This window comes from Castor canadensis, chromosome 13, assembly GCF_047511655.1.
Source record: "Castor canadensis chromosome 13, mCasCan1.hap1v2, whole genome shotgun sequence".
In the NCBI taxonomy this organism is placed as follows: domain Eukaryota; kingdom Metazoa; phylum Chordata; class Mammalia; order Rodentia; family Castoridae; genus Castor; species Castor canadensis.
This window is the reverse complement of record NC_133398.1, coordinates 37485753-37557841: the sequence shown is the minus strand read 5'-3', so window position 1 is coordinate 37557841 and position 72089 is coordinate 37485753. Positions and strand designations below refer to the sequence as shown.

The 72089-nt window shown below is 41.6% G+C and overlaps 5 protein-coding genes across 5 annotated transcripts; 1 reads left to right on the top strand and 4 right to left on the bottom strand.

The window, feature by feature from the left end:
* Positions 1–27070: 27070 nt before the first annotated feature.
* Positions 27071–28027, bottom strand: LOC109701471 (olfactory receptor 13C7-like). Its single transcript, XM_020187024.2, has one exon. The coding sequence runs from the start codon at positions 28025–28027 to the stop codon at positions 27071–27073; it is 957 nt and encodes a 318-aa protein (XP_020042613.1).
* Positions 28028–34792: 6765 nt separating this feature from the next.
* LOC109701470 (olfactory receptor 13C7) lies at positions 34793–35755 on the bottom strand. Its single transcript, XM_020187023.2, has one exon. It carries the CDS (start codon positions 35753–35755, stop codon positions 34793–34795), a length of 963 nt encoding a protein of 320 aa, XP_020042612.1.
* A 5434-nt stretch (positions 35756–41189) lies between these two features.
* LOC109701472 (olfactory receptor 13C7-like) lies at positions 41190–42157 on the bottom strand. The gene has a single exon (XM_020187025.2). It carries the CDS (start codon positions 42155–42157, stop codon positions 41204–41206), a length of 954 nt encoding a protein of 317 aa, XP_020042614.2. The 3' UTR covers positions 41190–41203.
* Positions 42158–59573: 17416 nt separating this feature from the next.
* On the bottom strand, positions 59574–60530 carry LOC109701473 (olfactory receptor 13C7-like). Its single transcript, XM_020187026.2, has one exon. It carries the CDS (start codon positions 60528–60530, stop codon positions 59574–59576), a length of 957 nt encoding a protein of 318 aa, XP_020042615.1.
* An 8648-nt stretch (positions 60531–69178) lies between these two features.
* On the top strand, positions 69179–70138 carry LOC109701474 (olfactory receptor 13C7-like). The gene has a single exon (XM_020187027.1). It carries the CDS (start codon positions 69179–69181, stop codon positions 70136–70138), a length of 960 nt encoding a protein of 319 aa, XP_020042616.1.
* The last annotated feature ends 1951 nt before the right edge of the window (positions 70139–72089 follow it).

The following is a 72089-nucleotide window of genomic DNA, read 5'->3' as shown; positions in this document are numbered from 1 at the left end:
AGAGATAGCCCAAACAATGTATGCACATATGAATAAATGAATAAACAATAAAAAAGATATATGGGGCCTGAGGCCTGGATTTTGTGGGTAACCATATCGAGCCTAGACTGCTTAGATATAAACTATCTTATTCAAACCATTTTTTAGATGAGGTTCTATCACTCACAGCTAAAATAAACAGCATTTCATCCTGTTAAAGTTTATGGGAGACATTCTTTGGACTAGTCTCCTACACTAGGCCCCAGCAGAATCAAACCAGAATGGAGTCACTTGTGCCAAGTGACTCATAATTAAACTGAACTTTCAAATAAGCCAGTTTCCCAAGAAAGGCTCAGGAGAGTCCAGTCAACCTTAGTCAGCTTAATAAGGAAATCCCCTCTGTTTTAACCTATCAGGAAAGTCAAACTGAAGCCACCAGTTCACCTTTTGTTCCCTATTTCTTCTTTCTATCTATAAAGTCAATTCCCTCAGTGATATTAATTGGAACACTTATTCTATTTTATAGGATGAGGTGTTGCTGAATTCCAAAATCACAAATAAAAGCCAACTAGTTCATTAAACATAATTCCTTATAATTTTGTCTCTTGACCATTGCTATTGAAAGCAAAGACCATCACAAGAATCTTTGAAAGGTCAATAATGGAGTATGCCCAATGAAAAGCCTTAGTAGAGCACCTCTGTACTGCTGGGAGTACTTATGCAGAGTATGTCATAGAGGTATTCTTCACCTGAGCAGCAGATCCCAAATATCAGTACTTGCCCATTTTCCAAAATGAACAATGAAAAGGTAATGTGGTATATTGTTTTTTCATTAAGCAAAATAATTACAATTTGAAGTATATTTCCTTTATTCTGAGATTGTATTCTTTCATTTTAGGGGATAGTAGAATGTTCTTTTTTGTTAGATAGTTGATGGTATTAGCTATTCTTCTTGTTTAACATCTTGGTAATACCACATGGGTTTCCATTTTAAAAAGTTATTCTGGGGCCTGGAGTGGTGGTGAATTGAATGCCTGTAATCCCAGCTACTTGGGAGGTGGGGGTAGGAAGATCATAGTCAGAAGCTCTGACTAAAAGCAAAAGGATTGGGGCCTGACTCAAGTAGTAAAGCGCTTGCCCAGCAAATGTGAGTTCAAATCTCAGAACTGTAAAAAAAAGAAAATAAATAAAAAAAAGTTATCCTGTCTATGAAATCTGGTACCCACTAACAATAGGGAGAAAATGACACTTTGGTTGGCCTTTCAAGGATCTGTAGTTTATTCAAGTGGCCACTACATTCCATTCTTAGATAATTTCATGGTGCAAATTAGAGAAACCAGAAATGGGGTCTACCTGCTGATTGTAGAATTAAATTTTATTGGCCAAGTATTTATTCTTGCCACATATAGCTAATTTTTTGATAAAATTTTTTGTTAGCATCTGAAATCAAAACTAATTTTAGAAATGCTTTTTTTTTTTTTAAACTTTTGAGACAGGGTTTCACTTTGTAGCCCAGGCTAGCCTTAAACTTGTGATCTTCCTGCCTCTGCATCCCAAATCTTGGAATCAAAGTTCTATTCTTAAATGATTACCTTCCTAAATTCTGTCTTTAAATAAGCCTCCAATGTTCTTAGAAATTTGGCGTGCTTGTAACAAACCATTTGTCTTGACTAGAGCCTTCTGTAAGTGCCTCAGATGGCTGATGACTGAATCCATGTGAGCAGGGTCTATGTCCTGTCCATTTTTACATCTAGCATGATGTCACATGAATATAATGACAATTTCCATTTATCTAGAGGCTCGGGCTTTACAAGTCCTTACAATTTATTTTCCTTCAATGGTAGTTCAAATGGCAGAAAATGACCTTTTCTTTTCCTTGTCCTTCATAAGCCAAAGAGAATCAAATGCTCATTGTTCATAGTGAAGGCTTTCTACCTGATCCACTCACTCAAAGATACTTGCTTTTTTTCTTCTTTTATTTTATCATTTTTACATTCACTTACACGTGTATACATTGTTTGTGCCACCTCCCCCCCTACCGCCAAACCCTCTACTTCCAGGCAGAACCTGTTCTGCCCTCTTCTCTGATTTCAAAAATACTTGTTGAGTGCTACAGTATGTTAAGCATTGTATTGTACTCTGTGCTGAACACCATGTGTTAGCAATAAACATGAGAGTTTGGTGTGTGTGTGTGTGTGAGATGAAGCAGTAGGGGAGGCAAAGCCACAGGAGGTGTCCACCTCAGGTATGGGAGAAAGTGCTTTTCATGCAGAGACCTGAGTGATGGGAAGGAGTGCCCGTTGCAGAGCCTGTGGTAGAACGGAGCTCAGCTGTTGGAGAAGCAGCAAGAAGTGAGTGTGGCTGGAGGGAACAGGATGGGGGAAGGAATGGGGAAGATGGATTTGAAGGGGAAAACAGGATGCAGATCATCAGGTGGATTGGGATGAAGAAAAAGATATGGAAAGATGGAGAGAAGTAGCTTTGGCCTGGGAATCAGGTGGACAGGGATATGGGTCCAGGGTCCTGGATTCTCACCCTTACCCACTGAACACAGATTACTCATTCTTTCTCTAATCCTCAGGTTCCTCACCTGTAAGTATGGGTAGGAGTCCCAGAATAGTTCCTCTTGATACTGGTGAGAAGTCTGAGCAGTTCCACCAGCAAAAGGGCTGGTGGAAGAAGCTTGGAGTGTGAAGTATCCATTCCAAGGCTCCAGGGACAGTGTCCTGCCTTCTCAGGGAATGCAGCATTGGTGGGGGAAGGTCGCTGCAGGGGAGCAAAGTTCACCGGTACGGTGACTCCTTTGAACACCTTGTCTGGGGCCCGAAGGAAATAGGTCTTCCAGTGTCCCCTGGATGTGGGCTGAGTCCTGCCTCCCTCATGATTCAGAACTTGGTAGTTAGGTGGGAGAGACCTCAGTGATGATCTGATGATAATATTTATTTTAGAGTTATATTTAAAACTCACAATATGTCAGGATTGACACCTTTTATTCTTTGTCCATTATGTTGTTGGTGATTTCACCCAATGAATATTTCTTGTGCACATATTGTGCACCTGTCTGTGTAGTTGGGGTTAAGTCTATTTTTATGTGTCAGGAATTTCTAACAGCTTATTCTTTTCTATGGACTGACAGACACCAACTTCCAGTTTAGAAAGGAAAGTTTACTCCAAGCTGGGATAGCAGAAGTTCACTTTCTATAACCCAATCTGAAACACAAAAAGAGACAGGGACCCTTGCAGCATAACATATCATCATTTATTAAGAGGAAATCACCTGGGTTGGGTTGTCCCAATGTCTCAGGTATACTTGGCTTTGAGGCTATGCTTCACAGCTATTTTCCTTTGGAAATCACCTGGCTCCACCCAGGAGAAAATAAGATGGAATCTGAGGTTGACAAGCAGGCCAGATGCAGGGGAGAAGGGGTGGCCCCAGTGGGAGGAGGCAGGGGGTTAAAGAGACCATAGGGCTTTGGAGTAGGGGGATGGTGAAGGGAGAGTAAGTCTAAATCAAGAGGCTCCCAGGCAACTGAGGAGGGGCTACTCCTTGGGCAGTAGCAAGGGGTAAGAACAAAGGTTCTGACCTTGGAGGAGCAGGAAGGGCAACCTGAATGGAGCAGAGGACCTATTCCTGGTTCCACCTCTGTGGTGGACATTATGGAGATTGCAACAGGCAACTTGAACCCAAGGAAAAGAACTGCAGAAATTCTTCCAACTTCCTTGCAAGTGACTGCATTGCTGTCAGGCAGCCACTTTTTTCCAGTAGGTCTTTACTGCCTTACCTTCTGAAATTGAGGGTATAGTAAGGGAGCTTATAGTTAGATGGGGAAACAGGCTTAACGGAGCAAAGCACAACACAATAAGAGAACTTATTTAGATCCTTATTCAAATAAAGAAACCACAAAAGAAAAAAGAGAGAGAAAAGATTAGGACATTATGAGACAATTAGAAATTTCAAATTTGGAGTTAGTTCATACTTGGTGATATTCAGACACCAGTGATAAAATTTTACATATGGTAATAGTATTATGTAACATGCTAAAAGAAGTTATTGTCTTTTTGAGATACCATTTTAATGTGTGTAATAAAAACATTTATGGGCATAATGATACAGTGTTTAAGATTTGCCTTGAAATAATGACAGAGAAGTTGAGTAAGAATGCAAATGAAAGAAAATTGTTGAGGCTGAGTGATGAATGGGACATGGTTATTTGTTAAATAATCCTGCTTTTGTATATGTTTAAATCATGTGCACTTTTGAGGTCAAGCAATTTGTCAAGATTTCTTTAGATAATAGTGATAAAGCTGGGTGTTTTCCCCAAAGCCTGTACTCTTTTGTGTCAAATCCCAGACACTGTACCATTGTACCCATATTTATTCTGTTATAGCCATAAAAATATTACTTGAGGAGATAAAGACTCCTTTAACATACTCTACAATACTATAAGTATGTGTAAAATGATGTCAACAGCATCTCATGACTGTGCATCCGTAATCTCTTCCCAACCCCCTGCGGGGGGATGCTCCCCGCATGCCATTGGAAGTTTCTTTTCCAGAAGAAGCTGTAACATTGATCCCCTCATCCTGTTTCTTTGCCAGAGAAGCTCTCCCTGACCATCCCCCAGGCTATACTAAGTTCTTGAGCCTCTGAAGTGTTCTGCATTTCTCCTTTATGGCACTCATCACACTTACTTCTCTGACCATGTCTCCATGGAGTCAGAGTCTTGCTGAGACACGACTGTACGCTGCTCATGGCTCAGACAGTTTCGCCTTGGTACAGCCAGGTCACCACAGGAGGATGAGTATCAGCACCCACGGAAGCTCAGGTCAGAGGACTCATGGAGTTTGTGGTCCTTAAAACCCATGGTGCTTGCTTCGGGTTAGAGAAACACTAGTTGGTCGGTATCCAGGAAACACCACAAGAATTAGATTATGTCCGTGGGGTTTGTCATTTTAGAAATAACTGAGTGTTGTTGTCAGGTATCTTTCAAGGCAATTGAAGGTGAAAAACACTGAAAGCCAGCATGAGACGTTTAATCATTGTGAATGAACTTGACACTTTGAGCCCAGATTATAGTGGGAATTTCTCAGATTGCTAGAGGGTGGCTGCTTTTTCATTTTATCTGCTTTCTGAGTTTGTTTTCTCAGGGAAAGCACCTGGAATTTGGCCAAAAGCAAAAATTATAGTCATCCCTTGGTATGCTCAGGGAATTGGTCCCAGGACCCCTAAAGGATACCAAATTCAAACATGCTCAACTCCCTTATATAAAATCGTGTGGTATTTGCATACAACCCAGGTCCTTCCACAGACTAATCATCACTAGATCACTTATAATACCTAACAAAATACAAATATTATGTAAATAGTTGTTATACTATATTGTACAAGGAATAATGACAAGAAAAAATCTATACATAGTCAATCCAGATACCTTTTCTTGTTGTTTTTTTGAGACAAGGTCTCACTGTGTAACCCACACTGGCCTTGCATTCACAGTGCTCCTGTCTCAGCCTCCTGAGTGCTAGGATTAGCGGTGGATATCACCCCCCTGGCTATTTATTCTTTATTTTAATTAATTAATCTTTTGAGGCAGTGGGGATTGAACTCAGGGCCTCTCTAGCACTTGAGCCAGGTCCCTGAGACATATTAAAAATATTTTCCTTCCAAGGCTTTTAATTTACAGATGTGGAAACCACAGATACAGAGGGTCAACTGCACATGGACCGCTCCTGGGCTGCAAGCTGCGTGCGGGAAGTCAATGGGGGTGTGCTGTGGAGAGCACTCGGTGCCCAGGGCAGTGATTTCAGCTCTGTCTGAAATTGGCTTTTGTGATCTGATTCTTAGGGACACTGAGGACAGAAATTGTCACAGTGTAACTGTTAACATGGAACTTATCTGATGGCAATGTTTGCTGTGTATTCTATGGCAATATTTATGTATTTTAATTCGATTTTCTTTTTCTTTTTTGGTGGTACTGAGGTTTGAACTCAGGGCTCTATGCTTGCTAGGCAGGTGCTCTATTGCCTCCAGCCCTCTATTTGCTTTTTATCTAGTAAAATTCAAAGATAAAACACATTTGAAAGGAAACTCGAATTTGCTATCAGGGAAAACTAAGAGGATAGTTTTCTTTTTTAAATCCTGAAAAGAATTTGTATTTATTCTTTGATGATAAAAGCTAGTTTCTAATTGCCTATATTTGGATTTTATTGCTACTTTCCATGTTAATTTACATTATCTATAAAGACAACAGCAACTTTCTTTTTCCTTTTCTTTGGCTGTTCTGGAGTTTACCATTGAGCCATGCCCCTAGACCTTTTTGCTGTAAGAAGTTTTCAAATAGGGTCTTCAGTTTATGCCCTGGGCGGGTCTGGAACATGATCCTCCTGTTTATACATCCTGCATAACTGGGACAACAGGTATGTACCATAACACCCAGTTTTTTATTGGTTGAGATGGGGTCTCACTAACTTTTTTCCAGTGAGCTTGCCTCAAACTGTAGCTTCCTTTTCAAGTAGCTAGGATTACGGGTGTGAACCACTAGCCCAGCTGCAATTTTTATTTATAAAGCTAAATTTTTTATTGTTGTACAACATACAATCCATATCATTTGCCATTTTAAACCTTTATTTTTTTTGCAGTGTTGGAAATTGAACTCAGGGCCTTGCACGCGTTAGGCAAGTTAAGTGCTCTATCACTGAGAAACATCCCCAGCTCATACTTATGTTTTTGGCAGTACTAGAGTTTGAACTTAGGACCTCACGCTTGCCAGGCAGGTACTCTATGCTTGAGCCACTCCCCCAGACCTTTTTGCTTTTGTTAGTTTTCCAATAGCATCTCTCATTCATGCCCAGGCTGGCCTGGACCATGATCTGTCTATTTACTCTTCCTGAGTAGCTGGGATGACAGGCGTGCACCAGCATGTCCAGCTGTTTCATTGACTAAGACGGAGGTCACAAAAGTTTTTGCCTTGCTGACCTCAAACCACAATCCTCCCTATTTCGCCTCCCAAGTAGTTAGGATTACAGGCATGAGTCACTTGCTCCTGACCTCTCAGGGCAGAATTTTTAACAGCAATCTAAGGTAAACCTTTCATCTCTTACTATTATTGTTTTATATTAAATACTTTTTTTATTTGTATATATTCATTGTAGGGGGGATTCATTGTGACAATTCTGAATAGGCTTACATTGTACATTGGTTAGATTGCCCCTGTTTTATATTAAATTCTTAAGTATCCATTGCTTATCTAAAATACCATCTTAATTGGGCTTGTTACTTGCTGAATCTGGCAATCCTACATTAAGTGCATGGGGCCTCCACTTGTGAAACTAAGGACTTTCGACTTTTGGGCTCTTTTATGGAAGACAGTTGAGGTTTCTTAATTCAGTTTACTTGTCTCATATATCGGCTTACACATAGTATTATTATTTTTTTTTAAATATGACTCAAGTTACATTAGCACCAAATATAAGAGAAATTATTTCCCTCTACCTTCAGCAATATCAGATATTGTTAGTCATTTAATTTTTGTTAATCTGCAGGGGCAAAGTTTGAGAATCACTAGTTTAGAACACTTTTTAAATGAGGCAAATTTTTCTTTTGTGATGGTTATCATCAAGATTTGTTTCTTTAAAAAAGAATTTAAGTTTAAATCTTAAATAGCAGTAGAATATAATGATTTGTAATACATTTGCTGTTTTTAAATTCCCACAGTGGCCTTTGCAGCTACCTCCAATAAAACTGATCTTTTCTGTGCATACTCAACACTCAAGAATTTCATCTTAGCTTTAGCAAAAGCAAATGTTTATATTTGAAAAGAAAACATTTCAATTCAGAATCCATTAGATAAAAAGGTTTACAAACTGAAGACGCCTTGTTAGTTGGTGCCTGTAAAACCAACATCTCAGTCAGATAAATTATATTGACTTAAAACAGCATTTCCATTGGTTTTATACAATCATATCTGTAATTATTGCAATAAGGGATTTTTTTTCTTTAATCTACATTTCCACAAAAAGCTGTTGAAAAAGCAAATATCTGCTCAGTTGTTTTTTCCTTTGCTTTAAAAAAAAGTTCGAGGAATCCCACTCCACCCACTGCTGGGTAACAGTCAATCATTTATTATTTCTGGATCAAATACAGGCATTCATGCCTAGGAAAACGTTTTCCAATGAATGGGATCTTGGTCTCTACTAAAAACAAAAAGTGGCTAAAAAGAGACTTCAATTTATTTTCAAATTCTATGGCTAAATTCCTATAATTCCTAACTAGTGAAAACACTGGCAAACTACTAGGTTTTACTTAGAGTCAGATTGACTTCTTCGGTGTTTGCCCAGAAGTGCTTTTGAGAGCTCTTTGTGTCTAGCTTTTCAGGAGGTGACCAAATGGAACCCAAATGGAATGAATCTTGACACTGAAGTACAATGTACAAGAAGAGGCAGGGGAAAGAATTGAATACTTTAATTTTTAAAAATAACTACCTATAACTAATTTCTACTTCGATGTTTTGGTATTTGGCAAACCAAAATGTTCACTGCTCAAAATGACCAAACACAGGTGAACCCTTTCTGTTGCATTTTGATATTAAACCATCTCATGAAAATTCTTATATAATCATATAATTCGATCAACTTCAACTAATACAATCATCTTTAGTACAGATTCAACAGTCTTCCCTTGCTCAAGCCTAAACTGCCCTATTCCTAATCAATTCCCTAGAAGCCAATAATCCTCTGAAGTAATCAGTTCCCCTCAAACGGACCATGCCACTTCCTCCAAACGTTCTTACCCTCCCCCACCACAGTCAGCCCCTCAGTCGCGGTCCAGCAACCACCCGCGAAACAAGTGTCATTATGGCAGAGGCCATTAATCTTTCAATATCCATTTTATCTCCTCCTTTCACTGATGGAAATCCCTAACTTTTAGCTGAGCACATAGCTTCCCAGCAAGACACATTTCCCACAATCTCTTGCATTTGGGCATGGCCCTATGAATAAGTTCTGGATGTTCACTGAAATAACATATTGAACTGCCAGGTGAAGTCCTTCAGAAATAAACAAACAAACAAATTAAAAGCTCATGCTCTGTCTCCCATTTTTTGGACTGGAATATTTGAAATAAAGTGAGCCATCAGCTCTGGACATTTGAATGAGGACAACATCCTAAGGGAGGGTGGAGTAAAACAGAAAGGACTAGGTTCCTGGATTGCCTTGGGGAACAGGGCAGCCTTCGTGCTCTGGACTGTCTGCTTTGATTTCATATTTTTTTCTTTTTGTTTTGTTTTCTTGTGGTGTTGGAGATTGAACCTGGGGCCTTGTGCATGCTAAGCAAGAGCTCTACTTCTGAGCTACATCTCCAGCCCTGGTCTCACATTTCAATGCAACAAGAGACTACCAAATTAAAATTCTTTCACTGAATTTGAACATTTTAGTCAGATGAAAAATAGTTTGAAAAAATTAAGCTTCTTTCTATGTGTTAGAACCCTCAACGTAAAATCAAATGAACAAGCAACTTCCTTGGCCTCTATTTCCAATGTAATTAACCTGTCTGAAAATTATAACCAGAAAATAACTTTTTCATTATGTATATGAAATCCTGGTAGTTGTCTTCTTTAAAAACAAACAAATAACACTCAGGGGCATGAACTCCTCTCAGTCAAAATAACAACAAAAACCTTATCAAAGCATAAAGCTATATACTTCTTTGAACTACTCTCAACAAAAATAACCGTGGTTGTTCAAAACTTTTAAAATTCCTTTCAGTTCAGAATGGTTAAAAACAAGACCTGCAAGCAAGATGTGCCAACTGCTTTGATAAAAAAAAAAAAACAGCAGCAAGGATGCTACAAAGGTTTATTAGGAGCAAGTAGGCCAGGGTTGGTATCTTACAGCTACAATTCTAACAGTGTCTGCCTATCCCACAGGTCAGACCCAAAGTGTGGCCAACCCAGAAGGCCTTTGAATGGCCCAGATCTTTCCAGGGCCTGTCCCTTGGCCATTAAAGCCTGTGATCACTCTACAGAAATAGAGGTGGGTCCCCAAGTATCTTTGTTTCAGGTGAAGTCACCTAAAACTTTGGTGAGAACTTTGAGTTCCCTTAGAATTGAGGATTTTGGAGAGACCAATGAAATACTTTAGGATTGTAGACTTTAAAAATTAAACCTGGATTGTAAATCTGGACAGGATAGGAGTCTTTAGAAAGGCGCATGGGCCATAGCTAGAGGTGCTCAGCACCTGTGGGATGAGTCAACATGTTATTAATCCTTCATATTTTTAATGGATGGTGTCAACTTACACCACCTGTGTACTGGGCAAATCTGCAGCTGTTTGGCCTAATGTTGCAGGGTTCCAGACTGATGAAGTTGTCCTGTCCAGGTTCACTACTATAATGCTGAAAAAAAAATGGGAGAGTGGCTAATCTAGATGATAGTGTGCAAGCTAAACAAAACCACCACTTGGTTCCAACAGCAACCCTTCCTGTTGAGTTTGGTGAAATGGGATTAATGAAAACACCTTACCCAACTGTCCTTTATAAGTCTGAATTTTCAGCCTAAAGATTCAGGTGAACCATAATGTGTACTTTCAGGACTGTAGCGGATGTCAGAGAATGCAAGGGTTTTGCTATTGAGGGGCTCAATTATACTCCGAAGTGGTTTTTATACCATCACCCTAAAAAGGTTATTAGAAAGTCAGAATAACTCAGAAAGAGAGACATTGTATCAGAGTACAACAGAAGATGTCCTGGATATTCAGAAGGCAAACTCTGCATAGATTATCTCCTTGAACAAAGTACAAGGCCTGGTCTTAGGCAAACCAGCCTGAAGCTGGTCTCTGTCCTTGGGCCTGCTGATAGGCTGCTAGAGAGCCAACAGTTATGAGGACAGGCAATTCTTAATATGTGGGTTTTTGAGGATTCTGGTGATTTAGGATATAGAACGTTGATCAGTGTCCCTGTCTGTGTTGTGGTGGCCAGTGTACTGTTTCTCTCATTGGGATTTCTTACTGTTTAGACTTCGGAAAATTAATAATCTATAATTCTGATAGGCTGCTTTTAAATTAAACACGAACATATGTATGTCATAGCTGTTGTCCCCAGCCTGCAGAAAGGGACAAAGCCAGCATGTGGCCCTTGTAGTAAGGCTGTGGATCACCTGGCTGCACAGTTGATGTGGCACGAGGCACAAACGATCTTGGGCCTGTAATACAGAGAATTGCGATGATAGTTGATAACTATTATAAATGCATCTCAGTCCTTCTGAGAGACACAAACATGAAGATTTTATTGCCATATTTTTTGGGAGATTGTCTCAAAAGATGAAAGACATTTCTGTTATACGGAAACAGTCAAAGAGTCCAATCCCACATGCAAGCCTATTATTTACCATTTTGGATGTAACAATAAACTAATATGGAACCCATACTAGAACTGATAAACTAATACCCATAATCCAAATTACAGCTACGTTGTCCACTTCATCAGAACTGAGTGAGAATTAAGAGCAAAGAATGTATTGTCACTTTATCAAGAAATTACTAATTCATATGGTCTAGACTGAATGTTTACTGCCCATAATTCAGTCTTATGATAGCTACTTTATCATGAGCTAGCAGTTATTTGAGAAGATTGTCCCAACTGTTGTGAGATGAGCTAGGAAATAGATGCATGTGGAGATAAAAACCTCATCTATTTTATTGACTTTAATTTTCTCTCAATGTAGGTAAGTTTCCACAAATAATGGAAATTCCTACAGGTAGCAGCCCTTCTTCCTTCCTTGCTTCCTTCCTCCCTCCCTTCCTTTTTTCTTTCTTCTTGGTGCAGGGGTTGGAACCCAGAGCCTTGCACATGCTAGGCACTCTCGACCACTGAGCCACATTCCAGCTTTAGGGTTCTTGAAGTCCAAGTTGACTTCAAACTGCAGCTCTTTCTGCCTTCGCCTCCTGAGTGCTGAGATTACAGGCCTGTGCCATCATGCCCAGCTCATAGGTGGCAATTCTTACATCAAAAAACAATACAGTGCAGAATTAAAATTATGAGGGCCTTGTGGTAGAAATTGCTAATTATCTCCCAATGTCTGCTCTCCCTTTCGTCAATGGTCAAAGAATCCTCCATTTTTAACCAGGTCACGTGGGGCACAAGCAGAACTAAAGCATCTAGAAAGGTTAAAGGACAGCTGGCATATGGCTCTTATTCCTATTCTTTTTCTTTTTTTTTGTGGTGCTGGGGGTTGAACTCAGGGGCTTCACCTTGAGCCACTCCACCAGCCCTTTTTTTGTGATGGGTTTTTCACGATAGGGTCTTGCAAACTATTTGCCTTGGCTGGCTTCAAGCCATGATCCTCCTGATCTCTGCCTCCTGAGTAGCTAGGATTACAGGCGTGAGCCACTGGCACCTGGCTTTGTTCCTCTTCTTTATCAGTCTTTCCACTCTGCAGTTTAGAGTGTGATGCTTTCACATCCACATTTGGACTTCTTGAACATGAGGTAAGGTCTGCCCCTAAGCTTGATGAAGTGCTAGGCTAGAAGCAAAGGGCCTTCAGGACTAGAGCATCAATGACAGTCCTGGATTGTTTATCCTCTAGACCTTTACACCAGACAGGAAGACCACTGCTATCTTGTTTACGCAGTGTTACTGTGGGGCTCTGCTATTTTTCATTACACCCCGTTCTTGCTTTCTTTACGTTAACTTGACTTTTCCTGGGCCTTAATCAATGAGTCGCTAGGTCATTTCCTCCTAGCAGTGAGAGGCCAAACTTTGTTCCCTCAGCTCACAAAGGCAAATATTGACACTGCCATCTTCCTGTCTGTAGCAAGGAATAGGGACAGGTCCAATGAGTTTTAAGGACTTAAAAGTCTCCAACTGGTTCAGTGGTTCCCAAAATAGTTGCCCTGAGCCCTGTGGGGACAAATATGACTTAATTTCCACTCTGAAGGGAGCACTGCTAATTCAAAAAGGAAAAAAATCAGCCATTTGTGTAAAGATATTAATTCTCTTCTGCAAATCTTGTTGCTCAGGGGAAAAATCATTAGATAAGAAAAAAAATTGCCTTATTTTTAATCAGAAATCATTTTGACCTCTGACCTCAACAATCCACGCATGTAGAAAAGTATACTGAACAATGAAAACATGTTGACGTAAGAAACAACAGTTGGCTTGGGGTGTGAATCAAGTGACAGAGTGCTGTAAGCGTGAGGACCCAAGAATTTCAGACCCCACTACCACCACCAAAGGAAAAGAAAGAAAGAATGACTAGGAGTAACAACAACAGAGGAACCAACAAAATGTAAAAGACAATGTAATGAAGTTAATTCTACTTAGCAAGAAAAGAAGAAAGACTTAGGATGAGCGGGCTGCTAGAGAACCAAGCTAGGGGACTCATTTTTTTTTTTTAAGGTGCTGCCTTCTTTCTATGCTATTTTCTTCAACAATTTTTTTAGTATTTTGGAGTGTTATGATCCACAATCTTGCACTCAGTGTGCATGAATAATAAAATTATATCTCAGAAATTATTTTTTTGGGAAAAATATAAATTAAATACGTGAGTGTTATGTTGCAGAATCCATGTTAATTTCTAGAAGATACTTCTAGTCTCTCCATTCCCCTGACTTGACAATGTGTTTCAGATTCATCCCTCTGTGGCAAATGCTACATATTTGTTTCAGATGATAGGCTCTGACTAGAAGCAGCTGTCTCAAAAGAAACTCATGAATACATCTTTGTCTGAAATCATAAAGTCAAAATATTACTTCTAACAGCCTATGTCATTGGGTAAAACATTGTTATATTGCAAAAAGAAAAAAAATAATAAAAGGAGTCATTGTGTGGAAAGCAGTAGAAGCTTCCATAGCCAAAATGGTAAGTTTTCACTGAACCATCATTCTGTGGACGAGCAGGTAGCTGAGGGCCAACTCAAATTCTCTTTACAGGGTTTTCCTCTGAGAACCGTGAGCTGGGGTGTGAACAACAGGGAGGTTGCAGGCGAGTCTGTGGCACATGCAGCCTTTTTTGTCAGGGCACTCACACCTCCAGTCTTTCCTGTTTTCTTTCAAACTTGAGGGGCAGGGAGTGTGTGCGCCCTGAGAGTGATTCTGGGAAGCAACTGTAGGAGCAGCCAAAGCTTGGTGATTTTCAAGGAAACAAGATGAAGGAATGCTTCTGCCAGCTGAATCCACCTAAGAATCTGCATTGCTAAACGACACATCAAGTCTTGTTGGTCAGCAAAAGCCCTTCTGGGAGAAAGAAAGGGAGAATTCACCTGTACCTGAACACTCTGTCTCCCTGTTTTTCTTCTAAAAATCTCTTGAGGACAAGGTCTATTCTTAGTCATCTTTGGGCCCCCCCCAGAGCAGCACAGTAGAGGTGAAAGGTCATTGGCTTTGGAATTAGACAGAGCTGGATGGAAATCCTTGGATTTCCTTCTGTAAACACTTTTACATCTTTTTTTATCCATCCTCTACTAGAAGAAAAACAAAACATAGAAAACCTTCTGACCTTGCATGGTGCTCCATTGTATCATGTCATGTCTTTTCTTCTTAGCTAACTTCACTATATACAAGTGCTCAATCTGACGTCTTCTCAGAAACACGTTTTTGTGCTGGGTTTTAAATTCGTGTGCTCCTTTGGTTTCTCTAGCAGTTTAGTAACACTAGGAGGCTTGTTCCTCTGGGTTCTTCTGTTTCGCTGCTGGGTTCTCTGATGTGGGAGTTCTTTAGTCAGCTGCTGTCCTGTAAGTGGGACAGGCACTGTAATCTGCCAATGGGAACTGAGGTGCTGCTGGTGGATTGTCAGTCCCTGAATAGGCCCCTTTTATCTGCAAAGTCTGGTAAAGCCGGGACACTCCCTGCTCAGGGACAGAGTTCCCTGCTCTTCTTTAGGACAGGAAGCCTCCTATCCCTAAAGCTGTCCCAGCAATCTTGACATGGAAGCCACAGCGCTGCCTTTCTGTGGCAGGATTGTTCAACCTGACCCCTAAGTCCCATCATACACCTTCTTTTTCTTGTTCCAATACTCTTTGGGGTTTTCGCCAGATCTCCTCTGGCAGAGGAGAAAAATTCCTGCACTAGTACTGTCCTGCAGATCTGGGACTGAGCCAGGCATCCTCTGAGCCTCAGCACCTCCTTGGCTTCAGAGAACAGAGCAGCTATTCTCTGGATTAGGTTTAGATGGTGAAGCATCATGAACACTAAGGAACAAAGGTCTATTTTTCTAGAATCCTCCTTACTCCTCCATGCCTTTAAAATTTAATTTCTTGGTCTCAGAACATGGCTTAAGTGGCAGAACATTTGCCTGGAAAATGTAAGGCCCTGAATTCAAATCCCAGTACCACCAAACAATTTTTAATTTCTTATATTTTAATCTTAGATCTCTTTGGGACTTAAATTGGCATTTGGGGAAGGGCATTATGGAACTCAAGGAACCTAGTTCTGAAAGTGTGGAAAGAAGCAGGTCATTAGAAGCAGCTGATATGGTAAAAGATGTGGTACCAACTGAGGTATGCTGCTAGGTAGAAGGGTGGTGCTAGGGCAAAGCCCTAGGAACAGGAAACAAACTAGAAGGAGCAGGAACTCTTTCCTTCTCACAACCTTCCACTCTCTTGTGGGCAGCATTAATAGGGAGACACTGGTCAATTAGAAAGGTATTCTTCCAGCCCATCACAGTAAAGCCATCCATAGTAAAGCTTTGAAGATGAGAAATAATAGCTTAATACTGTTAGAAATATTGGGGCACTGTGATCACAAATCAGATATGTGCTCAAAAGTTAATGGACAAGGCAAAATTTGCTTCTGCAGAAGGGTGCCCCTCCGACCAAAGTCAGGCGAGCCAGCACACCAGGCAAGAACCACCCCAGTTTTTATTCCTAACACAGGACTGCCCCTTTGCTCTAAAGGAGGGAGTTTGGGTTCACATTCTTCAAGACTGACTAAGGTTGAGGTTTAGGGGAGGGCATAGTGGAAGGGCAGACATGATTGGAGAGTGTAGACACAAGACTTAATTTGATTGGTGTACTCAAAGACAAAGAGTGACCCATAAGGCAGGAATTCTAGGATTCTGGGGAAACTGAGGCCTTGAAGTGACTGACCTGAAATGGCAGCCCCAAGGATATAATTAACCCCATGGGCCAAGGGGAATGTGAAGCAGAGATTCCATTGGATAATTATTATCTTAAAACTAGCAATGAGTTTTAGGACATCTGATGACAAACAATTTTCTGCTTAAAAACAGAAACTTTACAGCTAGGCAGTGTGCCACTGAGCACATAGACAACTGGGGAAATTATCTAATATCCACAGCTATTATGGGGAGGAAGGGAGGTCAACCCATGACCCTGAAATTGAAAGTCTCATGCTCTACTGAATGAGCTAGCTCTTTGATAGAAAAGACCCAATTTAGTTGATTCTAAGAATACTCAGTACATTAACTTTATCACAAATTAAATGACCATATATATTTTGATCTATTTCTACACTTTATTCTGCTGCAATGAACAATTTCTTCACCATTACCAAACTTTATATTACTGTACCCTCTCTACATTTTGATAATGGTTGGACAAGTTTCCCTGCTTTTCCTAAAAAAGGTCGATGGTTTTGACAAGTTTGCTATATGAATTTACACATTGTATATAGCTATAGTTCAATGTGAATTTGAATAAGTTTGTCAGTTATTGAGGTTGCATTGAATTTCTATATTAATTTTGAGGACTTGAGACATTTACACTATTATTCTTATCAAAGTTATACTTTTTAATTTGTTAAAATATTCTTTTGCGTTCTCTCCTGACAGTATTATGGTTTTACTCATGTAGGTGCTTTGGATCTTTATTGTTTGGTATCCCTGCCCCATTTCATTGCTAATGCAAATTAATTCTCCCTCTCCCCCCCTGCATTGTATTTTCTCCCGGTTCCTGTTTGTAAGTGGACTTTTGCATATCAATTTTATAAACATCTTCCTTAGTTGAATTATCTTATTGTTTTTAAAAATTGCTTTTGGATTAATTTTCCTGTTTACTAGTCCATAAGATACCAATAATAAAATTATTCATTACTTCCTTTTGCTTTCATTTTGTATTTCTTTCTGTCCTATGATCCACAAACAATGTTAAATTGTTCTATTGTTAAATGTCCTATTTCCAGAACAATGTTAAATTGTAATAGGCTTGATCTACTTTTTGACTGTTAGGCATGATATATAACTTTTTGCTAGAAACATTAACTTTGTTAAAAAAAAAACAACTATAATTTTCACTTGATTTGAGTGTTTCAAAAGTCAGAAATTAATTTTTTAACTTTTTCAAAAAACTTTGGGAAATCTATTGAGGTGATCTTTTTGACTTTCTTGACATACGAAAGTAGTGAATTATACCAGTTGATGTCCTTACATTGTTTCCCCTTTGTGTTTAAAAAGTAAATCCCAGTGCCTATGGTTTACTATTCCTTTGATGTATTGGTGAATTCTTTTATACATATACATGCGAACATAATTATACACACATCTATATGTACGTATGATATGTACACACGAGTGAGACAGATCTGTAGGATTTTCCATTCCTGTAACTTCTCATCATGTCTTCGTACGTTGGTATCAATGGACTGCTGGCTTGGTTAAAGGAATTTGGAAGATATACCCTTCCTGTTGTGTGCACTGAGATAAATTAGACAATATGGAAACTTTTGTTCCCTAAATGTTTGTTTAATAACATTCTTCCTTGAAGCTATTTTGGAGTATCTCAAGGTGCCTTTGACTGTTTCTCAATTTCTTCTCAGTTAATTTGTGTTTTTAGGTTGTCTGTTTTTTCAGTGATCAACTGGATCATTTATCTTTTTCCAAGATTTTCAAATTTATCTCTGAGCATGAAATCAAATGCTCTTATAAGATTTTTTCAGCCCCCCAGATATTTTCAGAGCTGCCGCATCCTTACCATTGTTGGAGTAAAACAGAAGACGCTGTAGACATGGTTTAGTTCCTGTCAGTCAGGTAAGTTGGAAATGCTGAGGTTGTTAAAACTGGAGGGGAGAAGACTGGAACCAGGAGAACTATCTTCATGTGTCAGAAGAAAAGAGATTAGGTGCATGTCATGTAGAAGCACAAAGCTGGAGTAGGACTGGAAGATGGGAGCCGCTGGAGAGTGTGTGTTAGAATAATTCCAGGAAGAACTTTCTAGTAGGATTGAATGAAACAGATAGAATCTGAAAGTGTTGACTTGTCCATCACTGGAGTTGTTTAAGCAGATGCTGGATGAGTGTGTCAGGACTACAGAAGAACTCAATGCATTATGTAGATGGGGTTGAACCCTTGTTCAGAAGCCTCTTCTGATCACCCTCATTGGCTCCTTAAACGTCTAAAGTTGGCTAAATGGCCACTAGATGTCACTCTAGTGTACTTGAAGTAGCAAGATTGTTTCTCTCCCAGTACAAGTAGACATCAGGAACTTACTTTTTTTTTGCTGGAATAGTCTTAGGACAGAAGAGTATAGAATTGATCATACTATCTTTGTCTGATCTATGTACAGCAACCTTGTTGTAATTTTAAAGTCTCCATATAAAACAAAGGAAATCAGGAACTTTATAGACTAATAAAGCAAAATTGTATTGAAAAGATGAACTTTTATATTTTACAAATTTTACATTAGCAGGAATGGTTATTTGGCAATTAATTTCTGTATCTCTCTGACCTCAAGGTGCGGATGATAATGCACCAATGAAGATGCTGGTCGTGACAGTAGCAACAGGGAGAGAATAAAGTGGATTGCATCTACAGAGAAGTTAGCTCAGTCTTCTGCCCCAACTCTCAACCTCAGCACATCATGAGAGCCAGCAGAGTCTGAATCCCAAGAACAATCACCTCCATATTCCTCTCCTGAAGGTCGATATGTATTCCACTGAAGGATCTCTTTCTTCTGAATCATTGTGACAACTTGATTGGCAGAGTAAGCAATTCTTTGAGTCCTAGATGTTAACCTTTTGTGGGCTCTTTTTTATCAACATTTGATGTGATCACATCTTTGAAATATTTCTTGACTATCTTCTGAGGCTGAGAGAGAGTCTAATAGTTCAACAATATCATTTCAAACCCTACAGCACCCAAATGTTTTGCTGATGTTACAGCACTTTCAATATCTTCTATCACTGGAAGGAGCCCTTTGGATTCAATTAGAATCTCATCCCACAGTTTCTGCTTGGTTCCATTAAGGGTTGATTTTTGTATTTCTCTCACTTATTCTTCTACTATTGTTGAGCCATTACAAGTGGAGAGATTTTGCCAAGCTATTCTCACACATCTGAGTATAACACATTTTTAGCACTTCTGGATGTAATATATGGGGGCTGTTGAAGGGGTGAAGTTGTACTGGGGGGAAATGACAATGACTTAAACATAAGTCATAACTATTACACTTCTATCAGTGGGGTCAGCATCCAGAATCAACAACACTTTCAATTCAAGATTGTTTTTGTTTAAATATTGTTTACACTCAGGAACAAAATACTTCAAAGTCAGTTCCAAAAGTTTCTCAGTGATTCATACTTTCCTTCATGTAGACATAAAAGTGTTCTGGCATTGTCTTTTAAGAGGACAAGGATTTTGGAACTTGTGAAGTAGCCTGGGTTTAATAAGGAAGTCACCAGACAGCCTGGAACAAAGTAGGCCTATGAGCTTATCTTTTCCAGGCTTGAAGCCACTGGTCCTTTTCTCATGCTTTGCAAAAGATGTGCAAATTGGCATGAGCTTCCAGAACAGGACCATTTCATTAGCTCTGAAGGTCTGTTTAGACAAACAGCCATTTCCTTTATCAGTCTCCAATTACCCAGGATGCTCTGCAGCAGCTTCATGATCTGCTTCTTCCATCAGCCACTCCTTTTTTGATCAGCCATAATGCATCTTAAGTTCATCTAACTATCCATTCCTTGCAATCGATGATATATGTTTTCACCCAGAGAAAAAGTTAAGTTTGCATTTTTGTTTTGTTTTGTTTTACTGGGGTTTGAACTCAGGGCCTTGTGCTTTTAATCAAGCTAATCATGTACACAGTGCTTATCTCTGAATTCCTGGTCCTGTTTCCCATGCCTCTTTCTCCCTGGTCTAGCCTGTCCCACTTTCCCATTAATAAGCATTGTCAAACTCTCATTTTGTTTTGCTCTTGACCTATCTTTCTTGTCCTCTTCACTCTTCTTGCATTTCTCTCATCTATCTTCTTGTTCTTTTGCTGGAGGCCATTATTACCATATCTTATGCAAATTTACAATGATTGAAAGTTTTACATCACTGAGCAGAATACATTATTAATTTGTAATAATAACCAAATGACAAAATTCACAAGATAAGTAAAAAGGGCTAAACAATTTTGGAATGATAACAATTTTGGAATGATCAATGGCTAGAGAGAGAACAACACAGGCAGAAGAATGAGGGGAGAAGCAAGTAAGCCAAATGTTGGTCTTGTCACATGCGACAGTCAGCAAGGCAACATGGTGGTGACTTAAACTTGGGTATTGTTCCACAGCTTCCAAAGGTGCAGATGAGGTCAACGCAAACGTTGTGTGAGAATGACCTGCCGGTGTGAAGGAATCATGAAACTCATGAGGTGAGAACGTCAGATACCATGGTTGGGGTCGGGCTAAGCTGCCCCACAATCTCCTCTCCTAATCACTGAGGTATTATCTTCTCCCTTCACTTTTGTGGTCTGAAACTCATTTTTTTATTGCTTGCTTTGGTTCTAGGTTTTTTTGTTTTGTTTTGAGGCAGGGTCTTGCTATGTAACCTAGGCTGGCATCACACTCATGATGGTCCTGTCCCAGCCTCCTGAGTTCTGGGATAACAGGCATGCACCACAATGCCCAGCCTGTGATTCATTTTTAATACATGTAATAGAACTTCAAGTCACTTGAAACAGGCACTTTCAAGCTCTTCTTCCACAATTGCATTCACCTTTTACATATTTTTAAATGTCTTCTATGCTAGGAATTTAATGTAACTTTCCATAAAACTGCTTATATCCATCCACAGCCATATCTGAACCTTTTGTCTGTCTTCTGTGACTATAATTAGAGATAGGAACTAATCTTTCTCTTTTTTTTTTTGCATGGCCTGTATATAATGTAGCACTGTGCAGCATTCATAATAATACAACTAATAATATCTTACATTTCTATTTTGTTTACCTACTTATAATATCTTACTAATCCGTGCAAAAGCAAATGGTTAGGTATTTTTATATATAAAGAAATAGGCTGAGAGAGATTAAGAAATTTGCCATAGTGATAGGCAAGAAAATGCTTCCCAAGTTTTACTGTGCTGCACGACGGAAGCTCGGGAAAAGCTACAGACTTCATACCCAGTTGGATGTTCACAACGGAACTTTATAATACTGAGAATTCTTGGAGTAAAGAACCTGTCAAAGTGTAGCCTAAAAGTCTTTCTATCTACTTATCTATCTTTCCCTCAAAACATGTATTTACCAGAATACTACCATTTCAGACAGTGGATGTAGCTCAGGGGTAAAGCACTTGCCTAGCATCATATATAAAGGCCCTGGCTTCAATCCCCAGAACTGAAAAAAAAAAACAAAAAACAAAAACCACTAGCATTTCTGTTGAGAATTGCTTTAAGTGATGAACTCAAATTCAATTCTATACTCCTTCTTGAATTTTATTTATTAGCATGTTTTATAATCTGCAATACATCAAGAAATATTCGCCTCAATTTTGTCACAGCTAGAATGATACTCAGTTGTGGAAATAGATTATTTCTACCCAAAAGGTCTCTATGTTGAGAACTTGTCTTTGTAACATTTTAGGTCTTCAGGCAAACCAATCTCAATGAAAAGTTTCCATTTCCTCCTTAATCCTCTGACTCTTCTGATGAAGCCAGTAGAGGGGGGCCATGTTTCTGTGAGATCCATCTCAGTTCCCTCTACTACTCCTACAGCTTACACACACTAAAGGCCACTCAGTCTGCTCTAATTGCTGCTGTCTCATGTGGTTTTAGTATGTGTTCAGAATGTCTTCATTACATTCAGTTAGAGTACTTAAAGTTTGACATGTGTTGAAGCTGTCAAACATATTACCAAAATATCATCTGAAAGGTTAAACATTCCTTTCAGGTGGACTCAAGGTGAGAGACCATTCAGGTTGGCTTGGCTTGGTTTCTGAATGCTGCTGATGTGGTTGGGAGTCCTTTCTGTCACATGAGTGATAATCACAGAGGACCTCTCCCCTATCACTGAAGCATTTCCAAAATATGAGGCTTCTTATGGCAGCCTCAGGCTGTAGGTGATGGGGTTCAGTCTCACGGCCTGTGCTAGCTCGTCCTAGAAACTTAACTGGGAGCGATAGGAGATTGAGAAAAGACAAAAAACAAAAGACAAACATGCAGAAAGCTGGGATCAGGTGGGCTGGGCACTCTGATGGAAACACACAGTAGCCTCCACCACCTCCAGCAAGTTTATTATATACAGCAGCAAACCAGGAAGTAGAGCAACAGTTCTCAGGGGGCATAGCATTGTAGTTATCTGGAACAGGGGGAACCTACAATCCTACTCTCTGGACATAAACATCTTAGGAAAAGCAGCTGTGCTGAATTTTACCCTGGCCCCCTTCTGCAGCTGGGGGCTGTGCCAAATCTCAGCCTGCAGATTATTGGGCACAGCTGTGCTTATGTCAAGTTCCCGATCTGCTCTCCACAGCTCAGTATGGGGGCAGGAGTCCATAGAAAAGGGAAATGAGTTTGTCTGAAAGGTCCTGATTGATTGTCTATCCTCAGTGGGCCTTGGACTTGGCTTCCCACATGTGAAGAGGATGGTCCCCGAGGAGATGACCACAGCTGTGAGGTGGGCAGAGCAGGTGACAAAGGCCTTTTATCTGCCCTCATCTGAGAGTATACTCAGGATAGTGACAAGATGAAGACATAGGAGAAAGAGATGAACTCTTAAGAAGATCACTTTGGCCCCTGTCATGCTGGTCACATTGATGGAGAGATCAGAACAGATCAATTTTAGGACAGCCAGGATCTCACAGATGAAGTGACTGATGACAGTGTCCCCACCGGAAGGTTGTTGTATTGCCAAGAAGCAGTACCACCAATAGCACAGGAGCTGGAAGCCTTGCTCATGATCATGGGATAGCTAAGGGGTTGCGGAAGGCCAGGTAGCCAGGTACTGATCAAATGTCACCAAGCTCAGAGCACACCCTGTTCTTGCTATGACAAAGGCGAAAGCCATCTGTGCAGCACAGGCTAGAAAGAGACACTGTCCTGGAGGAATCAGGGAGCTGTCAGGACCTGTGGGACCAAGGAGGTTGTGAAGCAGATGTCCAGGAAGGAGATATCCCATGAAGAAGTATGTGGCTGTCCAGGAAGGCCACCAGGATAAGAACCTCCTTGTTCAGCCAGGTGACTGAGGTACATCAGCAGGATGAGCACAAAAAAAACCCAACATTTTTTTCCAGCTTTTGATGTCTAGAGAGTGCAAGGAGATTGAAATAATCATGGAGAAGGTTGAATTGGCTTTATCCATGTGGCATTCCCTTGTCATAAGCAAAGTACAAAGTGCACACTGGGCTTTCCTGGATGGAGTCCTAGGCCACCTGTGTGTAGTCAAGACCTGGGTACACAATAGGGCATACCCATGCAAGAGAACGGTGAGGAAAAGAGGCAGTCGTGGTGTTTCTTAGCTCCATGGAGACAGAAGGGCAGAAATGGACCTGGAGCATTGGAGGCCATTGCCCAATGCTCCAGCTGTGCGAGGGTTTTTCTCTGATGTTGCTGCAACCCTGTTAGTGACCGTAAAGGTGACTAAAGCCTAGAGAGGGGACATGACCTCTTTGAGTCTTCAGATCAAGTTGATGACAGAGACAAGACCTGAACTCAGCAGAGCTAATCCCTGGCCAAGGGAGGGTGTTTCCCCTGCATTATGATTAACAGTTGGAAAACGCCATGAGTGATTTCTCTTTAAAGAAAACTTATAGAATTTTCATTTAATCTGGGATTTCTTAGATTCTCAGGAAAATTCCCAAGCCAATCCAGTTCTTGGAACTAAGAAGTTCAAGCTTTGACTCCATGTGGGAGGAACTGGTATAAAAGTGTTAGTCCACTGCACAAAGAAGCAAGTCTAGTCAAAGGCTTCAATTTAAAGAGGATTACTTCCTCAGTCAGCTCCCCAGATGGACCTATGGATTACAACCAGCCCCTCCCATCCCCACCAATAGAAGCATCCTTTTTATTGCTTCTGTTCAGGTGTGATCATTACAGATACATTGTAGTGAGTAGGTCTCACTTTTCTTGATGCATTTTTCCTAGGTAGTTTGAAGTTTTTGTGACTGCTGTGAATGATTCGTAATCATCTTGCTGTACTTTCTCACTGGTTTCTAGTAGTTTTGTACTCAATTTAGATTTTTCCTAAGGGATTTTTCCCTACAAATGGCTTTATTCTTTTCTTTTCAATATCTTTATTCCTTATTTATTTCTCGATCTTATGTCATGAGGACAATGTAGGCATGGAGAGCAGATGTCTGAGGATGCTGCTGGGTGTTTTGCCACCAAGTGCACTGTTTGTCATTGTCCTGATGCTTTTACTCATGTCAGGGACAGTTTCCTCTATTCAAGCCTACACTTTTAAAAGACCATAAAGTCATAATGAGCTCATTATTTCGTATACTAATAACCAAGGGGGAAAAGTAACGAATAAATGATTTTCATCAAGTGAATTCTCAAGTACTGGAGTAGGAAATAAAGTGGCAGAGTGCCTGTCTAGCAAGTGCTAGGCTAAAAGGTCACAGCTCAGGATGGGGACTGCTATCTGACCCTCTCTGATTACCCTGCCTCGCTTGAGGATCTGGAATAAAAACTCTTCAACTTTTACATTGTGATTGTGTCCTTGAAGCCATGCCTGTAGTCCAACCCCTTACAGGGAGTCTGACCCACAGGGTCCCAGGCAAGTGGATCCCCTGCTGGTCCTTCTCTCTGGGCCTCTGAGACTGCAGAAGACAGTAGCTACCAGCTAAGCTAACAGATTGAAAGTTTCATTCCAAACAATGTGTTTTCTAATAACACTCTCCTATGTAAATCTTTGCAATTTCAGTATCAATAACCAGTTGGATTTTATTGATCTTTTCATTGTTAGCACTTCATATATCTCCATTGCCTCTTTCACATCATGTTGGTCACATTCTTTTGATTATTTCTCACTGTTTGTAGGACGAACTTCCTAAAGCAATTTGTTTCCAGAAGGAAAATGTAGGGATGTGTGCTTTCTATGATTTCACATGATCACAAATGTCATGAGAACCTTCATCCTGTGCAACAACTGGCTGTGTGGAGAATTTTGGACTTGTAATTCATTTCCCTCAGAATCTGTAAACATTGGTCCAATGACTTCTACATTTAGGATTATAGAACAGAAGGCCAATGGGGTTGGATTCTTAGTCTTTGTCAAATAATAACTATTACTAACTTTATTAAGTTAATAAACATTACCTTTTTCTTCTGTGTAAGATTGTGTAGAATATTTTGATATACATGGGAATCAAAATTTATCCTTGGATCGAAGTAGAGTATGTCTTAATATATCTTTACCTACAATTTTTAGCTAGCAATTAGGAGCCCTTTTGATGAAAGATCTAAAAGTACTTCTGTTCGCAATTTTTTTTTTCTTTTTGGTTTTTTGAGATAGGACCTCACTATGTAGCTCAGGCTGGCCTGGACCTGTCATGCTCCTGCTCTTCCCTCCAATGCCAAGATTACAGGCATGTGCCACCTTATCTGCTTGTCTTTTCTTTTTGATTAGTTTTTGTCTTCCATTTGCTCTGCTCTTATTTTATGAAATTCTAAGATGGATATTGCATAGAATATAATCCCCCCTGTTTTATTTTTCACGCCCTTCATGTTTTCTCGAATAAATTTAATCTTTTCTTTTTTTTGCGATACTGGGGTTTGAACTTGGGGCCTACACCTTGAGCCACTCCACCAGCTCTTTTTTGTGAAGGGTTTTTTTGAGATATTGTCTCATGAACTGTTTGACTTGGATCGTTTTGAACCTCAATCCTCCTGATCTCTGCCTCCTGAGTAGCTAGGATTACAGGTGTGAGCCACCAGCACCCAGCTAAATTTAATATTCTTGTACTTTTTCCTGACATCTAGAAAGTTTAATTTGAATTTCTTTGAATTAAAGAAATTATTTTTAGTGTTGTGGTCTATTTTTCCACCAATTGCTGTTGACTTTCTTTTGATGAATAATGTGTTGTTTTTATTTCCAATAAAATGTTCTTATGTTCTGCCAATTGCACCTTAATTCCACTAAAAAGACTACTAAGAAATAAAAAACAAATTTTCTTCATCTGGGTGCAGTAATTCTTTTTCAGCAAAGACCACTTGGTTAATCGTTAGTTTTACTCTTCTCTTTTTGTCGCTATCAGTGATTTTCTGAATATCTCTTTTTCCACATTCCTCTGGGTGTCACACAGCAGGCCTCTGCTATCTAGCAACAAACCCAGGGGTGAATAAAAGCTTCAAAATGAGAAAACACAGAAGACTTGTGCCTTGCATCAGTTTTGTCATGCTTTCCTCACTCTCCTCTTTGTATATAAGGAATGCATGATTTTTGGTGAGGACCTTGATAGAGGATAAGAGATAGAGATTAATTAAGAAGATGTAGGGAAAGACCAATTCAGAAAAACATTTATTAAGCATTTACATTACAGTGAATGGGAGGGGGAAATAAATATTATCAGTTGACGTAAAAGTAAGGACCCATTCAAGTATATTCAAATACTTTCAAGGAAAGAAGCCAAGGAGCAGTTGAAGACAAGAGATTTTAATTTGCTAAACAATAAAAATTGGATGAGCCCTCTTTCCTTAACCATAACTTGGTAGGTACCCATGATAAAACATGAGAACTAGGAGACCAGATGAGTAACTTTGTATGTTTATGGAACTGCTTCTAGAATGAAGAGGGAGAAATTCCATTAAAAGCCCCTTGTTCACACACAGCCCTCTGTGTAATGGAATTTTTTTATAAAATCTTTGGTCAAGTTGGCCATCAGGTGGTCTGATCCTCTAGGACACTCAGTGGGAGCATGGACCATTGGGACCCTTCCACCATCACTAGGTGAAATGCTTCTGACTCACCAGGTTCCTCACAGAGGCCTTCACATCCTTGTTCCTCAGGCTGTAGATGATGGGGTTCAGCATGGGGGTCAGCACCCCATAGAAGAGGGAGATGAGCTTGTCTGCAAGGTCCTGCTTGTCTGCCCCATGTGGATCCCTAGACTTGAGTTTCCCATACATGAAGAGGATGGTCCCATAGAAGATGACCACGACTGTGAGGTGGGCAGAGCAGGTGGAGAAGGCCTTTTTCCTCCCTTCAGCTGAGGGGATCCTCAGGATGGTGGCAATGATGAAGACATAGGAGAAAGAGATGAACAGGACTGGGACGCCCAGGAAGATTGCATTGGCTACTGCCATGCTGACCACGTTGATGGAGATGTCAGCACAGGCCAGTTTCAGGACTGCCAGGATCTCACAGGTGAAGTGGTTGATGACATTGTCTCCACAGAAGGGCAGTCGCATTGCTAGGGATGTCTGCACCATGGCAGTGATGCTTCCTGCTGCCCAGGAGCTGATGGCCAGGGGCACATAGACAATCTTGCTCATGACCACAGGGTACCGAAGGGGGCTGCAGATGGCCACATAGCGGTCAAACGCCATCATGCCCAGGAGGACACACTCTGTGGCTCCCATGGCAAAGGAGAGAAACATCTGCACAGCACAGGCTGAGAAGGAGATGGTTTTCCTGGGGGCGAGGAAGCTGTCAAGAATGAGGGGGACTGAGGAGGTCGTGTAGCAGATGTCCAGGAAGGAGAGGTTCCCCAGGAAGAAGTACATGGGCGTGTGCAGGTGGGAGTCAAGGATGGTCACCAGGATGAGGACTCCATTGCCCAGCAGGATCACCAGGTACATGGACAGGATGAGCACAAAGAACGTTTTCTCCAGCTTCGGGTGAGCTGAGAGGCCCAGAAGAATAAACCCTGTCACTGGGGAGGTCTCATTGGACCTGACCATGTCGTCTCCTATGTCACATGCAGGAACTCAGAAGTTCAACTTCATGATTCTTTGATGCCCAAAATTCCAAGGAAGCCACTGAGGGAAGCCCCTGTTTGCTAAGTAACCACTTGGGGAACAGCTCTAACGATTTGCGAGAGCAAGTTACCTGTGATGTTCTAAGTAAAATACAGGGACTCTCATCAACATCTACTTTGTAGTATCTGGGTCACTCCATAGTAACTTTTTTTGTTTTGGCACTACTGGAGTTTGAACTCAGAGCCTCACACTTGCTAGGCAGGCACTCTACCACTTGAGCTACTCTGCCAGCCCTCCCATAGTAAATTTTGATAGCACTTGGTTAGATTTAATTTCCCTAATCACATACAAGGCATTTAGTTCAAGTTGTACCATGTATAGATTCATTTTACTTAACTTCGGTTAGGCATATTATACTTGATTTGAAATTTTTACCTCCTTATAGCCTAGGACTGGTAGATAACCCTGGTGTTCTTTGTACACAATTCTTGACGATCCCCCCTTATAAGCACTTTTAGAGTCTGTCTTCCTAGTTCTCTCTTGCAATATATAGGACCCTGAGCTACTCATTCATGACTCACTCGAGCCTCTGGAAAACTTACTAAAAGAAGTGGCATTTGCAACCACTGATATTCACTAATACATAGGAATTGTTGGGTCCCTTTACTCTAAGAAAATGCTCACGCTGGAGTAGATTGTTATGGGAGAGAGTGCATCCCAAGGGCTACATTATCTCAAGAATTTCTCATTTTTATCCTTTCTGTTGCACATTGACATGTCCTTTCCTCTTTCCTTCAAGATCCCCCTTCTGCCACTTAGTCTCGGGGTAAGAAGACAGGGATGGGACTGGGCCACAAGAGTGTCTATATGCTTTTGAAGTGCTCTCTTACCTTTTCACAAATATGTTGATAAAGAAAATCACCTCTCTGAGGTCTGAAAATAACCCAAACCCAAAGTAGTCAGTCTGTTTGGAAAGAAGCAGACAGAGGAATAGCACCTAAAATTAAATGCAAGTTAAGTTTTCTTATCTTCTGTGTTTGGATAAAATCCCCAAAAGACCATTCATTGCTTATACAAAGCCACTTAAATCACACTCTGCTATTGAGGATTATTCTAGTCCCTGAAGTGATTTAAAGTTTTCAAACTGAAGTGACAAAGTTAAGAAAGTTACTATACATATGGGATTATGTCCCTAATATCCAATTATTCTAAAGTCCCTCCAGAAATACTTTCTTCACTCTTTCCCTCTCTTCCTATCCATTCTTTGAGCTGTTGGAGAGAGGAAGGGTCATCCTGGCCCTGTGGAACAAGCCCTAGTCAACGGGAACCCCCATGACTAGGGGCCTGGAAGGATGTGATCCCACAGCACAGGCAAATCTTTATAGCTCATTACCCTTGGCCAATTCCAAATTCAATATTTCAGGGCTAGGAAGAGGCAAGTGACCTCAAATATCCCCTCTTATCTGGACCCCATCATATAGATTATAAACTCCTACCACAGTCCAGGCCTTGAAGGTCATTAGAAGGGTCATGGCTCCTGCCATGAGAGTCTCACACGTGGGCTTGAAAAAGACTGTTTGATCAAAGAAATGGTGTCCTGTTGTTCCTGTTACGAGTCAAATGAGGCACGACACGACCACCCAAAAAAGACTTTAAAGGAGAGTCTTTATTTGCTAGCTGGCGACTGCTCTGACCAACAGGTTGCTGGCCCTTAGAGCAGCCCTGTTCTGACTTTAAGCAGGGCTTATAAAGGTAAAACCATGTTCTGTTCAACAATCGTTGCGAAGCAAGCTAGCCCAGGTACAGAAGTGAAACAATGGCTGTTAGTTGCCGTTGCGAAGCGTAAGTGAACACAATCAACACAACCGTTTATCCACATCCCGCTTCAGCTCCTTCTATTTTCCTCGTCTCTATGGTAATCAGATTTTTCATAAACCCCTTTCCGCTTAAAACTAAGGTGGCACCTGATTAATGGCTTCTCTCCGGACACCTGATTAATGGCTTTCCTCTGGCTAAGTCTTTTAACCATTTCAAGTCTTAGCCAGAGGAAAGACTGTAGCCAAGTACGTGTGTGTGCATGAGTATCCCGTATCTGCATCTTGGTTAGAGCACTGGGATCTAGAAGCCTCCATCTCTAAGATCCAAAGCTAAGAGCTGTGACCACCCAGGCAGCAGTCAGAGGTATCTTCAACTTGGACCATTGTGTTCTAATATGCTATGGTTTCTTAACTATAGTCTGTCTTTCCCCTTCTCATTTAATTCTAATATAGTAGGGATGGTGAGTGGCACATGTGTTAAGCTCACAGTCCACAGATGTCCTTGGTGTACAAGCAGAGCTTGTCTAGCATCAGGAACAAATAAAAGACGTGGGCAATTCCTTTACCCCTTCCACAAATGAAACACATCTCTGTGTTGGTTTCTATGCAATCTTAAAATCAAATATATGCCATATTTATAATTGTAAATCATTATACCTTGTGTTCAAATTTTTCCTATGAAGTATTATATATACAAAAGAATGGAAAAAGCATATGTGCACTGTTTAAGGAAAAAATACTAAAATACACACCATGTAGCCCCCACTCAGGTTAAGCATTAGAGTGTTCCAGTACCCTACTCAACCCCCATCTTGCTCTGGCTCTTCATTGCTTTGAAGCCCCTCTTATTTTCCTCCCAAATTATATTCCCTTCTCTTTCTTTCAGCGATGATCACTACTTTGACTTTTGTAGAAATTGTTTTATGCTGGGAAGACTTGATGATCCTCACCTTACCCCACGATTTCCACCCTCTCGTAATCTAACACTGCCTAGGCACTGCTGGGAAGGACTTTGGTCAGTGTGATTAAAGTTGCACATCAGGTGATCTTAAGATTAGGTTAGCCAGCTGGGCCTGATCCAATCAGGTGAGAAGTCAGTCAACGTCTGGACAGGTAGAGGACTCTACTTGACATTTCTGAATTTTTAGATGGAGGGGACCACAAGACCACAGAACTGCCACAGCTGTTAAGAATGACCCCTTAGAATAGCCAGCTAGGAAACTGGGGCCACAGTCCACCACCAACAAGGAACCAAATTCTACCAACAGGCTGAATGAGCTCAGAAGAGGATTTACTTTCTCAGCAATTTATAGACTTCTCATTTACACAAAAGCGGTGTAACAATGAGGGGTTGCTTTACGCTGTTAATTTTGAGGTAGTTTGTTATGAAGCAATAGAAAATTGATATGTATTCTTTTGAGTTCTTTCATGGTTTTACCACCTACAAATAAATCAGTGTACAGAGTTATTCTTTTTGAAAAATGGATTAACAATTGCAAACTATTTGAGACAAGGTCTCCCTATGTAGCACAGGCTGGCCTTCAACTTGCAATCCTCCTGTCCTGACCTCCCAAGCTGGGATATGTGTCACCATATCCTGCTGCAAACTTAGCTTTTGAAAGAAAGGGAAAACTTGCCACAATGTGAGGGAAGACTTACCTGACAATATAAGCTTACAGTTTTAATAACCTTTCCTGGGAAAGCAGGAGGGGCTATAGTATGGCCAGGTACAAGACATCTGGTACCAAATTTTATCAGAGGAGTGGATTGTTTTATGTTTTCTGCTTTTGGACTCTCATCTTGGTTCCCTGCCCGTCCTTAGGAACAGGTCAAAGCAGAATACTGTGTGAGATGAATCGAGGTCCCTCAGCTATCTCCAAAGAGAAAAGGGAGAGATTTTGTCAGTGCATGGTCAAGATAAGGCAAGTATAGGAAAACATGTGGGCTGGGCACCATGTCTTCAAGCTAATCACAGTGGGCAGCAGGGGTCTATGGAAGGGAGCCCTCTGAAGGCCTGTCTCTGGGTCTTGGGACTTCCATTTGCGTATGCTGCCTTCTCTGTGGGGAGGACACCTGTCGACCTTCACAATCCTGGTAACTTCTTACACCTGTCTCATAGGTTAAAGCCTCCATTTCTTTTTTCTATTTCTTCCAGATTCGTGGTTTACTGTCTTGTTTTGGTGGAATGCATTGTTGAAAAGTTTCTTGAAAAACATGTTGTATACACATTTTTGAGACCTCATGTGTCTGAGCATATTTTTATTCGACTCTCATACACGACTGAGGTGGGTGTATGAGTCAGGGTTCTCCAGAAAAACAGAACCAAATAGGATGTGTGTGTGTGTGTGTGTGTGTGTGTGTGTGTGTGTGTGTGTGGTGAGTGTAAAGTAAGGAACTGACTCATGTGATAATGGAGGGTGAAAGTCCCTATATATGCATCAGCAGGCTGAAGACCCAGGAAAGCCAAAGGTGTAGTTCCAGTCTTAGAGCTGGGAAAAACCCTGATGTCTCACCTCAAAGGCAGGAGGAATTCCCTCTTACTCATCCTTTTTGTTCACTCAGGCCTTCCCTTGATTAGATAAAGCCCACCCACATGGTCATGGGGGGGGCAATCTGCTTCATCCACTCAAATGTGGTTAATCTCACCCAGAAACACCTCACAGACATATCCAGAATAATGTTTGACCAAATATCCAGGCACCCATGGCTCTGTCCCATTACAGTGGGAGATGGAATACTGGGAACTTACTGGGGACCATCCTCCCTCTGAACTAGAAGGTGCTGCTGGAACAAAGTGAGAAGCCATTCTGATTCTTGATCCTTGGGAATCATTGGTTTTACTCTTTGGAAGGGTACAGTAGCCATGTTGTCACCTGTGCCTTTTGTCCAGACAGCTATGGTGTTCCTGCCTGGAGTGGGCAAGGTACAGCTGACTAATGCCATGGAATGAGAAGTTGGGTGCAGAGACTCCATTTCTTGTACATTTCCCCCCTAGTCCTCCTTACTTTAGCAGCACCATCTTCACTCTGGTCCACAGGTGCCTGGGGTAGTGAGTTCCTCTGGGGATGTCAATCAACTCAGCTTTCCCAGTTTCTGGCCTGGGATTGGCTCTGTCAGACCTGAAATGGCAATTGCCACTAACCACCTGCTTCCCACTCTCAAAGTGGTGCCACTGTTGATGTCTCCCTTTCCATTAGCCCCATGGATTTAATTGGGAAGGGAGACAGGGAGGGAAAGAAAGAGGAAGGGAACTTTATTGTGGCTTTCATGGATTTTAGGAAAGAACAAAATTAGATGCAGATGTCCATCCTTGTGCTTCAGTCCTGATTCCATGAGCTTTTTAGCATCCAGACTTGTTTTCTTGCTTATTTTAGTCACCATTTGTTGCCTGTTTCTTCCTGGTAGAACATTTGCTAAGACAGAGTAGGGATTCTTTTTTTAATTTTTCCAAATATATCCTTAGAATAGAAACAGGATCTGGCTGACAGTGACGCTCAGTACATGGTTGCTGAATGAATTTGTGACTTCTGTTTTCTTCTAATTTTTGCCTCTTGACAGTTCTTTCTTTTAAAAAATCTTATTTCATCTTTATCCTATCTTTTCAAAGTTCTATTTTTGCAAACGTGAATGAGTGTTACATACTGGTATAGTAGAACATCTTCATACTTTATAAATAAACTAACAAACACAGTTTTTAAGTTTTAAGGAAGCATGATTTAAAGATCTCAGAGACCACGGACCTCAAATATTAGTTTGTGCATGTGGTTCCAACCCCCTTAAATACTCAACAAGTCTCTTTTCTAGGCAGGCACTCCTATCTCTTAAGCCCCACCACAAGCCCCTCTATTTTCTAAAGTGGTTCTTCAGCCTGGAGACATCCACCATGAGCAGAGCAGGGTAAAGAACCCAAGCCTCTGGCCCTGCTTGGAGATCTGCCACCTTCCTTGTCCTTTGCCAGAGACGCCCCCTGGTGAGCAAAGGCCAGGAACAGCCTGCAATAGGATTTGGGAAAGTCATTGCTAAGCAAAGAGGTGCTCTGACATTCAGGTTTAGAGTCTTTCTCTCCCTGCTTCCATTTCTCTTGTTCCTCTTCTAGCCCACCACTCTCCAGTGCCCCACTCCTGGACTCGGGTCAGCTGCAGAAGCTCAGAAAGAGGTAAAGGAGAAGGGCCCAAAGCATTGCCTCGACGCCATACTCCTGGTCATTCTCAGTGGGACGCTCAGTGCCAGACAGCCTGACTTACTCAGACAGCTGTGCCCCGTGCTAGCTCTGACATCTTATTATGTTTGTGCAACTGTAAGCTTTCTCCAAACTTTTCTGGAATGAAAAGAATATGTGGAAGAAGGAGATACAGGTATGGAATCAGTGAGGTTAGGTAAAATTGATCATCCAATGGCCTCAAAGAAGGATAGATACTAAAAGTTTGCTCCCTCACAATGTCTAGGCCCCTTTCTGTGCGTCTGATAAAATCGGCTAGCTGAGACCCCCCACATACTTTACTCTGGACCCCTTCTCACCCACACAGGATGTTGGGACTCAGCCTGTTCATTTTTCCACTTCTCTCAGTCAGTCACCTTGCCTCAGGTCAAGCCTTCCATCTTTTGCTGATCCCTTTTTGCCATTTGGGTTCCAGACTGTCTCAAACTACAGTGGTGCCCTGCTCCCTTCTTCTCCTAATGGTCCATTCCTCAACTCTCCAGACTACATACTTAAATGACTTCCATCCCTCAAGGGACATTCCCATCAGATTTTAGGTTTCATCATTTTAATTGTGTCCAGTAATGACTAAAGCTCCCCAATACATATGTAATACAATCCGATGGCAATCACTCCTCACATGTATATTTGTTGGGAAACACATTACCCTGATATTCATGGATGAAAGCAGCCAAGAGGCTCAGAACTATAGGAACAGCTGTCCTCCAAACATCACTGGGTAAAGCGCTTCTGAAATACCACGAGGTTCCTCACAGCGGCCTTCACATCCTTGTTCCTCAGGCTGTAGATGATGGGGTTCAGCATGGGGGTCAGCACCCCATAGAAGAGGGAGATGAGTGTGTCTGCAAGGTCCTGCTTGTCTGCCCCAAGTGGGTCCTTAGACTTGGGCTTCCCATACATGAAGAGGATGGTCCCATAGAAGATGACCACGACTGTGAGGTGGGCAGAGCAGGTGGAGAAGGCCTTTTTCCTTCCCTCAACGGAAGGGATCTTCATGATGGTGGCAATGATGAAGACATAGGAGAAAGTGATGAACAGGACTGGGACCCCCAGGAAAATCACATTTGTCACCCCCATGCTGATCACATTGATGGAGATGTCAGCACAGGCCAGTTTCAGGACTGCCAGGATCTCACAGGTGAAGTGGTTGATGACATTGTCCCCGCAGAAGGGCAGCCGCATTGCAAAGGATGTTTGAACCACAGAGGCAGCACTCCCTGCTGCCCAGGAGCTGATGGCCATGGGCACATAGGCAGCCTTGCTCATGACCACAGGGTACCGAAGGGGGCTGCAGATGGCCACATAGCGGTCAAATGCCATCATGCCCAGGAGGACACACTCTGTGGCTCCCATGGCAAAGGAGAGAAACATCTGCACAGCACAGGCTGAGAAGGAGATGGTTTTCCTGGGGGCGAGGAAGCTGTCAAGAATGAGGGGGACTGAGGAGGTTGTGTAGCAGATGTCCAGGAAGGAGAGGTTCCCCAGGAAGAAGTACATGGGCGTGTGCAGGTGGGAGTCAAGGATGGTCACCAGGATGAGGACTCCATTGCCCAGCAGGATCACCAGGTACGTGGACAGGATGAGCACAAAAAACATTTTCTCCAGCTTCGGGTGAGCTGAGAGGCCCAGGAGAACAAACTCTGACACAGAGGCTGTCTGATTGGCACTTTCCATGGTATGATATCTCCTCTGTCAGCTGAAGAAAGTACTTAGGAGGTCCAAACTTAACATTCTTTGTCTTACACAGGGACAGAGTATCTGCTCCAGAGTCCAGGTCTTGCTAAGTGATTAGAAAACAGTTCTGAAAGCCCACAGTATCTATTTTTTTGTAAGATAAGGGAAAAATTATTTTGGGACCATAAGACTAATTTGACAAGGTTTAAAATGATGACTGATAATTTAATGCACTTGATCAGTGAGAAAAATGAAACATACTCATTCTAGTGATGCTATTATCAATATGGCAATTCATCTGATTAGAAAAGTGACTTTAAGTTTGTTCCATGTTCCCCCTACTTCATGCCAGATACTAGTGACATGATGAGTTGTGAATCCTACCTTTATAACTTTTTCTCCAGGTCATGCTCACAGATAACATTCTCCTGTTGTTTCCAAGATCTTTCTTATGGCAAACTCCAGCCCCAGGGCTTTCTATCCATTGATCTATCAATCTATCCATCTTTCTAGCCATTCACTCATCCATCCATCCATCCATCCATTAATTTATCAATCATGTTTGAACATAAGTCAAAATACTTATTGATCAGCCAGTATGACAATTTCTATGAGGATCAGAGGTAACTCATGGCCCTTCCATGGGTTTACCCCTTGGTAGGGAAAAAAACAAGGATTCAGTAGAAGCCATAGCGTCCAAAAGGACACACTGAGTAATGATGGGAACAGGGGTCATAGAAGGCTTTCTTGGAGATATAGAATCCAAAGGAAAAGAGGAGATTAAATGTTGAGAGATGTAAATGAAAAGGGAGAGGTTTCCAGGATGACTTCATGTTCTAGAAATTCTGGTATCTGCCTAGTAATTTAAATGTGGCGTTTCATGAGACGAACAACAGTGGCTCCAGAAACCCCTCATGGCTCACAGCTCCTGGAAATCTAGTTCTCTTATGCACTTGCCTAAGAGCAGTGCTTTGTTTTTTTCTTTTTTGTTTTTATTCATTGTACTAGGTTTCCTTCTCTTGTGTGAGTGTTACATAGGAATCCGTGGACATAATAGTTCATGAGCTTTTTTGGCTCATCAGCTAAGTATATTACGCAAACAGTAATATACTGACACTGATTCTGCTCCCCAAATGATCTAGTCCAACCTTTTCTCCCATTCTTGATCCTTTCTGCACAACACTGATGCATGGCTTCATTTTCAGCTTGATCTCTTCTAATGAGGTACAGCTCACTGCATTCCCAAATAGCCCGCTCCATATTTGCAGAGCTCTGGAGGATCAGAAAATTCTCCATAAGAACAAAGCCAGTAGCTTTCTGAGTATCTCTCACATGATGGTAATTAAGCCTTCTTTAGGAATTGCCTGCGTTTGTGAAATGTTGCAGGAGGCAAAGTGACCATCTCACTTCTGGGGGAGTAAAATGAGTCTATGAACTCAGACTTGTAAGTTTCATAGACCTCTTGCCATCTAGATTTTTCTGACCTAAGAAGGGTCAATCTTTGTGATGCCACTAAAATGGCTTCATTTCTTCATTCCATTTTTAAAGCCCCAATTCCTTTGGAAAATGAAGTCAGAAGTCAGAAATGTTACTATGCTAATAAAAGATTGAGTATTACTTCTATAAGAATCCTTACCTTAATCAAGAAGTTATTGAGAAAGGGTCCCTGCCACTTAGAAAGAGCACATGGGCCAGAAATAGCAGTGCTGGCTTGGCAGGGCCCGGGCCGAGACAACCCCTCTGAGTTGAAGAAAAGACGAAAGTTATTTCCTCCCACTCAGTCTTGGTTCTGTGTTTTGGGCAAAATCTCCTAATGGAGTATATAAGAAGGCAATTGGAACTATTGTGCTCCCTAAAGTGATTAAAAGTTTGAAAATGGAATTACACAGTCAGGAAATTTTTTATACTTCTGAGACAATGTCCCCAAGATCCAATTATGCTGAAGCACTCCAGGAAGACTTCTTTTTCTCCTTCTCTTGTTTCCATTGGAACTTTCCACTCTGAGGCCATTGAAAGCATTGTGGAAAACATTTCTATGTCCTGTTTGAATTACTAAAAACTTCAAAATGGGAAAAAGTTCTTGAAAAGAAGCTGGGGAGCCACTCTGTAGGACAGCCTTGACCTAGAAAGAAGTTAGGGTAGGTGGATCAGTCAGGTGTAACTCAGGGGAGGCAGCACAACAGAAATAACAGAAACAATGTATTACTAACAGATTCCAGAGAGAGAAGGGTAGTGGGCCTCATAGGGCCAACAGAAATAGAAAGATATGAACGCTCAGCCAGTAGATGGGGAGAAAAAGAAAGAGTGAAGGATGTATGGGCCAAACCCATTTTTGGGGTCCAGAAAATTGTAAGTTTCCTATGAGGATTTCTAGTTAGTAGGTTTCCAGCAAGCAGGCATAGGGAGTAACAGTCCATACAGGGTGTGAGGATCAGTGGGGTGAGTCAAATAGGTTGTGTCTATATGTCCAAAAGGTAGGCCATCACCAGAAGGGAGTCATATAGAGCAGATATCTGTATTGACCATATTAAGGAAGTAGGAGGAGTCAGAGAACTAGAAACTATATTAAGGTGCTCTAAGCCCTGCTCTGGTATAAGAAGATCAAACCTATATTCAAAATGGACTCAGAAGAAACATAAAATTTGAAGAATTTACTAGAATCCCTTAATAGTCATTTTTATAAATTTTTTATTTATTTATGGTGGGACTAGGGTTTGAACACAGGGCTTTACACTTGCAAAGTAAACACTCTTGAGCCATGCAATAAATTATCTCAAAATGGATCATAGGCTTTAATGTAAAACTTTAACCATATAACTTCTAGAAGAGAGCATAGTACAAAATCTTTGTGAATTTGGATTAGGTAAAGATTTCTTACATAAGACAACACAAGCAGAATTCATAAAATAAAATATTGATAAATTAGTCTATAAATTTTAAAAATTTGTGCTTTGAATGATACCACAATAAATGAAAAGACAAAACAATCAGGAGAAAATATTCACAAATTATGTACATGAAATAGGATTTGTATCCAGGATATATAAACAACTCTTACATGCAGCTCAATAATAAAAAGACCAACAACAGCTAAAATGCTATCATCAAAAAAGATTGACAAATGGCTACTAATTCATGAACAAATGCTCAAAATCAGAAACTATCATGAAAGTGCAAATTAAAATTACAATGAGGTACTGCTATGTATTTACTAGAAAAGCATATAAAAAAGACCAATAACGCCAAGTGTTGGGGAAGATAAGCTTCCCTTACACGTTGCTTGTGGGAATTTAAAATGATAAAATCATTTTGGATCCCAGGAGAGTTTGTTAGAGCTAAACACATTCTTATCATTTGACACAACAATTGTTGTGTGTGGAGTGCATGAACGTTCACATTCATATTCACGTTATCCATAATAGCCCAAACTGGGAACAATCCAAATGTCATCAATGGGTGAATAGGTAAACATAAGGCGACATGAATGTACAATGAAATGTTACTCCACAATAAAAAGGAACAAATTCTCAATACATGTTACCACTGGATAAACCTCAAACACCAGGGAGAAAAACCCTGACACAAAAACTAATTGTATGATTCCATTCATGTGAACTTTCTAGAAAAAGCAAATCTTTCTGGAATGAAATAAATAGTAGTTGCCTGAGATTGGAAGTACAGATTAATTGCAGATGAGTACAGGGTACTTTTTGGGTTTTGTTTGTTTGTTTTTGTGGTACTGAGTTTTGACCACAAGGCCTTGTGCTTGTTAGACAAGAGCTCTACCACTTGAGGCACACCTGCAACCCAGAACTTTTTGAAATAGTGTATATAAATGTTCTAAAATGTTCTAAAATTTGGTGGTGATCATGACTGTATAGATTTGCTAAAAATCATTGAACTGCACCTTGCAAGACATAAATTTTATGGTATGTAAGTTATACCTTAATAAAGTAAAAAAATAAAAAGGTTTGACAAGACTAGCTATCATCTGATAGAATCCATTCTCCCCTAAAATCTAAGACTCTTTACTGTCCAGAGTTGCTAGGATGGGAAGCACAAATTCCCCCAGGTAGATTGCTGGAAATAATAGTACTCAGGGTTTCTCTTGCTATCACACTGAACATGTATATTTTACCATAATAAAGTGGTCACAGATGGAGGATTCATACTGCATTCTGAAGGAAGGTGCCCCCATTCTCCCAGGGTAGTTTCTCTAAGCTGGTACATTAGCCATGCTTTTAAAAAGCCATTCAGTCACTCTCTTGGGTCAGCTACTTCTGGATACTGCAGTATGTGGAAGGAGCAGTAGATTCCATCGTCATGGAATGACTACACCTATTTTGCTAAGTGGATCCCTTGGTCTGATGTGATGTTACGCAGGATCCCATGTCATTAGATCAAACCCCCAGTGAGCATTCAAATGATGGCATTGGCTAAAGTCCTGCAGAGAGGAAAGGCAACTCATATTCCAAAGACTGTTGATTTCAATCAATGTAAATCACTGCCCCTTTCAGAGTACCAATGGTTTAAGGCAATCAACTTGCCTGCAAGAAGCTATTTAGTCTCTCCAAATGAGAGTTGATCTCTATTACTGGCAGTTTAGACATCCAGCTGTTGATGTGGATGTATCAGCCTTTGTGAGTGAGAGCCCCTGTTGTGTAGACCATATATGGTTTCCTGCAACTATGACTATTCTGTTTATTGTACCAATGATAGATGTTGGATGACTTCAAGTGGCTCAGTCATTCTCTTTGATGTTGAGTCTAGTGGGGAAGATGTAGACACTGCAGCTGTACCTGACACATGGAGAGCTAAGGACATGGGAAAAACCAGGCTCACCTTCATGTATTGAAATACTGCTGTAAGACAGTGCATTGTTCTGTACTCTTCAAGGGACTTTCTCATTAGAGGAAGGAACCACAGAACCAGGGAAATTTACAGGTGGGAGTAACCTGAAATGTCTAGTGCTAACTCAGGATGAATTTACCTGACACTTTTCAAGAGAGAAGGACACATTGATAGTCATGCAGTTTTATGTTGGGAAGGCAAGGATTTGAACTGAAATTCCTGGACATGTTCCAAATTTACAAGTGATAAAATCCACAAAGGCTGAAGCTACTGTATTGGTTATAAAAAGCACTGCATAGACAAGTATATTTTCACAGATTTTTATTGCTTTTATTGGTTATCTTGTAAAAATAAAAACAAAAATTAATTGAATAGTCACTTATCCTTCATTCTAGGTGATTTAGCACAACCACACCCTCATCCCAAAGAGTGATGTTCCCTTCATCCTCAATCACCCAAAAAAAGCTTCCATCCCAGCACACATCAGTTTGGAAACTGTTGGTGGAACCACTGAGTAAGTCTCTGCCAAGTGGTCATTTCCTAGGGAGACCCTTGAGTGCACAGAACAGTGTGATAGACCACTTCCTCTCACTGTCATCAGGTAAAGCATTTCTGACTCACCAGGTTCTTCATGGAGACCTTTACATCCTTGTTTCTGAGGCTGTAGATGATGGGGTTGAGCATGGGGGTCAACACTCCATAAAATAGGGAGATGAGTTTGTCTGAAAAATCCTGCTTGTCTGCCCCTAAGGGATCTTTTGACTTGGGCTTTGCATACATGAAAAGAATAGTTCCATAGAAAATAAGCACCACAGTAAGGTGAGCAGAGCAGGTGGAGAAGGCCTTTTTCCTCCCCTCAGCGGAGGGGATCCTCAGGATGGTGGTGAGGATGAAGATGTAGGAGATAAAGATGAACAGAACTGGGACCCCCAAGAAGATCACATTGGCCACCCCCATGCTAATCACGTTGATGGAGATGTCAGCACAGGCCAGTTTCAGAACTGCCAGGACCTCACAGGTGAAATGATTAACGACATTGTCCCCACAAAAGGGCAATTGTACTGCAAGAGAGATCTGCACCAAGGAGTTGGCTCCACCAGTCACCCAGGAGCCAGCAGCCATGGGCACATAGGCAGCCTTGCTCATGACCACAGGGTACCGAAGGGGGCTGCAGATGGCCACATAGCGGTCAAACGCCATCATGCCCAGGAGGACACACTCTGTGGCTCCCATGGCAAAGGAGAGAAACATCTGCACAGCGCAGGCTGAGAAGGAGATGGTTTTCCTGGGAGTGAGGAAACCATCCAGGACTAGAGGAACTGAGGAGGTTGTGTAGCAGATGTCCAGGAAGGAGAGGTTCCCCAGGAAGAAGTACATGGGCGTGTGCAGGTGGGAGTCAAGGATGGTCACCAGGATGAGAACTCCATTGCCCAGCAGGATCACCAGGTACATGGACAAGATGAGCACAAAGAACGTTTTCTCCAGCTTCGGGTGATCTGACAGCCCCAGCAAGACAAATTCATTAGCAATAGATTGGTTGGCCACTTCCATTTTAAATGTTCTCCTCCACTCTCAAGAAAACGGAGGACAGCAAACACATATTTATAGGAATCAGTATTACTAGAGTCCTAGTATGCTATTAGAGTGTCTAATTAGATTTACCCTTTGAGATGCCAACTTATAGCAATACCCAGGGAATAAAATTTTAAATACCTTAAAAGTCAGGCTACATCAGGTCCAAGCAGGACAAACTACCCTAGAAACCTCATCAACAATGATGTATGAAGAACTCTAATCAGATGGATGGAGGTGCATAGCTGCAGGAAGGGATGCAGGCAACTCTGCATGTCAGGGTCTAAATGAAAACCTTTACTAGAGGAACCCTGAGGATACTGAATGGCTCCAGAACTGACTGGGGAAGGGGGTTCCTCTGGCTAGCCCTGCCTGTCCCTAAATTGTCTCTGCAGTATCCTTGGGGACCTCAGGTTGTCGCACTCATTGGCTTCTGACATCATCTTCCTCACTGTGCTCTAATTCAGGGCTTGTGTAAGAATTTTCTGATGATAATTCAGCTCCACATAAAGCCCTGCCATGGGGAGAATGTGATGAGCAGAGGCCAGGAAGATAGGGTCTGTTCAGTACTTGTATTCATGCCTGGTTTAGACTTCATTTCTTGTGAGTTTGATGGGTGATCCCCCTTGGCTGCACTGTCACTAAGGAGTTTCTGGTCTACAGGACATGGAGACACTTACAGAAGCACTTCCCTATTACCTCTCCCTAATACAGCCTTTGTCTGTACTGCAGTTTCCCCAGTCTGTTCCAGACCCCTGAACGACCACAGATAGAATCCAAGGAGAGTGTCTCTCGTGCACCCCAGTGTGACTTTGTGAATAGACTCTGCACTTTTGGAGTTGTTTTTCAAGTTATAGCTCCTAACTCAGGCCCTTCCACATCTGACTTGACTGCTAACGCCTCTGAAATGCCATCATAATGCACTCTTCACAGCAAAGCAGGCAATTCTACACAGCCTGACAGAGGGTTTGTTCAAAGGTGGCACGACATGTAGAATGTGCTCTAGTCATTATAGAACTATAGACCCGAGACATTAGAGAAAACCTCAAGCTTCACTTCTAAAGTTAGAGATGAGGGGACTGAAACTCAGAGAGGACCCCAGAAAGCCAGAGCAGGGCCCAGCGGTTCCTTCACCTCTTTCTAGGTCTCCTTCCCTCATCACACGGATCATATTCTTTCCCTTCCATCTGTGTCAGGGCAGGTTGACTAAGGATTGAAGAACCAATTATGAAGTCTATTCATGAAAAATGGAGGCTCACGTCATTCTCCAAGCTATCTTAAGGCAGGGTTTGAGTGGGGAAAGGTGCTGTCTCTTAGCTCCAATATTGCATCTGTGACCACCACACTGTTGCTGGTTGGGGAAGATGCACTGAGAGAAACCAGACAGGGTTTGAAGCTACCCTCATGCAGTTGTCAGAGAGAATTAACTGTAGGCATGAAGCACATTTTGGGAAAAAGTGATCTGTTTTCGGGGATATTAGTGCTATGGACTGGAAAATCTAAGACTTGTCAGGAATGTTCCAAAGTAACTTGTCTCCTCATGGCACAAATACCTTTCACAAAACATAATTTTGTTGGAACACCTTGAGGTGTGTGGAGTTTACATCTCCCATTCTTTTGCCAAGCAGCTTTGATTATTGGAAACTTTGTCCCTACTTTGAGCAGAAACTTCCTTCTTCTAATGTCACCCCCATGAGTACCCTCACTTTACCTCATCCCTACACTGGCCTAGACTCTAATACATGCCTGCTCCTTTTCCCTGGGATTAATTTTTTTTTGTGATGATGGGGATTCAACCCAAGTCCTCATGAATCCTGGGCAAGCACTCTACCATTTAGCTCCATGACCAGCCCCTCCATTTCCCCTACGAAAGGACTCTAAGAGTCTTGCAATTTGGGACTGAGTTCTTACCTTGGATCCTGCTTGTCCTTAGATTCCCACCTTTGCTCGTCTCTCACCTACCTGAAGAAGGTTTCACCACATAGAGAACCTAGTCTGCATCCATTGTGGAGATAAATTCACGGTGAGGACAGACGCTCACCCAGACAGAAGGGCTCATGGCAAAGAGCATGCCAGAGGCCACTGGGCTTAAGAAGCAATGTTTTCAGTTGCTCACTTTGACCATGCCTGATCTAGTCCTATTTCTTGGGGCTGGAATATGCAGCAAATCCTGTTTAGCTATGTTGGGACTAAGCTGTACCTCCAAATGGCAGAGCAAGATAAAGAAAATGCAGGGCTGGCCATAGCCAGAGGTGCTGCATCTGTTCATTGCTCTCGCTGGGCCATTTCCTGCCCAGGGAGAGAACAAGAAGGGAAGCTGAGGAGCTGCTTCCCTGCTATGCCTGGTAGTCAGGCCTGGCTTTCCTGTTCTTTGCCCCTGGCCCCACTCTCCAGAGGGTCTATCAAGGAGAATGGATCAATTTAGACCTCTAGTTGTTTGGGGATCAGTTTTAATCCCAGAAGCAATTTAAAGTTTGGTGAAAGGCCTCAGGAGTTTAGGGACTGTGTCCCATAAACTCAACTATACAAGTTGCAGACAGTACTATATAAATCTTAACACTTACTATAAAGCAATGTTCCTTAGATAAGAAAGTTCCTGTCCTGTGCTCACTGACTTTCTTGGAAGGAGAGACTAAGGTCTGACTGTGCTTTGACCGAAAGTTTTAATGTTTGAGGGGGGGCTCTGCCACTTTTCTTTGCAAAGTTAAGTGTCAAAACAAGAGGGCAAAGGTTTGCTGTAACTGAGATAGACACATTGGTTATCCATATGCTCTCCAGGTAACTGGCCTTCTCTGAAGTCCCTTGGCACACCTCCAGAGGTGACCAGATTTGACCATGCTCTTGAAAGCAAGAAGCAAGAGATGTGTGCCATGGTTGAACACCAGGCACTGGATGACAGCAGTCCAGTGCCTGGCGAGTCAGGGCTGCTAACATCCAAAAGGTCGTGGTAACAGCTCTACTCTGTGAGATGAGTGCCAAGTGCCTTTAGCTTTTATGGGAGCCCAGGAACAGGGAAGAATCAGAGGAGGAAGTTCAGAGGGAAGGGCATGCTGGGAACCAATGTGACAGACTTGTCAGGAGAAGACATCACAGGGCTTACAGACAGATCAGAGGTACAGAGAAAGGATGAACCAAAGGCAGAATTTTAAAACTAAGAGAGAGAAACAGAAGTGAAACAAAACATCATAACCACAGTTGAGAGAAGTGGGGTACTTAAGTTAGCATAGGAGACTAGGGTCTGAAGTGTTTCTTTGTCAAAACATCCCCCAACATCCTTATTCTGTGCCTCCTGGTTACTGAGGATAAAGAGATAAGAAATCTTTCCTTCAATTAAGGGGAATGTGGACTAGAAGATATGGAGGGCTTGAATTTGTAGAGGGACACTACTGGCAGTAGTGGTTGCCACTTTCTGAGAACAGTAGAATTGTTTTTAACCAGTCTCCCTTTAAGTGGCTTCCCAGATTAACTAACACATATGGAGCAACAGCCATGTAAGGTTGTTGGCTGTGTGACATACCCGCTCCCACAAGCTGGGAATAACATTAACTAAGAGGCAGTTAGGATTGCTTTCCAGCCTGTTCAAACCAACCGTTAATTGTGTAGTTACACAAACTGAGCTAAAAAGAGGGTGGAGTTACTTTCATGGAAACTAAAGTTTAATGCTTTGATAGATCCATTAAAGGCAAATTATTAAAATAAAATGCTATTATATGAGATATCAGGAAGACATATAGGATATCTGTCTGAAATCTAGATAGATTCTCTACTCTGGTTGTTTTGCAAAAATCTCAAAATTCTTGCTATACTTTAAGAAAATTAAAATTAAAACTAGATAATGTGCCATGGGTGTGGTTACTCAAGATTGGAGAGTAAGTCCAGCTATATGTTTTAGCTTAAAAGAAAATGTTTAAGGCAGTGGGTCTCAAAATTTTTATCTCAAGACCCCTTTCTGTTCTTCAAATATTTATTTGGTCTTTTCTCTTGTTCTTCTCTTTTGACATTCCTAGTCTGCATATGTTACGTCTTTTTTAGTTGTCTCATTGTTCTTGGGTATTCTTTGTTTTTTTTTTTTTGTCATTTCTTTCTTTGCTTCTCAGTTTTGAAAGTTTCTATTGACATATTCAAATTCAGAGATTTTTCCCTCAATCTTTATGTTCGGTCTACTGAGGAGCCCATCAAAGGCATTCTTCATTATTGATACAATGTTTTTAATCTCTAGCATTTCCTGTTGTCTTTGTTAGAATTTCCTTCTCTGCTTAAAATACCATCTGTTTTTGCTTGTTGTCAATTTTTTCCATTACAACTCTTAGCATATTAAATCATAGTTGTTTTAAATATTTGTTCTATGAATTCAACATTCTTGCTATCTCTGAGTCTGGTTCTGATGCTTGCTCTGTCTTCAAATTATTCTCTTTTTTGGACTTTTAGTATGCCTTGTAAGTCTTTGTTGAAGACCATATATGGATGACTGTGGTGAGATTCCAAGATGGCAACTAGAGGGAGGAAGCAGAAAGCGTGCATCCTAGAGTAAAATCTTGGAGAGATCCTGGAGATACACCTTGCAGGAAAAACCACTGAGAAGAGGCAAAACTCTGACTCCTCCACAACCCAAGCCCATGCATAGCATCCCCACTCCACATTAAACGGAGAAACCAGGAGGGCTCCTGGGCTGCCAGATGCCAGCTCCTACCGGCTGGAGAGACGCAGACCACCAGGTGAGCTAAGCAGCATGTGGTACTCCCACAGACAACCCTGGGCCACATCAGCAATGGCCCCCTGGACAGACTGACCCCTACCCAGGGAAAAAAGAGGAAAAAAAACTGAATAAACAACAACAAAAAGAGACACATAGCAAAGAGGGTGGGGTGCCCTGAGCACTGAAGAGGGGAGGAGGGGCAATCCCTCATGGAACTGTAAATAAACAAGGAGTGGTGGCCCCTGCCCAGCAACCTTGGAGTGGGAAAGCTTGTAAAAGTGGCTGTGTGAGGACAGCCCCACTGGAGAGGGGGGAAAGGCCACTTCCCACGTGAACTGTAAATAAACAAGCCAGCTGGAGAAGGCGAGTATAGCGCCACCTCCCCCAGTGTGCTTGGAGAGGGGAAAACTTGTAACAGTGGCCATCTCACCCAGGAGAACTCTAAACAAACAAAGCCTGCAGGGCTAGGTGAGCGTTAAGCTCACTCCTGAGATCTGCAATCAATAAAGCCTCCAGCAACAGCTGGTTGACAGCAGTGGGCAGGTGAGCCGCAGCCTCAGATAGACATTCACAGAACTGTCTCCAGACTCTTTTTTTTTTCCCTCTTTTTCTCTTCCTTTGACGAGACAACAACTGAACTACAACCTCATGCTGAAAGACTTACTGAAACTGTACTGCATTTGAACTTGGGATATTTTGGGGTTTTGTTTGTTTTGGTTTTTTTTTCCCCTTTGATGAGACAATGACAGAACTACTTCTGAGACACCATCTCTAGGATTGGAAGCTGAGGGACTAACACCAAAATTATTGAGACTGAAACTTTATTGCATTTGAACTTGGGGATTTTTTTTAATCCTCTCCCTGTCTCTCGAATGCCTGTTTAGCTTACTGTTGATTAGTACACTATCTCTCCCTGTTTATTCCTTTGACACTGTTTTTTTGTTGTTTGTTTTGCTTTTTTACTTGTTTGTTTGTTTTTCCCTTTTTCTTTACCTTCTTTGCTTTCCCTCTCCTCTCACCCTTCCATTCTAGATATCACCATTGTTATTATTACAAGCTAGAAAATACTTAATTGCACACAGTACAGGGACAGTAACAATAGCAAGGGCAATGATGGGAAGACAGAAAAAAGAGGGAAACCAGTTTCTCCACAGCAATAAATTAGTACAGGAACCAGAGAATTGAAGAAAACAGATACTCAGATCCAGACTCCAACAAAATGAAGATAAACTATGCCAAATAACCCAATGAGGCCCACAAGAACAACCTGAAAAAAAAAATCCTGCAGGTGATCAATGAGAATTTTATAGAGATGATACTGGATAGGGTCAACCAAAATGTACAGGAGACACTCAAGAAATTCCAAGGCAACAAAAATAGAGAATTTGAGAAAGCACAAGAACAAATAAAAGAAAGCATAGAAGCACTGTATGAACACCAAAGTGAAACAAAGAACACAATTAATAAAGAGATAAGTGAAATCAGGATGAAAATAGACACTATTAGAGAGGAAGGGACTCAGGATATGGAAAACATCAGAGAAAAAAAAGAAACAGAATTGCAAAACAAAATGGAAGGCCAATCCAACAGAACAGAACAAACAGAAGACAGAATCTCAGAACTCGAAGATGAAATGGTAATTAAAGGAAAAACCAAAGAACTATTAGTTAAACAACTCAAGACCTGTGAAAAGAAAATGCAAGAACTCACTGACTCCATCAAAAGACCAAACCTGAGAATCATGAGCATTGAAGAAGGAGAAGAGGTGCAAACAAAGGGAATGCATAATATGTTCAACAAAATAATTACAGAAAATTTCCCAAATCTAGAGAAATCTATTCCCATACAGGTGCATGAGGCCTCCAGAACACCAAACAGACCTGACCAAAATAGAACTCCCCCACGGCATATTATCATTAAAACAACAAGTACAGAGACTCGAGAAAGAATATTGAAGGCTGTAAGAGAGAAAAAACAAATAACATACAAAGATAAACCCATCGAAATCACAGCAGACTTCTCAACAGAAACATTAAAAGCAAGAAGAGCTTGGAGTGAGGTCTTCCGGGCACTGAATGAAAATAACTTCAACCCTAGGATACTCTACCCAGCAAAACTGTCATTCAAAATAGATGGAGCAATAAAAGTCTTCCATGATAAGCAGAAACTAAAACAATATGTGACCACAAAGCCACCACTACAAAAGATTCTTCAAGGGATTCTGTACACAGAAAGTGAAACCCAACATAACCATAAAAGGGCAGGCAGCACCAAACTACAGGAAAAGAAAAAGCAAGAAAGCAGAGAGTAACCTCAATTTAGGTACACACAATCAAACCTTCAAACAACTAAGACAACTAAATGACAGGAATCACCACATACCTATCAGTACTAACACAATTAATTCCCCCATCAAAAGGCACCGTTTGACAAACTGGATTAAAAAGGAAGATCCAACAATTTGTTGCTTACAGGAGACCCATCTCACCAACAGAAATAAGCATAGGCTTAGGATGAAAGGCTGGAAGAAGATTTACCAAGCCAATGGCCCCCAAAAACAGGCAGGAGTAGCAATACTTATCTCTGACAAAGTAGACTTCAAACCTACATTGATCAAACGAGATAAAGAAGGACATTCCATATGAATAAAAGGGGAAATAGACCAAAAGGAAATAACAATTGTCAACATATACACCCAATGTCAATGCACCCAATTTCATCAAACATACCCTGAAGGACTTACAAGCATATATTAACTCCAACACAGTGGTCGTGGGAGACTTTAACACCCCATTATCACCAATAGATTGGTCATCCAAACAAAAAATCAATAAAGAAATCCTAGATCTAACATATACCATAGATCAAATGGACCTAGTTGATGTCTACAGAACATTTCTTCCAACTTCTATACAATATACATTCTTCTCAGCAGCCCACAGAACCTTCTCCAAAATAGATCATATCCTAGGGCACAAAGCAAGCATCAGCAAATATAAGAAAATAGAAATTATACCGTGCATTCTATCTGAACACAATGCAATAAAACTAGAACTCAACACAAAAATAAAGACAAAAAACATGCAAACAGCTGGAAACTGAATAACTCATTGCTTAATGAACAATGGGTCATTGATGAAATAAAAGAGGAAATTAAAAAGTTCCTGGAAGTCAATGAAAATGAAAACACAACCTACCGGAACCTATGGGACACAGCAAAGGCAGTCCTGAGGGGAAAGTTTATAGCCATGAGTGCATATATTGAAAAGACTGAAAGATCCCAAATCAATGACCTAATGATACATCTCAAACTCCTAGAAAAACAAGAACAAGCAAATCCCAAAACAAATAGACAAATAGAAGGAGAGAAGTATAAAAGTAAAATCTGAAATCAATGAAGTAGAAACCAAAAAACCATACAAAGAATTAATGAAACAAAAAGCTGGTTCTTTGAAAAAATAAACAAGATTGATAGACCCCTGGCAAACCTGACTAAAATGAGGAGAGAAAAAAACCCAACTTAGTAAAATCAGGAATGCAAAAGGGGAGATAACAACAACACCATGGAAGTCCAGGAAATCATCAGAGACTACTTTGAGAACCTATATTCAAATAAATTCAAAAATCTTAAAGAAATGGACAGATTTCTAGATACTTATGACCATCCAAAATTGAACCAAGAGGACATTAATCACCTGAATAGATCTATAACACAAAATGAAATTGAAGCAGCAATCAAGAGTTTCCCCAAAAAGAAAAGTCTGGGACCTGATGGATTCTCTGCTGAATTCTATCAGACCTTTAAAGAAGAACTGATACCAACCCTCCTTAAACTGTTCCATGAAATAGAAAGTGAAGGAAAACTGCCTAACACATTTTATGAAGCCAGTATTACACTTATCCCAAAACCATGCAAAGAAACCTCCAAAAAGGAGAATTATAGGCCAATCTCCTTAATGAACATTGATGCAAAAATCCTCAATAAAATAATGGCAAACCGAATTCAACAACACATCAAAAAGATCATTCATCACGACCAAGTAGGCTTCATCCCAGGGATGCAGGGGTGGTTCAACATTCGAAAATCAATAAACGTAATAAACCACATTAACAGAAGCAAAGACAAAAACCACTTGATCATCTCAATAGATTCAGAAAAAGCCTTTGATAAGATCCAACACCATTTCATGATAAAATCTCTAAGAAAACTAGGAATAGAAGGAAATAACCTCAACATTATAAAAGCTATATATGACAAACCTACAGCCAGCATTATACTTAACGGAGAAAAACTGAAACCATTCCCTCTAAAATCAGGAACTAGACAAGGATGCCCACTATCTCCACTCCTATTCAACATAGTACTGGAATTCCTAGGCAGAGCAATTAGGCAAGAAGAAGGAATAAAAGGAATACAAATAGGTAAAGAAACTGTCAAAATATCCCTATTTGCAGACGACATGATCCTATACTTTAAAGACCCAAAAAACTCTACTTAAAAGCTCCTAGACACCATCAATAGCTACAGCAAGGTAGCAGGATATAAAATCAACATAGAAAAATCATTAGCATTTCTATACACTAATAATGAACAAACCGAAAAAGAATATATGAAAACAATTCCATTTATAATAGCCTCAAAAAAAAAATCAAATACCTAGGTGTAAACCTAACAAAGGATGTGAACGACATCTACAAGGAAAACTATAAACTTCTGAAGAAAGAGATTGAGGAAGACTATAGAAAGTGGAGAGATCTCCCATGCTCATGGATTGGTAGAATCAACATAGTAAAAATGTCTATACTCCCAAAAGTAATCTACATGTTTAATGCAATTCCCATCAAAATCCCAATGACATTCATCAAAGAGATTGAAAAATCTATCGTTAAATTTATATGGAAACACAAGAGGCCACGAACAGCCAAGGCAATAGTCACTCAAAAGAACAATGCTGGAGGTATCACAATACCTGACTTCAAACTATATTACAAAGCAATAACAATAAAAACAGCATGGTACTGGCACAAAAACAGACATGAAGACCAGTGGAACAGAATAGAGGACCCGGATATGAAGCCACACAACTATAACCAACTTGTCTTTGACAAAGGCGCTAAAAATATATGATAGAGAAAAGACAGCCTCTTCAACAAAAACTGCTGGGAAAACTGGTTAGCAGTCTGCAAAACACTGAAACTAGATCCATGTTTATCACCCTATACCAATATTAACTCAAAATGGTTCAAGGATCTTAATATCAGACCCCAAACTCAAAAGTTGGTACAGGAAAGAGTAGGAAATACCTTGAAATTAATAGGTATAGGAAAGAACTTTCTCAATGGAACCCTAGCAGCACAGCAACTAAGAGACAGCATAGATAAATGGGACTTTGTAAAACTAAAAAGCTTCTGCTCAACAAAAGAAATGGTCTCTAAACTGAAGAGAACACCCACTGAATGGGAGAAAATATTTGTCAGCTACACATCAGACAAAGGACTGATAACCAGAATATATAGGGAACTCAAAAAACTAAATTCTCCCAAAACTAATGAACCAATAAAGAAATGGGCAAGTGAACTAAACAGAACTTTCTCAAAAGAAGGAATTCAAATGGCCAAAAACACATGAAAAAATGCTCATCATCCCTAGCAATAAAGGAAATGCAAATTAAAACCACACTAAGATTACACCTCACCCCTGTTAGAATAGCCATCATTAGCAACACCACTAACAACAGGTGTTGGCAAGGATGCGGGGAAAAAGGAACCCCCTTACACTGTTGGTGGGAATGTAAACTAGTACAACCACTCTGGAAAAAAATTTGGAGGCTTCTCAAAAATCTAAACATTGATCTACCATATGATCCAGCAATACCACTCTTGGGGATATACCCAAAAGACTGTGACACAGGTTACTCCAGAGGCACCTGCACACCCATGTTTACTGCAGCACTATTCACAATAGCCAAGTTATGGAAACAGCCAAGATGCCCCACTACTGACGAATGGATTAAGAAAATGTGGTATCTATACACAATGGAATTTTATGCAGCCATGAAGAAGAATGAAATGTTATCATTCGCAAGTAAATGGATGGAACTGGAGAACATCATTCTGAGTGAGGTTAGCCTGGTCCAAAAGACCAAAAATCATATGTTCTCCCTCATATGAGGACATTAGGTCAAGGGCAAACACAAGAAGGGGATTGGACTTTGAACACATGATAAAAGCGAGAGCACACAAGAGAGATATGAGGATAGGTAAGACACCCAAAAACTAGATAGCATTTGTTGCCCTCAACACAGAGAAACTAAAGCAGATACTTTAAAGCAACTGAGGCCAATAGGAGAAGGGGACCAGGAACTAGAGAAAAGGTTAGTTCAAGAAGAATTAACCTAGAAGGTAACACACGTGCACAGGAAATCAATGTGAGTCAACTCCCTGTATAGCTATCCTTATCTCAACCAGGAAAAACCCTTGTTCCTTCCTATTATTGCTTGTACTCTCTCTACAACAAAATTAGAGATAAGGGCAAAATAGTTTCTGCCTGGTAGCGAGGGATTGGGGGGTAAGGGAGTGGGTGGGGGGAAGGGGGGAAAAATGACCCAAACATTGTATTCATATATGAATATAATAAAAGAAAGAAAAAAAGAGACCATATATGATGTACTCAGCATAAGAAACTGTAATTAGTAAGTCTTCAGTGATGTGGTAGTAAGGTGTAGGGAGAAGGGAAGTTTTATATAATCCTGAAAAAGAGGTCTTAGTTTTTTAGAAAACCGGTGGCCTTAGATTGTGATTTTCATAAGTGCCTCAGTTTTTCTCCCCCTTAGATGGATCAGGATGTCTAGATCTGGCTAAACTTAATGTCTCTAGTGAAATAGAAATAACCTGGAAGCTATGAGAAACACAAAACTATGACAGAAGTAAATACACTCAGGAGAGAGTCAAGGCTAAAGTGATGAACGGTTAGGAGAGTCTCAAGGAATGACCACTGTGCAAATACTAGAAATTAAGTGTCCTTACAGGTCATAAGCCTTCTACCCATCAGCAATAATAATGACAATAATAATATTATTATTTATTTGTTGCCTACTATGTATTGGGCACTGGGCAGACATGCATTTTCACATTTTAATTTAATCCTTGCACAAACACAATGAAATAGATATTTTAATTCACATGATAGAAATCAGGAAACAGATTCAGAAAGTTTAACTAAATTTTTGAAGTTTGCATGAACAGGAAATTTGAGAACTGGGACTCATACTTAGATTAGTCTAACTCTAAATATCCAGGGACTTACTGCTATCATATGCAATCCTTTTCTAAAGGATTGGATTAGATTACGTATAATTAGTACCCAATCCCATGTTCTAGAGAGGTAGTCCTGTTGTTTGACCACTGAGTCTGGATAGTGGTCAAGGTAAGTACCAATAAAATCAAATCCATTGAAACACAGACTCAAAAAAATCTACCATACTGTATGATATCATTTTTGTGGTATTCTGGAAAAGAGAAAATTGTGGGGATGGAATTCAGATCAATAGCTTCCAGGAGCTGGAGAGGGGAAGAAAGAACTGACTGTGATGGGGCACATAGAATATTTTGGATGTATTTCTTAATTGTGGTGGTGGTGGTTATATGACTGTATGTATCTGTCAAAATTTATCAAGCTCATCCAAGTCAGTGTGGCCCACCAAAAAAAGGAAATTTTTATAATTGAAAGTTATATGTAAATTATACTTTGATAAACTTGACTTTAAAAACAAGTCCGTTATAATTTTTTGAACTTTAAAAAATGAGATACAATTCTTCTACCATAAGATTCATCCTTTAAAAATATACAATTCAAAACCAGGTGTAATGGCACATGCCTGCAATCCCAACACTTGGGAGGCTAAGGCAGGAGGATTGTGAGTTCCATCTTGGGCTATATGGCAAGACTCTGTCTCAAAAAAAAAATACAATTCAGAAGTTTTTAGTATATTCACAAACATGGTCAACCATCACCACTATCAAATTCCAGAACATTTTCTATAACCTTCCCCCCAAAAATCTTGTACCTAACAGTCCCAAAAACCTTGTACCTAACAGTCCCTGGAAACCACTAATCTATGTACCGTCACATAAATAGAATCAATCACACCACATAAAGTTTTTTGCATCTGGCTTCTCTCTCTTAGCATGTTTTCAAGGTTTCTCTACGTTGTAGCATGTCAGTACTTCATTTCTATTACAAAATAATATTCCATTATACCACATTTTGCTTATCCATTCAAGAGTTGATGGACATAGAGGCTTTTTACACTTTTTTGCTATTACAGATAATGCTGCTGTGACCATTTGTGTACAAATTTTTTGTGAACATGTGTTTTCAATTCTCTTGGATACACACAAACATACATGTATGCATGTTTGAAATTGCCGGACCCATGTGGTTAACTCCATGGGTTTTTTTGAGGAATTGCCAAACTGTCTTTCAAAGTGACTGCATCATTTTATACCACTGCTAGCAGTTTAGGAGGGTTTCAGTCTCTTCACATCCTTGCCAGTGCTCTATTGTTTATCTTTCTCATAGCCATCCTAGTCAGTGTGAAGTGGCATTTTATTGTCTTGGTTTGCATTTTCCTGATGACTAATGGTGTCGATTATCCATTTATGTGTTCATTGTCCATTTGTACATCTTTGGGAAAATGTCTACTCAAATATTTTACCCAATTTTAATTGGGCTATTTGTTTTTTAAGTTAAAAAATTTATTGAAGTTATATTTATGTAAGATAAAACTATTCATTTAAAGTGAACAATTTAGAACAATTCACAATGTTGTGTAATTACCACCTTTATCTAGTTCCAAAACATTTCCATCACTCCAAAATAAAACTCCATACCCCTCAGCAATTTCTCCCCCTTCCTCTTTACTTCCAGGCAGCGACAACCACCATTGTGGGTTCTAATTTTGTCAGATTCACCAACACCCCATTGGACTGAACCAAACCTCTTGGCTGAACCAAAGTCAACTGGGAGGGCATTGTAGGGGGGATTTGGAGTCATTGTTGCAAGTGACCATACATATAAATATAGGTAGATTAAATGACATTGGTCTAAGATGTATAATGAAGATATGTTTTCTTCTCTCCACGGACACTCCTACATTTTGAAATCTGTACTTTTTAAGAAATGTCCTTTTCTCTGCTTCAACTGGTACAAGTGGGAGGTAACTTCCCAAATAAATTCCACTGCTTCAAAGCTCCCCTTGAGCTTTAATTGACCACAACTGGAACACCACCCAAAGCCAACTCAATTGCATACCCTCTGAGATTTATTGTTTTGGAACCCTCTACAACCATTAGATCGTAAACAAGGTTGAAGCAAGAGATGTGAGTTTCAGAATTGTCAGTTTTACGGAAGATGCCTATTTTGGAAAACAAAGCTGAGTGTCAGATATACTTGACAGATGAGATATACTTGCAACATGGATGAACCTGGAGTACATGAAGCCAGGCAAATACTGCATGATCTCATTTATACATGAAATTTAAAAAAGTCAAGTTCATAGAAATAGAGAGTAAAATGGTAATTACCAGAGGTAGGGGTAGAGGAGGAGGGGTGACTGGGGAGATGTTAGTCAAAGGACACAAAAGTTCAGTTAGACAAGAGGGAAAAGTTCAAGAGCTCTATTGCACAGCATTTGACTGTAGGTAAAAACAACGTATTGTATACATGAACGTTGCTAAAAAGAGTAGATTTTAAGTTTTTAACAACAAAAAAATAAGTGAGGGAGTAAATATGTTAAATAGCTTGATTTACCAGTCCACCATGTGTACATATATCAAAAGTACGAATCAATACATACAATATTTGTCAATTAAAAAATTTTTAACAAGATTTCTTCTTATAATATCTCTTTTAGAGCATTTAGATAAATCATTTCTTCTTTAAAAAAAGAAGAAAGAGGAGATACTGAGAATTGCTGGGCAGCATTCAAGGCCCTGAGTACAGTGCACCACAACACCAGCTGAATTTCTCTCACCTCCCACTGTTTGGTCACACAAATCAGAAAGTTCACAGCCAGGCCTGGGTGGGCCATGCCTGCAATCCCAGCATTCAGGAAGTGGAGGCAGGAGGATCATGAGTTGGAGGCCACCCTGGGCTACAAAGCAAGACCTTGTCTCACACATACACATACACACACACACACACACACACACACACACACACAATTCAATCTTTTGTCTACACTGGTTCAACGTTGGGTTTCTACTATTTACAACTAAAAAAAGTTATTAACTAAGTGGATTAAACAGAACTAGGCTATGTGCCACTGTAGCCAGAGGGGACATTAAGTGCAGTAAGTTATAGTAGCCATACTTTTGGCCAGTGTGGAATTCATTTGCAGCTTGAATCCCAGTAATGAAGGGGACTCTTTCTGCCAGCGATGTTGGACACTGTCCTCCTCACTGTTAGAGTCTAGCATAGAACAAGGATTACAAGTCAAAGTAGAGAACATGAGGGCAGAAGAAATCTCTGGGTTTGGAGAGCTGGCCATAAGATCAAGCCTTAGATAGAAGCAGCCCTGACATCAAAGGCCCAGCAAGCAACTAGCATCTTACTAACACCTGCCAAGTCCAGGATCTTTGATGGCACAGAACAGAGAATCTTTCAAGTAGTCCTCAACGGAGGCCAGGGAAGTGAACTTCATGAGTTAGTATGGAATACATCCATGCCTGCTCAGTAGGGCCAGAGAATGGCAGTTTCTCTTAGAGGGGGTGGCAGGAAGAAGGAAGCTGAGTTCCAATTGGAGCCTCATCTCTATCAAAAGCAACTGATAAAGACAAAGTAGGATAAAGCAAAGTAGGATATTTGCTAATAAAAAAGACCCTGAGTACTAATGATTCTTTGACGAGAAGGAGATGGAAGTTGGCATCTGAAGTTCTTTGTGTACCTTTGTCATCCTTGTAGGCACCATTTCCCTGGGGCAAGGGAAACACACAAAGATCTCACTACAGTGTGTGGATTCAGCCAGCTCTACCGATGCTTCGTCATTTCTATAAACATTGAGGAAACGAACCCCTGAAGCCCCTGGCTAGGGAGTCCTTCAGCCCACAGACTACTTCAGGCCTCAAGCTAGATATTGGAATGTTTTAGATTTTCTCTTAGGGAAGCGCTTCACTGATCTCAGCCCTCCACTAAAGCCCCCTATAGAAGTATACCAGCCATACATGTCACAACTCTCTTGAGCTCAGGGAAAGACACCTGCAGGGGTTATTCAGTGCCTGTGTGCTAATTATCTTTCTAGGCACTTCAGACAAATATTATTTGGAACTATCACGTCCCTCCTAATATGGTTTCAGTCTGGGCACTCTTGCTTTTGGAGGTCCTAGCTCACGTCATGTTGAAATGAACATATATCTTACTTTAATCTTCTGATAAATTTGAAATACTTTTTCTACTTCTTCTATTTAAATTATTCAGCTTACAAGTTACTCAATGAACAATTCTGTGATTTCCCAACAATAATTATGAAAATTATGAAATTACAAAGTGGAAGTACCTAACGTATAGATTGTTTTGAAATGTTGCATGAATGTAAACATACACCCATTATTGAGGTTGCCATAATGTTTTCTTTGTTGGCATGTAAATAAAATGCAAGATTTGGTGGGGGGGGTTGGTTTTTTGTTTTTTTGAAATCAAAAGCAAGCATGTTTTCCAGACCTCAAATATCTTTGTCCTTGAAGACTTCAGACTTCTGACCCCTCTTACTCAATAATTGAAAACAACCTGCTTGCTCTCTGTTTAGGAGTAAAACAATCATAAAAAATAAGATCCATTTATAGAAGTGAAAATTAAAGGAACTTAACTTAGAAAATACTTTTTAGGGAGAAAATTTTTTCTTTGAACGAAAGGAATTCAGTGAGTTTCTTTCCTTGGGAGTGCAGGCAACACGTGAGGATAATGCACACTGATGACGACACCTGTTCACACAATCATGCTGAGACTTCTGTTCTCTTTTGAAGGTTGAGTTCCTCGGAAGCTGACTCTTAATAGGGAGGTTTTCATGCAGAATGTTTGCTGGCTGTCCAGATCTATACCTGTAGAAGCAGGTAGAAGAAGCAGAACTTGGAAAAAGGAGAATGTGAACTTCCACATGGAAGATCCAACTGGGATGGATCTTTAGAGATAACCCCATTTGAGGCAAGAAAGATGAAGCCTTTATATGGACATTGACTAGTCATTGAATATGAGCTGAACCAAGAAGGGAATACAACACTGAGTGAGGTAGCTCTCCTTAGCCAAGGGCAGCCCCTTGAAGAGCTCCACAGCTGAAAGCTATAAGTCACCAATATGCTCGGCCGCTGGAATGATGAACAGTTCAGCCCTAGGTGGGAGTGGGGATTTGGATATCACACTACAGCATCCACTGCACACTTTACCCAACACTTCTCAAAGTTTAAATGCATACAAATCACCTCAGGGACATTGTTAAAAAGGAGATTCCAACCTAGTAGGTCTACAAAGGACCCCTAGATACTGTATGTCCCTAAGCTCACAGGGGATGCTGATATTACTCATCCATCCACCGCAGTGAGTAGCACAGCTCTAACGGCAACTTGTCCCTCACTAGCATTGTTCTGTATGATTCTCCTCAAGCAAGAACCACGGGAGCATGTGGATCATGGGGACAGAGCCCATCATCACTGAGGGAGGCATTTTGCACTCACCAGTTCCCTCACAGCAGTCTTAACATCCTTGTTCCTCAGGCTGTAGATGATGGGGTTCAGCATGGGGGTCAGAAGTCCATAGAACAGAGAGATGAGCTTGTCTGCAAGGTCCTGCTTGTCTGCCCCAAGTGGATCCCTGGACTTGGGCTTCCCATACATGAAGAGGATGGTCCCATAGAAGATGACCACGACTGTGAGGTGGGCAGAGCAGGTGGAGAAGGCCTTTTTCCTCCCCTCAGCTGAGGGGATCCTCAGGATGGTGGCAATGATGAAGACATAGGAGAAAGAGATGAACAGGACTGGGACGCCCAGGAAGATTGCATTGGCTACTGCCATGCTGACCACGTTGATGGAGATGTCAGCACAGGCCAGTTTCAGCACTGCCAGGACCTCACAGGTGAAATGATTAACGACATTGTCCCCACAAAAGGGCAATTGTACTGCAAGAGAGATCTGCACCAAGGAGTTGGCTCCACCAGCCACCCAGGAGCCAGCAGCCATGGGCACATAGGCAGCCTTGCTCATGACCACAGGGTACCGAAGGGGGCTGCAGATGGCCACATAGCGGTCAAACGCCATCATGCCCAGGAGGACACACTCTGTGGCTCCCATGGCAAAGGAGAGAAACATCTGCACAGCGCAGGCTGAGAAGGAGATGGTTTTCCTGGGAGTGAGGAAACCATCCAGGACTAGAGGAACTGAGGAGGTCGTGTAGCAGATGTCCAGGAAGGAGAGGTTCCCCAGGAAGAAGTACATGGGCGTGTGCAGGTGGGAGTCAAGGATGGTCACCAGGATGAGGACTCCATTGCCCAGCAGGATCACCAGGTACGTGGACAAGATGAGCACAAAGAACGTTTTCTCCAGCTTTGGATGTGCAGAGAGGCCCAGCAAAACAAATTCGGTCACAGTGGACTGATTGGATGCTTCCATTTCAAATTCTCACTTTCATCCTCAGGAATACTGAAGGCAGAAAATATATGTTCGCTGATTGGCTTGCTTGCCTCTACATACAGGAATCACAGCACAATGTCTTTTAAATTGTAGATAAACCTACCCTTTGAGATTCAACTAGAAAACCAAGTTATCTAGAAACAAGGCTATGGAAGAGCAGATCTTTAAAATGTAACGAAATTTAATGAAATGAAAGACATTTCTATCTAATCAACTAATATACCCAAAGCAATATGATAGTCCACATACGCTGTCCGTAGCACTTTGAGCAACTCTGTCTCCGACCTTGGGTTATCACAGCTCAATGACACTGGCCATTGAGTCACATGGTCTATTCCTCTGCATCTGGTTCCCCTTCATCCAGCACATTTAAATTATAATTTGATTTCCCTTATAGGAACTTATAGGGAGAGAATGTATTGCCTTGAAAACATAAAATTTTGTATCACCTTAACAGTTTTCTTTCTTACTCAGTGTCTGCTTTAAACTTCAATCTTTTGCGAGTTTCATTAGTGTAAATCAGTTTATCTGACTCTGACTCTTCACTGAAAAATCTGACCAAATTGAATTTCTGGAACCTATAACTTGGAGGTACCCCTTATCCCTGCCCAAAAGTCTCCAGAAATCTAGACCGTAAAGGACTCATGTGTTTCCTCCTGTAACCACAGCCAACAGCCCACATCTTTGCTGCTCTGGGACTTTCCTGCTATTGGAATAGAGTCTTACCTGATTGTTGGAGCCCACTTAAAGTTCACATCCCCAGCTTGGGTTGGGTGGGGCTTTGAATCACATTCACATCAAATTAGGAGAGAAATGCCATTTGATGCCATTTAGTAGGGTTTGCAGACATATTCAAATGCAAATGTGCTCAACCTCCCAAAACCAGAAATTACTCTGTAGATGATCACAACTTTACTGTCAAAGAGGTTCAGAACACCAGATGTCATCAGGCCCTGTCACGGGGTGCCCAAAATGGCATGGAGCTGGGTGCCTAATAGCTCCCCAGGTGCTGTTAGAAATACTGATTTCTGAGTCCTTCCTTTGCAGATTGTCTTAGCAACCCAGTTCTTTTTTATTTGCTTGTTTGTTTTTTTTTTAAAATAAAGGTTCCCAGCTGGGAGTTCTGGTACATAGCTATAATTCCAGCACATGGGAGGTGGGGAAGGAGGATCTGGGCTACATAGCAAGACCCTGTCTCAAAAAAACCACACACACACACACACACACACACACACACCAGTTTCCATGTACTTCTGACATACACCAGTCTTGGGAATAATTGACTTATTTCAACCCCTCTCTAATCAAAGTTGGGAAACTGAGGTCAGAGGAGGGGTTTGAGCATTACCTGGGTCTTGAAGGGTGCTTTTTCCTAGCTGGTAATGATACAATGTCCAAAATAAGTTATTTTAGACACCTGGGAGTAAGGGATGAGGAACTCCTTTTAGAAAACAGCTCCTTTTAGTGTCTGGGAGGCAGCTCCTTCAGTCCTATGGAAATAGTCACCTGTTTCCCACCTCCTCTTACTCCCAGTTCCCCCTGCCTGAACTATTTGCAGGCAGCCTCTCTTTTTTTTTTTTTTTTTTTTTTTTGCTTTTTTTAGTTGTCCTGGGGTTTGAACTCAGGACCTCACATGTTCAAGGCAGAAGCTCTACCACTTGAGCCACTCAACCAGATGCAGGCAGCTTCTTTTCTTGCCTCCTAAAGGGAGGAAAGCTGGCAATAGAGGTCACCCAGCACTCACCTAGTGTGGGATTTTGTCTAGGCTGTATCTGTCACTTGCAGGAAGGCAGACCAGTAGAGGGGGAGGTAGCTTATTTATGAAGGTTAGAACATATTACTGGCTCTGGGTTACTTGCCCACCTGGGTGCTACCTGGCCATAATCAAGCAGACCATGCAGGGCGTGTCTTCTCAGAGCTGCATCAGCAACAGCTGGGTGCCCATGGCATATACTCTTTAACTGTTGTCTCACTTCCTGGCATCTTGAGTGCAGAGAGGTATAAGGTGCAGTCCCAGTCCCAGCAGTCCTTTCCTCATCTTGGGGTTCAGTGAGACAAGTTAACGTAGGCTGTCTCTCAAGCCTGAGGCTCAGCTAAGAGCCCCAGCCTGGAGGAGGCTGCGCCTAGCGTGAGCTAGGGAGCCATGGCCAGCAACCAGGTCCATACCCTGTCTCCTCTGTACTCCATGCTGCTCTCCAGGGATCCCAGAAAGATTCTCTCAGGAACTTACTGCTGGGATGCTTTAGGGCCTGGCCCTATCCCAGAAGCAATTTAAAGTTTGGTGAGAGGCTCAGAGATGAGACTTCACCCTATAGACCCAATTAGACCACTCGTAGAAATCATTCCAAATGCACTTTTCACTACAGAAACTTCAGCTCAGGAAGTTTTCTGGTGCTAGATACTCAGACTTCTCCTGGTATTTGATCACAGTGACTAATTCAAGGTGGCTCTATCACCAGGAGAGTCTAGAAAGGAAGAAGAGTTGGCCTCGGTAATCCAAATTTTCCCAGGAACGATGGACCACATAGATCCCCCAGTCACTCAGGCAACTTCTCCTCCCCTCCACTCAGTGCTCTCTCTCTCTCTCTCTCTCTCTCTCTCTCTCTCTCTCTCTCTCTCTCTTTCCTCTGCCAGCCATCCCTCACTCCAAACAACCTCTGTGCTACAAACATGTCAAATATGCCTGGCACTTGAGAGTTAGGGTGGATTGAGACACGATGACCAGAAACGAGCCTTTGTTCTCAGAGAATGGCCAGCAAGTGAACCTGTCTTTATACCAAGGCATGACTGAGGGAGTACCACAAAGTTGTCTGCAGGGCTGGGCACAGCAGGAATGTGTGGAGCTAGCCTAGGATGAAAATAACAAAGATAGAGGAGAGCATGGCCCTGGGAGACATAAAGAAGTAAGAAATTGTAGGATTTAGCTGTCACAATGACCTGACAAACAAAAGTAACATGTTTCTCTGAGTTTTATGAGCCATTCTAGCAAACGACTGAAACTGAGGAGGGGATTGTGGGGATCCCCTGACTTTTGAGCTGTTGGTCAGAAGCCTGGGTGGCTAGAACTTGTGACTGGCATCTGAAGTGGGAACAATACTGTTGGACTGAGCCCTTAACCTGTGAGGTATGTGCTGATTCCAGGTAGTCAGTGTCAGACTTAAATTGTAGGACTCCCAGTTGGTGTCTGAAAAAGTAGAGAGTTGGTTGGATGGGGAAAACCCCACAAATTTGGTGTCAGAAGTGTGAGCAAAACAGAGCCTAGTAGTAGAAGGATACTTGGGTTGTGAGCAGGTAGAGGGACCCTCCTACATTGGGTCATAGTGCCTTGCATTCATGATATGTGCCATCTTTGACCTCATCCCAGTGGATGCCAGGATCCTCTCCTCCATCATGGTTGACTTCTGGAAGTGTTGGGAGATGATGTGGGGTTTGTGGAAAAACAGCCAGGCCTCACAGTTGGACAGATGCTATATCAGTCAGGATCTGAGTGGCTGCTATTGGCTCCTCTGAGTAGGGCTTTATGTCTGCTAGCTCCAGGGGCCTCCTAGTTTGGAGACTCAGCCACTCTGGCCTCACTCTTTTTCCTCCAGCTAGGATTCCTCTCTGCTCTTCCCTATGCCCCACTTCAGCAACCACAGGTCAGGCTTCACTGTCTGCTTCTGACATTGTATTGCCATGCTCCCTTCTTCTTCCTCTCCCTCCTTTACATGAATTGCTACATCATTGTGTTTCAAGTTCAAGCTCCCTGAGAGACAGATCAAGGTGGTTTGGTTAGTTAACAGGCCACTGGACACCCTATGTACCGACTGCCCCTTGGTCAGGTGTCTACCTGGCTCAGTCACCAGTACCTGTGGCCAGGGTGCCTCCTTGTACACAGCATGGAAACAATGTAAGGAACCTTCTCGGAAGGAGAATGTGGGTATATCAGTCAGCAAGGTTTCCTGGAATGAAGTTGGAAATCATGGAAATTTTATTTGATAACCCACATTTAGACATCAGGAAGTACACACTCACTTCTCCACTTTGTGCATACCTTCACCATAGTCTCTTCACCATAAGGAGGCTAAGGTTTGGCCCTCACACCCCATCTGCATTCAACCTCATTCTCCCTCCTCTTCCTTCTTCAGAGAAGCTCCAGTTCTCTGACCTGACAGTGTCTGATTCCAAGCCTTCTTTTATCTCAAGATCATGGTGGTTCTTTCCCCATTCACAGAGGTTGGACTGCTGTTCATGATTTCTGACAGAACTTTCAAGTCTCTTGAGCAGCGTGGAAACCTTTAGACTTAGGGATCCCAGGAAGACATGGCAACTCCAAGGTGTGTCATGCCTGCATTTGTCCTCAGGAAAACACACTAAACACAACTGTCTCCTCAAGAAATGCTCAGGTGGCTTGTGTTCTGACAATTCATCCTTGGCAATCATTTTTACACACACAGACACACACACGTGGAATAAGGAGATTTTGACCAATTTTGTCTTGACCAATCAAAACCCAAATATCCCCTGACTGTTCTGTCAGTAGGACTTCTCTGTGTCAGGAAATGGAGCCAAGAGATGTGACCATTGCTAAGCCCGTGAGAGCTAGCTCCACACACCATGAAGTGTGTCCTGCCTCCTCTGGGCTTTCACCATGGCCAGGCATTCTTCCTGTCCCAGCACTGTCTTCCTCATTTGGTAAATATCTTTCATATTTGTTTTGTAGTCCCACTCCCCACCCCAGCTTCTGGTTGATGGGAATGGAACCCAGGGCCTCATACAAACTAGGTAAGCATATCACTGAGCCCAGTAACTGTCCTGTCAGGTGCTCTCTTGCCACCAGAGGGCGCACTCCCTGACGTAGCACACTGAGTTCCTTTGCATGTTTTTGAATTCTCTGGACCCATCGCTGTCCTGGGTCACAGTCTATCAGTGACTCCAACAAGGTTCAGGATCATGAGTGCAGATGATAGGAAGCCAGAAGAACAGTCACTTAGTTGGATCCCAAGCAAGGACTGAGGGAGAACACAGCAAGTTAGGAGGGAGGGAGAGAGGGCTGAAAAAGAAGAACCAGACAGGAAATTTCCTCCAGTGCCTTGTCATAATTAGATCTTGGGGATATTATCCCAGAAGGCACAAAGTTTCTAAACTGAAGACAACTCACTTTCCAAACTTTAAATGACTTTAGGGACTAAAATGGTCCCAGAGAACAAGCTGAAATCTAAATTGACTTCTAAGGGTGATGGCCGGTCCTTTGGAGATTGTGCCCTGAGCACAGGAAGAGGTGGAGGGCAGAGGACCGGCCCACCACTTTCCCTGCCACAGGATCTGAGCCCTATCCTTGGTACTTCAGATCCACTGCTGCTGTGCCTGACAGGCAGCCTCTTTCCAGTTTTTGGGAAACCATTTGTTCTTGCTCATCGTGTTTCTAACAAAGGTAAGTGCAAGTTTTGATAAAAGCAATACCAAAACTTTCATTAGTACAGCTACATTTCCCTTTTTTCTTTTTCAGTACTGGGGTTTGAACTCAGGGTCTCATGCTTGCTATAAGCAGGCACTCTACCACTTGAGCCATTCCACCAGTCCTTTCTCTTTTTTTTTTTTTTTTTTTGATGAATACTTTCTTTTTCTTTGTTGGTACTGGGGTTTGAACTCAGGACCTCATGCTTCCCATGCAGGTGCTCTACCACTGGAGCCATTCCACCAGATCTCATGATCTTCCAGTCTCAGCCTTCCGGAGGCTGAAATTATAGCATGCACTACCATGCCTGGCATCCAGCCATATTTCTATTGTTGGCTTTAATTGTGGTTATGATAGGATGGGGACTTGAGGAGAGATATAAAGCATTTTCACTGATTGAATGTTATTCTCATAGAGTCAATGAGATCATCAAACTTCAGGAGTCTCAAAGTTCATCTGGCCTCACCCATTACTGAGCATAAGAAAAAGGCTTGTCAGGGGCCACACAGCTAGTAGTCTCCTCTCTCTCAGTTGTTCCTTCTTGTTTAAAATTGCTGAACTCTTTCTCATGTTTCTGGATCTAGTGATGAGGACATAGAAGATTTCCTTCACGTGACCCAGGTGAAACACGAGACCTGGCAACATAGAATAAAAACTCAACTGGTGACTACTTACTATCTATCCCAGCTCATACATCACAGGTGTCCTGTGTACCTGGGCCACCTTCAAGCTTGGGGACTATTCTCAGTATCAGCCTTTGTATCAGTGCCTGGATGACACATTTTTCTCTAAGAGATAATCTGTCTTTTAAGGCTATAGGAAAAAAGGGAGATTGATTCTTGTTTATCTTCATAAGAAGCCCAACTCTTCCTGGATATTTGGAGAACTGCCATGTGGAAGAGGGATTAACTGCCACTGGGGGCTCCAGATGACAGGGCCAAGTACAAGTTATAAGGAGGGAGATTTCAACTCATCACCAAAGAGTCCCTGCTTCAAAATGAATAGAATCCTGCCAGGTAGAGAACCCTATATCACTAGGATAATCAAATCTAGGTTCTAGGCCTATCAAGAAAGCAGTTAGGAGCTTTTTGTATTGGCAAAGGAGTGGACTGCTAAATAGACCCAAGGCCTGTTGTGGTGACCGTTAGTGTGACTACGGTGGTTCATAATGATTTGAGATGACAAAGATGTAAGTATTTGTTTGCATGGGTTATTTCCTCTCTAGAATTTGGGTTTTGTTTTACTTGAGACAGGATCTCAACTGTCCAAACTGTCCCAACTGCTGAGATGACAAGCTTATGCCTTCAGGCCCAGCTTTCCCTACTAGATTTTGGACTCTTTGAGGTCAGAGGCTGTGATTTTCATTACTGTGTCCCCAGAAATTAGAATTATGGCTGGTCCATAGGAAAATGCCTCAGTAATTAATTGTCTGTTAACCTGGATTGAATTATTATGGCACTGGCTTAGCCGCAGCTATGCCATGTTAAGTACCAATATGCAAGTGTCTCAGGCCCGAAGCAGTCGTGCAACAACTGAGGGAGGGGTCAGATCACTGACAGCTCTTACACAGGAGGCTATCTGGGAATTTCATGAGCATTTTAGATGCAGTGAAAATAAAACCAAGTGCTCAATACCTGCAAAGTTGCAAACAAGCTTTTTATGGGCCCAGAAAAAAAAATTCTAGTTTTGAAAACACTTCAAATTCTGAGGAAAAAGTTAAACTTTCCAGAAAATAGAACTACCAGAGGCAAAACCAGGCTTTGTGAACAGTCTCAGAAAGAAAGCATAGCCACAGGTACGGGCAGACGGAGAACGAAGACCAGGGAAGAGGGAAAATTCTGACAGAACTCTTGTACAACTTGGCCACGCGGCACAACCCACCCCCCAGCCCTAAGTACAACAAAGGATCACCAGGGAGTTAAGGCCTTGGCACCGTGTGTCAAAGGGGTCTGTGCTGATTCTCAGGTGTCACCAGAGCTGTCCTCTTTACCTTATCTTTCGTGGGTTCCAAGGAAAAGAGCAGGTTTTTTTGGTTTTTTGGGGTTTTTTTGGCAGTACTCAGGTCCTGAGTTTGCACTCAGGACCTCATGCTTGCTAGAAAGGAGCTCTACCACTTGAGCCACTCTGCTAGCCCTTTTTTGTGTTGGGCATTTTCAAGATAGAGTCTCATGATCTGTTTTCCTGGGGCTGGCTTCGAACCACAGTCCTCCTCATCTCTACCTCCCAAGTAGCTAGCATTACAGGCACAAGCCTCTGGCGCCTGGCTTTTTTGAGACAGGGTCTTACTACGTAGCCTAGGTTGGCCTCAAACTCAAGATCCTCTTGCCTCAGGCTCCTGAGTGCTGGAATTATAGGCATGAATTCCAGGTCCTGGGTAGAAAGGGCTACTTTCTTTCCTGGGTTTGTTTCTGTTGGTTTTCTTTATGTTGGTTTTCTTTATGTTGTCAGGTCTCCTTCTATGTGCATGCTTTTCTAGTGAGTGTCAGCAGATGCAGTTACAAAATTATCTATAGAAATGAGCTAGAGACTGGACTGATGTTACCTTCCTTCGGAGTGGATTTCTGTTTGCTTCTGTGAGGTATTTGGGAGCCCTGAAAATCAGGGACCACCTCACTCTAATTTTAGGTCTTGAGAAGCTTTGATGAGACCACAGCATTTGCAAGTGCCTGTTGCCTTCTGATCTGCTCTTATTCCTATGGAGCTGCTCTTGGGATCCCATCTCAAAGGGAGGAAATTTAGGTAGGTTCCCTGCACATGGGCCTTGTCCTTCAAAATCATCTCCACGAGGCTGTCAGTGGAGGCTTCCTTCGGAAGCTGCAAGTGCCCCAGTCATTCAGCCTCAAGTGCTCAAATGACTTATTTTCCCAGAATCATGACCCTGTGATTTCTCAGTCTTGTTACCTCTCCAATGCTTTACGCAGATGTTTTATATATTGCACCCAGTTTTTCTAGTTATCACCTCTAGAAGGGTTAGTCCAAATTAACTTGTTAGCTCTTACTAGAAGTTAAGTATTGGGCTCCATTGTAGCGTTCCTAGATCCCCATAGAGAGAAATGAATGAATTTTCACTATTATTCTCCAGTGCCTCAGCAAGGCAAGGTTTTTTGGCTTGGCTTCCCAGGCACTTGTGGAGTAAGAAAATGTCAATGGTGACTTTCTGAGTCCCTGTAGGTTTCAGATCAGATGTACCATGGACCAATCCAATGAGACCTCCTCCGTGATGGGGTTTATTCTCCTGGGCCTCTCAGCTCACCCGAAGCTGGAGAAAACGTTTTTTGTGCTCATCCTGTCCATGTACCTGGTGATCCTGCTGGGCAATGGAGTCCTCATCCTGGTGACCATCCTTGACTCCCACCTGCACACGCCCATGTACTTCTTCCTGGGGAACCTCTCCTTCCTGGACATCTGCTACACGACCTCCTCAGTCCCCCTCATTCTTGACAGCTTCCTCGCCCCCAGGAAAACCATCTCCTTCTCAGCCTGCGCTGTGCAGATGTTTCTCTCCTTTGCCATGGGAGCCACAGAGTGTGTCCTCCTGGGCATGATGGCGTTTGACCGCTATGTGGCCATCTGCAGCCCCCTTCGGTACCCTGTGGTCATGAGCAAGATTGTCTATGTGCCCATGGCCATCAGCTCCTGGGCAGCTGGTATCACCAATTCTGTAGTCCAGACATCCCTAGCAATGCGACTGCCCTTCTGTGGAGACAATGTCATCAACCACTTCACCTGTGAGATCCTGGCAGTCCTGAAACTGGCCTGTGCTGACATCTCCATCAACGTGGTCAGCATGGTTGTGGCCAATGCAATCTTCCTGGCAATCCCAGTCCTATTCATTTTTGTCTCCTATGTCTTTATCCTTGCCACCATCCTGACAATCCCCTCAGCTGAGGGGAGGAAAAAGGCCTTCTCCACCTGCTCTGCCCACCTCACAGTCGTGGTCATCTTCTATGGGACCATCCTCTTCATGTATGGGAAGCCCAAGTCCAGGGATCCACTTGGGGCAGACAAGCAGGACCTTGCAGACAAGCTCATCTCCCTCTTCTATGGGGTGCTGACCCCCATGCTGAACCCCATCATCTACAGCCTGAGGAACAAAGATGTGAAGGCCTCTGTGAGGAACCTGGTGGCACAAAATCACCCAACCAAATGACTATCACCAAATCCAACACTGCCAGAATACATGACCTTCAAACTCCTCATTGTATTTATGGGAAAAGAATGACTCAAAATAGAGAAGGACTTTCCCAAGTTCTATGTCATGGACTCTGGAACCAGGAATAGAATTCCATAAGCAATGGAAGTTTCTATCTATGAACGTAGAGGGAAAGAACATTTACATCTCTGGAAATGCTGTCTAGTTACTTGCTTTGTGCCTAACTATGCTGACATCATTTCATAACAATTCTATGTTAGCAAAATCTTAGGTCCTCTTCTACAATAAGTTGACACATGTCTGAAATAAGTTGACATCAATTTGTACAAAATTGAGAGACAAATACAGAACATGATTTTGTGGCACTGGGTTTTTGCTGTGCACTATTTGCCCCCTGTGTAAAACTACTGATTATAGTATGTGCTTTGATGTTATGCTAGAGGCCTGTGTTTGGTAAGAAAAACATAGAAAATATCACTGATGCCATCACAGTATGTTGGATAATAGCACCATGACAAGAATGCTTCTTGACTCTTAGCACCAGGAAAAAGAGGGATGTTACCGTGAATATTGGGATTTATCTCTGAGGGATAAGAAATGTTTATAACCTTCTCTCCCCACCCCAGTTCCAATCACATAGTGATGCAGGACTACATGTCTAGGAGGCAGCACCTCTTAATTTTTTCCCCCATATCGCTCACAACATTAACACCTCCCAGCATTCCTGTGGGTTTACCCAGACTATAAAGAAATTAAAAAATATTTTAGGAAAAGCAAAGGTAATCCTGAATCCCACATCTATGAGTGATTATTAATCAGATCTGCTCCCCACTGGTTGTGGCACAGGTGCAATAGGCCGTGGGTCTATGGGTTTGGACACTTGCAAGGTCAAAAGTGACCTTGACAGCACTAGAGATTGGATGCTGCAACAGACAGGAGACCTTCAATACCAAAAAAAGAGAGAACTCTATTCAAACACATTTTAACAAGTGACGTGGATTTATTCAAAAGTAGGGCTAGCCTTGGTACTGGGCAATCAGGCTCAGTTCCTTTGCTCTGAGATCCCCTTTACTCTTTGCTCTTCTATGGGTTAGCTTTATTCTCAGGCTGACTCTTCTCATGATCACCAGATAGCTGCAAACCGTGGGGCTGAAGTTTCACTATTCACTTATGGGAACATTTGGCTCCCACAATGAGAGAACAAGTGTCCTGAGGTGTGCTGTGATTGGACTGATGCAAACTACAAACCAAGCATAATGGCAGGTGGAATAAGATGATGACTGACTCAGATTGGCAGGTTCCTCCTCTGAAACTGACACAGGGTCTGTGTCACCTAAGCTCCTAGTATACAAAGAAAATCTGAAGTTGGTGAGAACCAGTGAGAAAGCAGTGTATCCTGGAAGGGCAACCAACAAATGTCCACCATTGGGAGAGAGGAGGCTGGAAAAGACTTCGTGATTTGGGGAAATCCCAGAAAAGTTAAAATGTTCCTTACTGGTTGAGATTGAAGATTCCCATCAGCCTGGTCAGATGGAGACTTGATGTCACATTCAATTCAATTAAGGAAAATAAATAAATGAATATTTCTTAAACAATCATGCTTCTGTCTTGAAATTTAAACCTTCTCCCAGTGTGATTTATCACATCTCAATTCTGAAGCTGAGAATGGTCTCTCAATGGTGCATTTTGAGGAAAATCTTACCACTCCATAACTTTGTAATCTTAAAATAGTTTCTGTTTCAGTTTTCCTTTGTCCCATTCCTCACCAGTCTATTTTTAATTTGAAAATTTCAAATGTATTTTTGGTGACCTTAAATCCTTTGTGGGATAAAATCAGACATAAATTTAAACAAGCAAGCAAAGCTGCAAATAAGCAAACAAAGAAATGAATAAACTAATGACAAAACATGGCAGTTTGCGGGGACAGCACAGTGGGCTGGCAGTTGGA

What these genes read in the sequence shown, in the direction of transcription:
- LOC109701474 (XM_020187027.1), top strand. Translation starts at nt 69,179, where the DNA reads ATGGACCAATCCAATGAGACCTCCTCCGTGATGGGGTTTATTCTCCTG.
- LOC109701471 (XM_020187024.2), bottom strand. Translation starts at nt 28,027, where the DNA reads ATGGTCAGGTCCAATGAGACCTCCCCAGTGACAGGGTTTATTCTTCTG.
- LOC109701470 (XM_020187023.2), bottom strand. Translation starts at nt 35,755, where the DNA reads ATGGAAAGTGCCAATCAGACAGCCTCTGTGTCAGAGTTTGTTCTCCTG.
- LOC109701472 (XM_020187025.2), bottom strand. Translation starts at nt 42,157, where the DNA reads ATGGAAGTGGCCAACCAATCTATTGCTAATGAATTTGTCTTGCTGGGG.
- LOC109701473 (XM_020187026.2), bottom strand. Translation starts at nt 60,530, where the DNA reads ATGGAAGCATCCAATCAGTCCACTGTGACCGAATTTGTTTTGCTGGGC.